The following is a 72,089-nucleotide window of genomic DNA, read 5'->3' on the forward strand; positions in this document are numbered from 1 at the left end:
TGGTCTTAAATCTTCATTTACTATTACTAGATGATTTACAAAGCCGTTCACTTAGATCTCACTATCATTCACTTTGGTAGCACTAGTTGCATATCTAACGTGTTCTATCTTTTACCAGACTTCGCCTGGGTGCTGTCCAAATCCAAGGTTCTTACCGGTGACGCCAAGACCGCCGTTGAGAACTACCTCGCTGGCTCCCCAGTCATCGACAGCAGCAAACTTTTGTACAACGACTTCTCTGAAGAGGCTTGCAAAATCTCCAAGTAGATTAAAACATATTTAATTCATAAGTTTACATACACAAAATTTCCACCCCCTAATCCCTATTGATTGTAACAATTGCAATGCTATTTTAAAGGTATTACATCTAAACTTAATCATCTGTGATGTTTTTCATCGTGTTGAGTCGGTTGATTAAGCCATAGATCTGTATTTACATCGAGGGTACGTAGTTTAAGATAGTTTAATAATTACAAAGCAGTTCCGCAATAAATGTGATTAGCACTAATACCATTTCTTTGTGTTTATTTCCGCCGAAACCCCATAAACCCTGAAAGTATTAATCCAACTAGTATAAAATTTTCAATGCTTTTTTTGTCTTTTTTTTCAACAATTTAAATACTTCTCTCACAAATATTTTTTAAAGATATAAAAGATACAATTTATATCTTATATAATAATTAAAAGCACATACATAATTAACACGGCAAGCCTTTTATCAGGAAATTTTAATATGTTTCAATATACATAAACCAAATGTAGATGTTATCAGAACAAAAAACCTTTTCATTAAAGCGGGTCTGACGCGAGCCAAACTTGTTCTCATAAAAAACTTAATTTCAAATGCATAATGAAGTCATTGATTTATTTATTTATCAGCACTTTAAAAGCCGCGAAAAAAGTGCGCAAACAATATTTTAATACCATGAATTTGTCAAGTGGCCAACTGATAATTCATTTGAATATGTTTATTGATACGGGTCAAATAAAGTTCATGAAGTTGGAAATAGAGATGACAATAACAATATGTAAAGGAATGATAAAAAATAACGCTTATTACAATTACATATACCGCCGATAACGAAGTTAATGATAAATAAGTGACTTTCGCTTGGAATAATAAATTATATATAACGAATTAATATTGAAACGCAATATGTATCATGCCAACATTCATTGAACAAATCACAACTGCTTGAATTAGTCAAGTCAAGAAGTCAAGAAGCTTTAAGAGTTTATAATTATTATTTTTATGGGAGCGATTCTCTTGCTTGAGAAGATTAATGTAACTAACTATATAATACTCCTATGAGTTCCTAAATACATATTATATTATAGATGAAAAAAGTTAAACAGACGATTTTAAAACTTAGCCAAAACATCTAGGATTATAATCTTTTTAGGTAGATCACTGAGAAAAAGTTTCTGAGAATTTCGCTATTAAAGAGCCTAAGTTTGTAGGTTTCTTTTTCAGATTTGAAACTAAATCAATACTAATATCGTTTGACTTGGTTTGCTAGTCAATTAGTTTATTTGCATTAGAACTATCGCAGTAAATTATTTAAAACTAGCTGCTCCGCGCGGTTTAACCCCCGTGGCTCCACTCCTGTTGGTCGTAGCATGATGTTATATAGCCTATAACCTTCCTCGATAAATGAGCTATCTAACAATGAAATAATTTTTCAAATCGGACCAGTTGTTCCCGAGATTAGCGCGTTCAAACAAACAAACAAACTTCAGCTTTATAATATTAGTATAGATTGTCATGAATGGAGATCTCAATGTGGTTCCAACTTTCATACATGCACCTCTTAAGGAAACTGACATACGCGTGCGAGAAAGTCTTGGTTTTAATAATACATACTTGTGCTTTGCCAATATGACCGCCTCCCCGGTACAGTGGTTGACGCGTGAGCGTAGAACCGAGGGGTCCTGGGTTCGATTCCCGGTGGAGACGAAAAAAAAATGTCTCGGTCTGGCAGGACACAGAAGGCTGATCACCTACTTGTCTCTAAAGAAAATCGATCAGTGAAACAGATGTATGAATAATGCATCTGCCCCCTACCCCACTACGGGGACTTCACTTTACTGTGCCAATATAGTTACTCATTACTATTTTTACATACCCAAAGGGAAAAACGAGATGCTATTACTAAGCCTCTGCAGCTGTCTATCTGTCTTTCTTCAGGCTATAACTCATACCGTTATTGCTAGAAAGCTGAAGTTTACACAAATGATGTATTACCGTTGCCGCTTTAATATTAAATACTAAGAATTAAAAAAAAATAATGTACAATAAAATTATTTTCTATCATAGATAGTGCGCGAGTCCGACCCGCACTTGGCCGGTTTTTTCTTTCTGCGATGATACGTAATACAAAACATACAAGAACAATGTTAAAACAGTTAGAGATTATTTAAATGGATGTTTAAATGGATGAATAGATAATACTTATCACGAACAAGTGATCTTTGCCAGGTAACCACTAAGATAAAAGAAGCTGTTTAAATTTTTAATAATAAACAACTTAAAGAAATCGATAATTATTCACTTAGCTCACAATTTAATATTTAAAATTTCAATAATATTTTTGAAGACTCATAAGATGTTTATACTGGGCATTATTATAGCATAATTTATTTCGTTGATTAAAAATACATATTTTTGTTGGTCAGCCTTTAGAAATAGATTAGCACAGTCTTCTTCTCTTTGTCTTTGGCCCCAACCAATAGGGGGACCTTCTTCTTATTTTTTCAAGTGACAACTCCCGATCCCAGTGAGGACGGATTCTGCAAAGACTAGGGACCTTGCCAAACTCCAGTGTAAGATAACACAGTAAATAAAAAGGCAACAATTTTCGTGACTAAAGGTGATTTTTAGAATTAAACGTTTTTGGCTGATTTTTGCAGTCAAGAGTTATTTTGACCGGTAATGAGCATTGCCTGTAACATAAATAGAAAGTTGGGCCAGTTACACCACATGTCATTCAAGAAAGGCTGAGTTCTAAAGATTTATAGATTGGCAGATTTGTCTTCGTCTGGATAAAGATAATGATTTGTAATTATTAATGTCAATATACCCCGGCTTAATATAAATAATAATAGTTAAAAAAAACTAAAAACACGCTTTTAGTTCGGTTTTCTATAAAACGCGTGTTTTTTATTTTTTTTTAACTATTATTTATTTTATCAAATTAGTATATTGTCATCGGTCCTAAATAAATCTACAAAGTTTGAACGAAATCTGGCCGTTTAAAGTGGGTCAAAATCGCGCCCAAAGAAGTCGGTTACAAACATACAGGTGAAGCTAATATAAAGCGTGTAAAAACTGGCTTACCATACGCCATTTTAGTCAAATGCAAACAAATTCCCTCCCTGGGATAAAATCTATGTGTGGTATCAAATATCATCTATATCGGTTCAGTGGATGAGGTTGGGAGAAGAGACAGACAGAATTACATTCGCATTTATAATATATATATATATTATTTTATTATTTATATTATTAAATAGAGATTAGAGAATGAAATGACCTAATTATACTTAATTAACTATTGCAAAATTGTTGGTAACAAAGTAAAATTATTCTTCTGCTGCTGTAAAAGATTTATTCACCCATTTTTATAATTGATGTCACTGGTATAATAATAAAACTGATCACACATATAGATATCAAGAAGCAAGTAATTAATTCCTTATCTTAAAAATTCAATTTTGTCACTCAAGTTATCAATTTATTCAATTATGAAAAAAAACATTTGTTTGATAAAGGATCTTTTTGATGGACATGAAATTCACATGACTGCAATAAATTTTCATAAATTACCATAAATTTTAGACTTGATTTGTATGTAGGTATTATCTGAAAATATAACAAGGAAAAATAACGCTTAAATAAAAATATATGAATTGTTAGGCTAATAGAACACCTGGTATTGTGCCTGGTATTGTATTTAGAAACTAGTTCTAACACTAGCCTTATATGAATTTTATGATTATGACTATAGCTTAACCCTGCGATTTCAGCGGCGGACCAAAATTTTAATTCTCTATTTCAAAGTTTTTGGGGATGATTTATTTTATACGTCATAAATACCAAAATCGTAGCCTTACAACATGACGTGACGGAATTGCCATGACGCGAACTTGAAATTTTACTCTCAACGAGCCTAAACTTTCACTTCAAAATTAGTAACCTTCGGACCTAGATAGGTAATTAATAAATAACTATTATGAATCTAAACTTAATCTAAATAGGTGCCGTGGTTCAGTAGATAGACAGACAGACCTTCGTATTTAAATAATATTAATATTGAGAATCAATAATTCGCAAGTAATATTTGTACAAATAAATGTAAGTACTGTATTATTTACAAATTGTTATTTCGCTCTCATGGAAACCGGTTAAAAATCAAAAACAATTCTCAAAATTGCGTCATAATAATTACGTTCGGAGGTGGGTCGTTTTGTTGAAAACAAACTTTTCTTTGTTTTTTTTACTGAAAAACATTTCATGTGTCTCAATAGAATACCTATTTAATTTCTATAATAGCATACAATGAACATTGGCACAAAATACACAAATAATTTAATTCAATGCAAATGTGAATAGGCACCTTCTAGGCGTTGTCACTTACCATGAGGTGAAACAGCGGCCAAATGTTTACCTATTCATGAATAAAAAAAAAAGACGTGTGGCACTCGGGGACTGCCGCGGTAAAGCTATTGCATGCTATGCCTTCAAGCTACTCTGTGCCCGTCGGAGTGGGGAGCGTGAGGTTATTTCGTTACGGAATTTCTCGGTTCGGTCCCCGCGCTCAAGGTCCGCGATAGAAGCTATGCAATAGCTTAAAAAAATAGATTCACAATTAATTAATTAATTAGATCAAAAATTGTCCGAAACAAAACTCTGCATATCCAAGTTCTCTAAGGAGCGATATAATATAGGTATTCCTTATTTATGAATTACTAGCTTACCGCCCGCGGCTTCGCCCGCTTTGTCTAAAACCTAATAAATTATATACTAAAACCTTCCTCTTGAATCACTTTATCTATTAAAAAAAACCGCATCCAAATCCGTTATGTAGTTTTAAGGATTTAAGCATACAAAGGGACATAGGGACAGAGAAAGCGACTTTGTTTTATACTATGTAGTGATAATGTGTTTCAATAATTTTGTGAACACGAAATTCTAGTTCGTTTATGAATGATTCTCGCTACACGGTGCTCGCTGGGGTCAGGCCGTGCCGTAGTGTATCATCATATTTTAATCTCATTCTCGGGTTTCGTGAAATCTTTTCATATCAAATTGAAATGTCAACTCTTCAAGTAAATCTCAGTATTCAAGTTAATATCAGCAGGATCTCGTTTAAATGGTGTCATTAGTCAGTCTAAAAGATTGGCTAAATACTCGTTAGAGGATTGTAGTTTCCGTAGTAACAATAATAATTATTATTGATATGAGCTGATGAATGACCTTTCTAGCTTTACCTAAAATATTTATTATGTTAATAAAAGTTTTAAATTAAGATATTAATACAAAATTATTAGATATCTAAGTGACTACGTTTCAAATTTTATATCTATTATTAAAACGCAAAAACGCTACAACAGATTCAAATGTGACGCAAAAATAAAACATTTTTATTTTTAAATTTGCAAACTAGTCAAGCCACTAAAAACCACTTCCTTTTTGTATTTTGTGAATTTGACCTTTCGACTTTGAATGATAATTTTGCACAATAAAAAAAGATACTAAAATAATAAAGATATTATATTTGTATCGGACATAGCTTGCGAGTAGAAGCAGCTGGTTAAATCTTGGGAACAAAATACTAGTAGGTGATGATGATTGATGATGATGATTAAAAAGAGTTTAGAAATATAAATTAATTTATTAACGAAACCTTTTGTTGAGTTTTGTGCCTTAGAGCCTGTGTCTTTACACGCTTTATATTAGCTTCACCTGTATGTTTGTTTGTTTGTAACCGACTTCTTTGGGCGCGATTTTGACCCACTTTAAACGGCCAGATTTCGTTCAAACTTTGTAGATTTATTGAGGACCGATGACAATACACTAATTTGATAAAATTTTCTATTTTTTAGTTCGGTTTTCTATAAAAAGCGTGTTTTTTAGTTTTTTTAAACTATTATTATTTTACCAGTCTTTTTCACTTTCCAGTCTATTCCATTATTCCCGTTGGCTATTCATATTTTCTTATCCCTGAAAAGCGGGCTACGCATTTGTCCTGCTTCTATAAAATAATATGTTCATGGGCTGTGGTGGTGAAGGTTATCCTCTATAAAATTTAGTGGGCAGCGTTGGCCCAACAAATGATTGTCGATGTTTGCCACCATTACGGCGATTATGAATAAACATCTGCAATTATGAAAAAATTACGTGATCTACTTGGCCAACATTGTTGGCAGCGAGTGGCCCATATTAAGTGTACCTACTTTGCTTTATATTATTTATCTATTGATCCACGTTCGCCTATACTTTTCTATTTTTTTCTGTTAAATTTATAAATATGTTTATTCTTCTTTCTTAACTCGATTTTAGGGTATTCATTATTCGTTATAATTAATTATTAAGTTTCCTCTAATTAAATCTGAGATCAAGGTCAATTCAAATCAGTTCTATACAAGAACAAGAAATTTCGGGAATGAAAAACAAAGACAGGTATATCGAGTTTAGTTAAATTGTTATTTTTTATTAATGTACGGTAACGTATGAATTAATTTCTTTTAAAATGGCCTTGAAATTATGTGAAAAGCTAATGCTAAATTTCTTATGTTGTATCCATTCAATACTTTTGGCATAAACAAATAAAACCGGCCAAGTGCGAGTCGGGCTCGCGCACAAAGGGTTCCGTAGCAGCAAATATAATAAATTACAGTTAAATCAACCTATCTCAAAAACTATAAGAGATACTTTGATCAAACCAAAAATCGTTGAAAGAGTTAATTAGCATGCATCACCTCTATTTTTTTTAGAATTTTATACCCCGTAGTTATAAAAATAGAGGGGGGGGGACATACTTTTTACGACTTTGAGAGCTGATATCTCAAAAACCGTTCACTTTAAGAAAAATGTTTTTTAGAAAACTTTATATCATTTTAAAAGACCTTTCCATTGATACCCCACACGGGTATGTACATCGAAAAAAAAAATTTCATCCCTCAGTTACATGTATGGGGGGCCCCACCCCCAATTCTTTTTTTTACTATTTAGTGTCATATTTTTGTAGCGGTTCATACAACACATATTCCCATCAAATTTCATCACTGTAGTACTTATAGTTTCCGAGTAAATCGGCTGTGACAGACGGACAGACGGACAGACGGACAGACGGACATGACGAAACTATAAGGGTTCCGTTTTTGCCATTTTGGCTACGGAACCCTAAAAACATATTATATTTATGATACAATTTTGTATCTACCTAATCTCTTTTATACATACTCTGTTATATAAGTAGAAATACTCAAAAATCTTATACATAGTAGGTACAATTAATCCATGCCTTAATGCAATACATACTGCGTCATCTTAAAAAAACATACTCGTGGACCAAGATAATAAAAACTATCAATTTAATAACAACTTAGTGCTTTGACATTTGCAAACATTTTATAAGGCTCGCGTCCCTCATGCTGAATTTTACGATAAAATTCGCACGCGTCCAACATTCGAGACATAATTTATTTTTATTTGTCTAAATACCAACATAGTAACTCAACACTCAAATTTTATGTATTTTTTTTGGCACGCGCACACAACACGTTTTAAATTTTGAAATTTAGTATTTTAGAGATTGACAATACGAGATAGCGGTGCATATGCATTAATTTAAATAAATATTCTATTTAGATAATATACATTATTAGTGATTTTAGAAAAAACGTAAAAAGTGTATTATGAAATGTGTTTTGGTTCCAAGAATTGTGATATAATTAAAAACTATTTCAAAGGTGAGTAAAATAAGTAAAAAGCAAGATTTTATAAAAATTTTATGTACCTATAATTCTATGAAAATTGAGTATAAAATAGGATATATTTTGTGAAGTTTTTAAATATTATTCTCTATCCAACTCTTTTGGACAAAGCAATTTTAAGTATGAATGTGTTGAAAAGATAAACTGTATGTATAATCACTACACAGTATAAAACAAAGTCGCTTTCTCTGTCCCTATGTCCCTTTGTACGTATGCTTAAATCTTTTAAACTGCAATGGATTTTGATGCGGTTTTTTTTAAATAGATAGAGTAATTCAAGAGGAAGGTTTTTAGTATATAATAATTTATGAGGTTATAGACAAAACGGGCCAAATCACGGGCGGTTATCTAGTTAATAAATAAATAAAAGTATTTACATACATAGGTATTTCTAGAACATTATATTGACTTTCGAATGTTATAGTATCATTATGATAATTTTTGGCATACATTATCATTGGTCAAAAATTTTAATTCTAAATTAGCTTAGTCAAGATTAAAGTTTCAATAAAAAAATAAGAATTCAATGACTAATTAAGAAGGCTACTTTGAATATTTATTTGTTTCTAGAATTTTATTATTATTTGTATTTTTTGTGTTTACCTATTGTAGGTAACCAAATATAATTTGTTAAAAAGTGCTGTCTTAATTTTTATTAATTAACTATCTTTCCGTCCGCGGCTTCGCACGCTTTATCTAAAACCTAATAAATTATATACTAAAACCTTCCTCTGGAATCAATCTATCTATTAAAAAAAAACTGCATTAAAATCCGTTGCGTAGTTTTAAAGATTTAAGCATACAAAGGGACATAGGGACAGAAAAAGCGACTTTGTTTTATACTTTGTAGTGTTTAGAAATAATAGTCATAATAATTTGTGACTTTTTTTGTATTTTTCATGTAATTTGAATTTATATACATTATGAATACAAATGACTAATTTAATGCTATTTATATAGTAATTTAAAATTTATAATCGATATATTGCATTTAGTTTCATAAATATACATGTAAAATAAATCGTGAAATATGTTGTAATGTAAAAACAAGATTTGAACGTATTAAATTTTATTATCAAAATGTTCGTTTTATTTATCTTTATAGAGGTATTTCCAGTGCTTATAAATATAATGTACTAGGCTATTTAATTATTATGCCATTAATAGGTGCTGTGCTACGCACACCTTAAAATCTATATCTATACTAATATAAGCTGTAGAGTTTGTTTGTTTGAAAGCGTTAATCTCAGGAACTACTGGTCCAGTTTGAATAATTCTTTCAGTGTTAGATAGCCCATTTATCGAAGAAGGCAATAGGCTATATATCATCACGCTAAGCCACACAGAAGTGGAGCAATACGGGTGAAGCCGCGAAGCACAGCTGGTAAAATATATGGAGTGATTACAGATTTTTGGTATTAAGTAGATAAGTACTTATACAAAGTAATTTCTGATAAATATTTTTGAGAATTAGTAGTCAGTAGTTGTAATTACTTGGTAGTACATAGCTTATGTACCTTCTTTGGAAATTAGTAAACGCGAGAGCATAGAACCCATCGTGGTTTTGATTCCCGTTGGAGCCTAAGAAAAGGGTTGTCTAGCACAGAAGGGCGAATTCTGATAATTTACTGTGCTTTAAATAAAATTGATTATTGAAATAGATGAAACGGAGACATTTTCATAAATATCTCTATTTAGAAAAGAGTCAATAAATAAAGGCCTTAAGTTGATTTATATACTTAATAGTTAATTATATTATGCTATATATCCCACAAGTGAAAGAAAATATGCTACGAAAATACATTAGCTTCAGATGTTTATACATACACCACGTTATAAAATCCAAAACTTATTCCAAACATTTATTCAGTAAATCTAAGAGCTTTTTAATATCCCGAGTCATGATCCAGTCCATAATATGCCTGAATTTACTATTAATTACCAATGAAAACCCGTCTTATTTCCATAGTACTTTGATAAACCCCGTACCACGTCTTAAACTATGATATATAAAAAAGCTAGATACGTTACCCGCTCTCTATTTTGGCAAGAAAAAACTCAGCTAAGTGCCCGAGTTTCACTTAGTCACGCACCATTCAGCGTCGTGGCTGGACGTTCTTTTTTATATTTTAATCGGCAGTTGTTATTACGAAGTACATGAGTGAGACATGTATTATGTCTCGTGAGTGAGAGTGAAAGAGAGAACAACTGTATTGGTGATAATGCGTTAGTAAGTAGGTATGTATTAACTACGCTGTTTTTTAGTGCAATGATGTTGGCGTATGCCGCGTCTACTAGTATAGTAGCCAATTAAGGGTCCAATTCCAATATTACCCCTGCTGAAGGTACATGAGTAGCCGGCTTTACTTCCAGTATGGAAAAATGACAGCACTATACCTATAGGCCATCTAGGGCCATCACTTATCCACACTGGATATAATCCTGCTATAAGATGGTAACCTCCCAGGTTTGATATTGTAGGCGTTCTTAACTGGGCGGTATGGCCACCTCCCATTAAACCGGCTCAAGCTTCCTCCAGTATTCCTAGAAGTACTCATAGTTGTTTTATAGACAAGACTAGGTGATAACATTTGTGAAATGGCAACATTTAATTACGTATATTGTTGGCTTCATACTTATATTGGAAATTAAATTATGGACTAAATTTTTTTTCAACCCAGATAAAGAAGTTTCACTTCAATTAGTAGGTAATAGTAAATGCTATAAATGCTACAACACTAACATTAATAATTGCTCCATCAACTTCATCAAAATCTGTTGAAATTTATAATAATTTATTCTCATAGCTCTACCAAAGTTTGTACACGATATATTGGTAGTGTTATATTGATTTAAGAGATAATTTATCTCTTAAATTAAATATGTCGAGGTTCTTATTTCCTCTCCATTATAATGAAAGACCTATAGAAAACAAGACTTTCTCATAAGCAAATAATGCACAAAGCTACACTAAGATCGTATTTATCTAATCACCTATGACTTCATAATAGAAAGAGGTAGTTTCACGACGATATCCTTATAACCTTAATTATCTGTGCTAATAAAAATAAATTAAATCACTAAATCACCAAGGAAAAAAATATTTCTACTGTAGAAATTTATCAACATGTCAATTATCACTTGACATATTACAAGCGTGTTAAAAGGATTAGAATAGAAACCAATAAATAAATTTGTGTCATATTCAATATATGTATTTGAATTATGGTATTCGTTCATAAATCATGTAAAAATGTCAAAACACAGTGCTCCTGCTAAGCTGTTAGTTAAATTTATATTGTACGTATTACACGCTTTTATATTTTTTTAATAATATCTCTTTTATAATCAAAATAAGGATAAATCAAATGTTACAGCTGTTTAATATCATTTATACTTAATATAATAATGGATATCATTCATCTACCTAATATTTATAATGCTCTAGTTTGTTTGAACGCGCTAATCTCGGGAACTACTGGTCCGATTTGAAAAATTCTTTCGGTGTTGGATAGTCCATTTATCGAGGAAGGTTATAGGCTATATTTCATCACGCTTAGTCCAACGGGAGCGGGTCCACGCGGGTGAAACCGCGGGGCGCAGCCATTATTGTATAATTATTTTTAGACATTTAAACAAATGCCAAAGAGCGACAGAACATAGAAAATTGTTCACAGCATTTTGTATTCCTTAGATGTAGGCTAGCCTAATGATTAAAATATGCCAATTAAAGCCACCATATAGTGATAATATTATAGGCGCTATTCTACAACTAAGTGACTTATGTATAGACAAGATAAATGCCACTTGGTATAGCAAAAAATGCAAGAAAAAATGAAGCGTAGTTGCTCGGAATGCCTGCATCGAATGCTAATGGATATCTTTATTATGCATACATGCTATGCGCCTTGACTTCCTTGGTTCTATATACGGTGAATAAAAGACAAAAGAATCGGAAGGAGTACCCTATAAATAACATCCATACTAATATTATAAATGCGAAAGTAACTCTGTCTGTCTGTCTGTTACTCAATCACGCCTTAACTACTGAACCAATTTGCATGAAATTTGGTATAGGGATATTTTGATACCCGAGAAAGGACATAGGATAGGTTTTATCCCGGAAATCCTACGGGAACGGGTTTTTCTTTGAAAACGCGGACGAAGCCGCGGGCGGAAAGCTAGTCAATGATAAAGGGAAAATATTCCTTATAAGTCTCAAGCTGGTCATTAGACTGGAGTTGCATTTGGTAGAAATTTCAAGTGTTGTGCAATAAAGAGCAATTTGTAATAACGATGTAGAGAACTCTCTATTAAATATACTAACAAAAATACACAGTCACAGGACATACACATAGTTTAAAAAAATACTACGCCGTTTATTTTTAGTTAAGAAATTGTTTGTAAAATCTGTGAAATTCGTACAATTAGTAATTATTGGTAATTCTAATATTATACGAATATAGCTCAACTCAATGCAAATATCCTATCCTACTAATATTATAAATGCATTGTGAGGATGTGTGTGTGTGTTTGTTACTGTTTCACGCAAATACTACTGAACCGATTCCAATGAAATTTAGCACACATATAGTGGGTAACTTGGATTAACACATAGGATAGGTTTTCGGAAATCCCACTTGAATTATGCGAGATTTTCTTCGGAAACGCGGGCGAAGCCGCGGGGGGAAATCTAGTTCAACATAAAAAAGTTACAACGTAATATTTTACCACCGTTTCAGCGTAATTGCTTTGAAACAAGATAAACATACATACACTATAACAAGATAAACATACATAGGAGTTCTAATAAAATATTATTAGAACTCCTAGGTATGTAGCTTTCTAACTATAAGTACCATTAAAATGTAGGTACATATAATATGTTAATGTAATCGTACCGGCTTAACAGGAAACCGACCAATACTTTCAAAACATTACAACCAATGACGAAGTGGCTTTTAATAAATGAAACCAGCTTGAATGAATAGATTACTGTAAGAATACGAGTAGTTCTTGTGCCGTAAGTTGGTAAAATCTGTAATGGTATTACCACCAAACAATAATTTAAACACTGAAAATATATACAGAAACTATAAACTCAATAAATATTTGAGAACCATCAAATCAAAAAATTGTATCCTTGTTACCTCTGTAAGCTATCACAATCGAGAGTTTCGTACAAGAAAATATTATTGGTCGTTTCATCAAACTAAAGCTACTCACGGAAAATTAGCTTGATACTAAATCAAGTGCAAAAATGGGCGATGGATCCTGAACTAATAGTAATAACTATTTGTTGAGACAAGAAGATACTTGGTTTTCAACTTAAATTAGATTTATTCCTACTTTTAAAAAGTGTTTGTCGGGCGGTAGATCTATACATCTATACAAATATTATAAAGAGGAAAGGTTTGATTTTTTGTTTGTTTGTATGAATTGAATAGGCTCCGAAACTACTTGGCAGATTTGAAAAATTCTTTCACTGTTGGAAAGCTACATCATTTCTGAGTGACATAGGCTAAGTTTTATCCCGGAAATCCCACGGGAACGGGAACTATGCGGGTTTTTTTTTGAAAACGCGGGCGAAGCCGCAGGCGGAAAGCTAGTATTAAATATTTTGAAGTCTGTGCTTTTGGGTTTAGAGATTAATGTTTAAAACGCTATCTACCGGTCAAATTTATCAAGTACTAGCTGCGCTTCGCGGTTTCACCCGCGTGGCTCCACTGCTGTTGGTCTTAGCGTAATGATATTAACCTTCCTCGATAAAATTTATCGAAAAAATTATTTCGGTGTTAGATAGCTCATTTAATGGGCTAAATATCTAACACCGAAATAATTTTTGAAATCGGACCAGTAGTTCCTGAGATTAGCGCGTTTAAACAAACAAACAAACTCTTCAGCTTTATAATATTAGTATAGATAATATTCTCGGACACTAACAATTTTTTATATCAACGTTTCCACATGCTAATCTATTAATTAACTAGATTAAGACGGATATTTTCCGAGTATAAAAAATAACTCAAGTGTATAACTCAGTAACTATGTCGGCAGTTAAATTACCATGCAACTGTCTGAAGAATGCTAATGTTACAAGATTTGTAATAAATAAACATTCTGATCTATATACGCCATTTTATAACACTACTTTTTATGTATATTCCCGCTTAGTACGGCCTTCAGTTCATTCATAGTGTGTAGGTACTGAAAGCCATGTGGAAATATCTTTTTCGAAGTGTCTAGTCGTCCGCTAAACGGACGAATACAATAAATTAGTCGTCCGATTACCGGATGAATAAAATAATTTAATCGTCCGATTACCGGATGAATTAAATAATTTAATCGTCCGATTATTCGGATTAATAGATAACCTTTTAACACTAAAGCTAGTTGGGTTGGACTAAAGCAAAGGGGGCGCAGGACTTTGATTTTTTGATGGAGTTGGTGTCATTATAACACCTATTTATTATTGTTTTATCGTAAAGATTACGCTAATATAAGCATGTTTTATAGGAACAACTTTTCTCTAAAATCAAAAATGGCCGAGATATTCGCCCTTAATTCGTTAGGTTAGGTTTAGGTTAGGTTAGCCTTTAGGTTAGGTTAGGTTAGGTTTCTTAAAAAAAAAACTACACAGAAATAGGAGCCCCGCGAAGCGGGGCTCCGTCGACGCGCAAAAAAAATCAAGTTTAGGTTAGGTTAGGTTAGGTTTCTTAAAAAAAAACTACACAGAAATAGGAGCCCCGCGAAGCGGGGCTCCGTCGCCGCGCAAAAAAAAAATCAAATACCTACGTGTGCCCTCCTCCCCCCTCCTCCCCCCACAAAAAACCTATAATACGTGCGTCAGTTCTCTAAAGAAACCCCGATAACCTAACTATATAGATAAATAGATGTTATCGGACGATTAAATTATTTTATTCATCCGGTAATCGGACGACTAATTTATTTTATTCATCCGTTTAGCGGACGACTAGCTTTGTCCTATCTTTTTATTGTCTATTCTAATATTATAAAGCTGAAGAGTTTGTTTGTGTGTTTGTTTGAATGCGCTTATCTCAGGAACTACTGGTCCGATTTGAAAAATTATTTCGATATTAAATAGTCCTTTTATCGAAAAAGCTATAGGCTATGTATCATCACGCTAAGACAAACAGGAGCGGAGCAATGCGGGTATAACCGCGGGGCACAGCTAGTTATTTTAATAAAACGTGTTTGACCTAGCTTAGACCATTAGAAGTGAAATAGCAGACCAAAAAATTTAAAAAAATGACACAAAATATTCTTTTTAAAGCGAACGAAGTTGCGTGGGTAAGCTAGTAGATACTTATTTTAGTAATACACAGGCCTACGACCAGTGTATAATTCTTTTGACCAAGACATTCATTTGGCATTAATCGTTTTTCTTCAATAACATGATACAATTTACAATAAGTATTGTAGAGCAAATTTGTTTTCACTTTTTGTGTTGTCAATTTTTATTTGTAACATACATTTCATACGCTTATATTTTTCATTTCAACAATTATTTCAACGGATTGTGCAATAATACAAATTGTAGATTTAAATTCATAAATTACGTAACATTTTTACTACTACTACTACTAGACTACTCTTTTTCTCGTTCTCGGTTTCGTAACACGAAGATTTTTTATGTTATTTTTTATTTTTTATTTATATGTTAACCCGCCGCACAACCCCCATATTGCTGGAGGACCACACCCATCGTTGGTCAGCGAGTCCATCGGACTTAGCCGGTAGCATAGCTAGGCTGTACTACCGACCATCCCCCCATCCGCCACCCGGGGGACGCTCCCCTACGCCGCGAGGGCCAGCGCGTGAGGAAAATATTTTGAACGTAATAATGTAGATTTATCCATAATACATACATCTAAAAATAAAAGCCTTTTAAGCCTTCTTTCTTCATTGTAAATCTAAATTGAATTTTTATCATTATGGTTTACTGAGGCGAAGCCGGGATAATCTGTTAGTATTGTATATGAAACAAAGTCATATTTAAATTATTGTTTCAGTCCATTTAGAAAAAAAAAACATTTCACATTACAATACAACTTGATCAAAACTAAATTACTAGGTACGTGTAAAAGCGTGATAGTATTTGACATCATAGCTTTCAAATTGGCCTATAGATTATAATCTTCATCTCCGATAAGAGCCAATACACCAACTACGATTATATTTTGTGACAGCCCAGTTTGTCTTAATTATTTTAGCAGCCATGTCAACCTTACCAAGGATTGGATGCAGGCGGCGATGACCAGTCTTTCAGTATTATAAGAATCTTCTATTAATTTTTATTCTAAATTATTTTCTTACTTTAGCTATAAACCTGTTCTCTGTTTATTTCAGGCCCTTGTAGGTTAAATGACGTTTCAAAAAGCTAAGTATTTTTACGATTACACATATTTCAACTGTATTCCAATGTCTTTTTCATCTCAACTTTTATGTGCTTTAACTTTAAATAAATCTAACAAAAAGTACGAAAGTCGTTACACATAGTTCCTTAATTTATTAGCATTTTTTCACTGATCTATTGTCGCATTCTTTCCCACGTATACTAATTAAAGTGCGATAAAGACAACTAATGACTAGGTTAATCACGTATTAAAATGTGTATCAGTGGGGTCTACACGATCCTTTTATAACGTGGCATGTAATTTAAGTTATGGTTTTGCATTAATGGTACGTGTGTATACGCCTTAATAGGCTTCTGTGAAGTTTTTATACAATAAATCCAATAAAAACAAGATTTGCGGGTCAGGGGTATATGCCTGTAGTTTTTGTACACAGTTTTTGTATTTGTCATATTCAATATAGGGAATAGAGTCATATTATTAAAACCAGCCAAGCATACGTTATTTTTCGTTACTCTTATATTTTAGTGGTATGAGTATGGTATGATGTTGGCCGATTTTCAGATCTATCCAACAGACTAAATTTTATGGGATTATTGGCTGGCTCTTTCGGAGAAGAATGGTAACTCAAATTGTGACACGATACTTCTATATACAGAAGAAGATAACCTCCTTAGAAATGTACTACGTGGTTTATTCACAAGAATAAACTATTTGGAAGTTAAACTTAATTTATTATAGATTTGTCATATTATGCAAAGTTATTACATAAATTTAAATTAACATGACTTATTTATTTTTATTTGAATTTTGAACTATAATTTTAATAAATAAAACCATCCATAAAACTGATAAATATAACTAATAAATAAATGAATGACAAATTATGTTATCACATTTTTTAATGAACGTTGTTTATGTAAACAAACATAATTTGCAAATTTGTTTATTTTGACCGTGTCAAAACAACTATTTGGTAGTAATTTATTAGTTCTTTTTTTGTGTAAATACCACGCGTAGTATTTCTATATTTTATGTTTAGATAAGTTTATTATATCTATCTACAATCTACGTATATTTTATAGTTTGTCCAACAATTATCTATACAAATATTATAAAGAGGAAAGGTTTGATTTTTTGTTTGTTTGTTTGTATGAATTGAATAGGCTCCGAAACTACTTGGCAGATTTGAAAAATTCTTTCACTGTTGGAAAGCTACATCATTTCTGAGTGACATAGGCTAGGTTTTATCCCGGAAATCCCACGGGAACGGGAACTATGCGGGTTTTTTTTTTGAAAACGCGGGCGAAGCCGCAGGCGGACAGCTAGTTTATGAATAAAATTATATTTTACAGTTTTTATAAGGGAAGTTTGATAAAGACATAGTTCCCGTTCCCGTGGGAATTCCGGGATAAAACCTATCCTATGTGTTAATCCAAGTTACCGTCTATATGTGTGCTAAATTTCATTGTAATCGGTTCAGTAGTATTTGCGTGAAAGAGTAACAAACACACACATACCTACACATCCTCAAAGGCTTATTAGACCACCCAATTTTTAGGGACCCTAACCCTAACTAAGAGTGGTGTAATAAGACTTAGGGAGTTAGTGTCCCGATTTAGGGCGATCGGGTCTGCCCGATCTGCCTAGCTCCCTAAGCGCCCTGCAGATTGGGTAATGTAATAACGGGCGGTTAGGGAGCTCAGTTGCCGCGCGACTAGTGCGCGGAGTGGCTGCTTTTGTATGTAAGGTGTCACCAAACTTCCCTACTACAGGTTTATATAACTTAAAAGGGAAGTTCCAAATGTTTGTGATCACACCGCCATGTTAACAAATAAATAAATTGTTTAAATCAATTGTTTATTTAATTGTTTTAAAACTCAACAAGTGTTCAAATTGTTCTGCACCTACTCTAATTAATTCATTAAAACTCCCGGTTCAAGCACGCTTAGTATTTGCATATTTGAAAGCTTTTCACGTAACCGCAAATACTCTTTCACCCAGATCTTTCACTTCTTTTTTAATATTTGTTATTGCGTCAACGGTTGCCACTGCTACAGCAACTTTTTGAAGTTTCGATACTGACGGCGGCATAATGTAAAATGCAACAATACGTTTATCTCTCTAGACATTCGCGTATAAACTGAGTTAGGGCCCAATTCGCAGAGAAGTGTAATAAGCGCCACACTAACTAGGAAACACGCCCACCCTAGATGCAGGGCCCTTCATATCGGGTAGTGTTAAGCCTTTCACTAACTTTCGCATTTATAATATGAGTAGGACTATGTTTCGATCGATCTCTAATAATTTGCATACCAATGTCAATCAATCCATTGCTTATTGATGAGTTTTTGACGTGACAACGTCTTATAATTCGATAGCGCCGGCTGCACGCACGAAAAAATATGACTCATGCGGCGTTACCTCGCTCTGAGGCGTTCCATGTAAGGCTTGAAGTGCAAGCGAGAGCGCGGAACGAGTGACAAAGAAGCGCAATCGGACGTTGTCACGTTCAACTATCGTCAGTAAACCGACTTTACAGATAACCAATTTTTTTGAAGTGAAAACTTCTTTAGCGGCGTTGGGTATAAAATCTTAAACTCGCGTCAGGACACGTGGCCTGATCGAAAAAGCGTGAGATGGACTTTTTTTTTTAGCTTTTATATTCCATGCGTAAGACGGATACCATTCCAAAATATCAAACATGCTGAACGTTAATAATCAAGTTTTCACTTCTGCCGGCACTCCCGGAGTGCAACCCGTCTTTTTTTTCAGAAAATGGATTGCTAGATCAATCTTGAATCTTGATCAATCTTGACTTTTGGATTTGGTTTGATTATTATGGGGCGACAAAACGAAATTTTAAATTTTTATATTCAAGTTTTAATGTCGATATTTGTTACAGTTATTTTATATGTTATAGGTATAAATATTAGTTAAAAGTAATGACAAAAAATCAATTAGCCAAAACTACATCTATAGATATTATATTCCGAGTATAAAAAAGTCTGAATCGCTAATGGATAAATTAAGCACAGCCAAGCTATTAAGATTAGACATGATATTATACCGGTCTTTCTTATAAGTTATAAAGTGAGCAATATTAAAGATTTTTTTTAAATTCTCCTTTTAATAATTTTTGTAATTGTAAGGAGGCAATGGTGGCTCAGTGGTGAGGATCTCGGACTTCAAACCGATAAGTCCGGGGTTCGGAACCAGGCCGGCGTGCAGGAAATAAATTGGCTTTTCATTTATCTCTCTCTCGCTCGAACGGTGAAGGAAAACATCGTGAGGAAACCGACATGTCGAATCAAAAAGTTCGACGACATGTGTATCTATCCGCCAATCCGCACTTAACCAGCGTGGTGGATTATGGCCTGTACCTTCATAGGAAGCCCGTGTCCCAGCAGTGGGAACGTATATACGATACGATATGTATTCCTGGTTCTAAGTAAGATAAGATATTATGTACTGATGATGATGAATTGATTGGAGAGAGGGAATTCGTATAAAATGCTGTCGGATTATGTGCAGCGTAGTTTAGGTAAGTGAACAATGTCGCGAGCAGACAGCTGGTTTATTTTAGTACCTATTCAGTTTTCCTGGTTCTAAGTAAGATAAGATTTATATAATTCTGTAATACATTCCTACTACCTATTAGCATGGTTTATGCTTATATTTTACAGATGTTTCATTATGTTGGTAAATTTAACTTTATTTATTATTAACTAGCGGTCCAACCCGGCTTCGCCCCTGGTACATATTTACGTCTTCTCTACATAAGAACCATCCTCGTTCTTTAAGGAATATAATAAAAAAAGAATTATCGAAATCGGTTCAGCCGTTCACACGTGGTACCGCGACAACGCGAAACGGTTTCATAGTTTTTTAAAGAACTGAACCAAATACCTGTTAATTAATATTTCACTACGTGGGCTGAAAGTGAACCAAGATAATAATTAGATACTAGTTTCATTTGAATTAATTATTCATTTAGTGTTCGACGACCTCTTTCCTGTTATATCTACGAAGAAAATAATTTCAAAATTTGCTAATATTAATTCGATAATCTATCCTAATATTCTGAATAAAAATCTTGAGTGGTTGATTTTTTTAAAATGTACCAAAAATATCCTACGGAAAGATCCTTACCCTTACTCTTTCTTTCACTTCTCTTACTTCTTTTTTTCCTTCCCAAACCTATCCTTTATTTCTTTCGTCAAACCCTTTTTTATCCCATTCCCCTTAAACTTCGGCAATCCATTTGTAGAGGTGAAAGATCTGCAAATGACCTCCTGACTTCTTTGCGAATGTGGCTACCATGCATGGCTATGCCGACGCTGACATAAAAAAAACCCTCTAAAGCTCTGACACTCATGGAAAAGCATTAAAATTTCTTTATATATTTTTTTCCTATTTTTAATTTCAAATAACTGAATCACTTATTTATTAAAAGTATGTAAACGTTGCTATATTCTTTTCTATATGGTATTTTATGTGTACAATATTGTATCCAGAGTTTCACTTGCCCATATAGGCTGGTATCCCATATATAGCTTGTAAGAAATAAACATCCGTAGTATTTGCCTTCGCTTCCAACGACACTAAACTTTTTATGACCTACCGTCAATTAGAGCTTATATTTACTTGGAGATCATTTTTTCTCCATATAAATAGCCTAAGATCCCGCTGCTCGATCCATACTATCCATACTAATATTATAAATGCGAAAGTAACTCTGTCTGTCTGTCTGTTACTCAATCACGCCTAAACTACTGAACCAATTTGCATGAAATTTGGTATGGAGATATTTTGATACCCGAGAAAGGACATAGGCTACCTTTTATCGCGAAATATGTACCACGGGCAAAGCCGGGGCGGACCTCTAGTTCTAAATAAATGTCGAATTCATTTTCAATAAATGTTGGCAGTAAGTATTCATTGGAATAGGTCAGTTTAACTGTAAAAAATGTAATAACCATTTTCAATTGGCATGGATAATAACAAAAATAGTCTTACCTCTTTTCAACTGGTAACTAACGTTGCAGTTCTCTGAGAGTTTGTAACCATTGATTATTCTATCCTTTACATAAATTCTGTAATAAATTTACGTAAAATTGATAAAAATAACATATAGTTGCAATTTATATTAGCTAATTAATTTATATAAGCTAATTAATTACATCTTATCCATTGCAAACATTCTCCCTAAACATTAATTTAATATTAATTTCATCAAAAACAGATACACACAGAATCGTGCAGTGGGATCTCAGGCTATTAATTGTTCGTAGATACCGCTAAGTCGTGGCTAAGTGGCTCTTTTGAAAAACAAAAATTAAATGTCACTGCGGTAATGGCATTTATGTTTGCAAAATAGAGCAAATTCGAAACGTGTATTCAGAAAAATAATTAAATGCTAGCAAGAGGCTTATACGAGTGTCACATCTGTCAAACACGATCTGATATATAAAAAAATAGTTTTAATTTTTTTGCAAGGACTATTTTTATAATCATTAAATATTAAATAACATTGCGAAACAGCACAATAGTCAACAACGTCTGCTGTGATAAACTAAAAAATCTCAGAACAAAAAGTACCTAAACTACATAATTTATATTCTACAATGATTTGATTCCGTATCTCTGAAATGAAATAGCTCTGAGTGATATTGGCCATTATGTTTTCTTTTGTTTTTATCCCGCGTCACTCCATGCAGAGCTGGGACAAGCGACTAGTGTATAGTATTAGATAAACTTAGGTGTATAGGTAATTGATAAAATATTTGTGACCAATTAAAGTAACAGTGCAGACATATCGTTGTACCATATCTTACATACTTCTTCTTCTTTTTCTTAAATGGCAATTATCTCACATACTTAAAATGCCTTCGTCTTTTTAAATAAACAAAGTATGACCATTGCATTGGTGTCAAAATGGCCACCTTAGTAGGCGTTGACGGCCTCCTGTAAGATCTATTGACCTTATCAAAACCGGGAGACGATGGAATACAGTGGCTAATGGTCGCAAGCTTGGCCCACTTTGGGCGAGGCTTATGTCCAATAGTGGACGTCTATTGGCTCAAGAGATGCATTAAAAAGAAGGAGGATACGCTTTATAGATTTCAGAATAAATTAAACACTGGTAGGTGAATGTCTTACTAATAGAGAAGATTATATTCGTATATATTTTCTTACATTTAATTGTGGAGCCTTTATAAAATATTTTTAAGATTCTTATCTCTTTAGGTAACTACCTACTCATTAAAAAATAAAAACTTATGAAAAAGATACGTATGATTTTATGCTAGTAGTCCTCCCTACCTCCGCTCGGATGCATTCTTGATAGGTAAAGTACAATTAAAATATCGTTACACATATTTTTGTGTCTATCAGTTAATGGAAGTAATATCAAAATCGGTTCAGGCGTTCTAAACATACCTATCTCATATTAGCATCACAGTTGATTAAATTTGAATATTCCAAATGTAAAAATAGTTCTTTTTTGCTATAAAAAGAATATAAGTAGGTTAACCATTCATATTTAAATAAGTTAAATAATATACAAACAAAATATTATGATCATAAATAAAAAAATTCTAAATTAATGTGGTGCTATTTGTCAGACAAAAAAAATAATAGATACCTATGGCACAAATTCTATTAATATTCATCAAAAGTTACGTAACCATTTCAATCTACTTTATAAATTTGGCACAACAACAACTAGGTAATTTATTAAAATATGAAATGTTTAAAATAAATAATAATATGCAAAACAACACAGATTATGTACATTCATAACATTTTTATCATAATAATTAACGTGAATTTAATTATAAAAAATATTACCTAGGTTATATTATAATAGAGTCCATATTTTAATATTGGTAAAAAATATTTAAAGCTAAATAATGATGGGCAAAAGCATTCCCTGTTTCTGACTTTCCTGATTTATTATGACTGAAAATTTCAACCAAATCGGTTCAGTACTTTGTCTGTTTTAACCGAACACATACTTAGATGTTCAGTCTCTCTTAATATTTTTGATATTAAGTGAGGATTCAAACACATTAATATGTGAGCCCAATTTCTATTTATTACATTGTTTAACCACACATTACAACAACTAAGTCTGAATCACTCACTACTTTTACCAAAACATTAAATGTTAATTTTAATTAACCTCATTGATCGCGATTAAAAAAACGAATTCCAAAGTAGTTTAACACAAAATGCCCATTTGCAAAATGTTTTGTTGCTATGTCACTTTAAAATATTTAGCTAAGAGGGCATTCACATTGAGTATTTCATATGTAAATGGGATTTAAAAAACGCGTTCAATACCGGTTTTATTTGATCTGCAAATCATTCTGTTGATGGGATGAATCCCTCTTCGCAAGGTCGCAATTTTCCAAACAAAAAAAGGATAAATGTTCTTATTGACACAATGACATACCTACTTAGATAACCTTGTTTGTTGAAAATGAATCGTGTTCTTACTCAAAAATTTGTTGAATTTTAGAGGATTGGTTGGTACACGGAATCTTTATTTCTAGATTCTTTATTTGCGTTTTTTCTATCTATTATGACGAGACAAACATCTGAGGATGATTGAGTATTGTACCTTGTTAAAAATAAATATCTTGGCCTTGATAGACTTAAATATACGATTAATAATTCACAGACTACTAATGGATTGCATACGTGACGTTATTAAACAAAAAAATCGTTTTATTTTAGAAAATTATACCGAATAATATTATAGAATATAGACACAAACAAAAATCCCGATTGGCAATATTCCTATTATTGGTTGAGATGTTATTCGGCACCAATTTTGTTTTATTTAATGTAATGTTGTACTCAGTTTTCGGTTCACACAACTCATGAAAAAGTCTAGCTGTTTAGCTCTAGGGTGTGCCAAAGAACACATACATACATACGAAAAACATAGCCCTCCTTCTGTAGCAGTCAAGTAACAATAACCAAGCCATAGCCATTTACGGATAATAATTACCGTAATCCATTTATACGGTGACAAAACATCCGACTTGCTAGTTATCTGTGATATATTAGTTTTGAGACTAGATAATTATCTATAATAGGTACCTACTATAAGGGCCAGTTTCACAGCTTACTGATAAGTTCCGTATAGTTTATCTGTCAGTTCAATTCACAAATACAGTATTATTAATTTGCAAATAGGCTGGGCAACATCAGCAATTAGGCCTAAATAATTATTTTTTCTATTCGAGAAAGACAAGTTATTTACAAATGAAAATAAATAAATATTTAGGAGACAATATTTTCGAGTGAAACTAAACTTTCTTACGTACATTCGACTTATCTTAAAAAAAAAACGCCTACTTGGTATTAAAAAAGGAGGTACGTAATAAAAATTTAAATTAATAACTTCAAATCCTAGTTCCATATTGTGTTAGACATCTCTGTTATCTGGATCTATAAAGTATTATCATTACAAACGTATTGTCACGTACAAAATCATTAAGATAATTAATCTGACTAATAATAATATAATCGAACTGCGTTTTCTTTATAAATAATACATAATAAATAATCCCCTGTGGTTATATTATTATGCGTGCTACTAAAGTAGTAATTTGATAATATTTTTCGTATTTTGATGTGAATGTTTTTACATCTTCACAGAGCGTAGAAAAGATAAATAATAAGAACTATAGAGAAAAGTTACATAAATATTAGTTTATATTATGTAATACTAACATGACCAAAACAAGCGGCCGCGGCGGCCGCCGGCCGTGTGGTCGCGATTATCATAACAACTCTTCAACGTTGCTATGGTAACTTCAAACGATTACGTTCTCAACTCGTAGGCGTGTCTATGAGTCAGTTGACGTCAAGACACGCATTAGTCCGCGTTGCCATGGTTACGCATAAACATAGAGCGCACGACGAACTCAGTAGTCAGCGTTACCATGGCTACGCATGACATCAGAGTCGATGAATTCATGAGACGGGGTTACTATGGTTATGCATGAACATTGAACATATTACTCTCTCTTCTCGACCACTCGGTCGAAGAAAGAGTAATATGTTGATGAGAGTAATATGAGTGCTCAGCCGAGTACTCACTCGGCCGAGCACTCGTTAAATACCAACCGAGCACTCGGCTGAGGACACTGACTCGCCACTGTACTCGTTAGGTGTAATCGACCCATAACTTAATCAGTTTCAATTTGACAGCAATTTATTTTTTGTTAAAAATAGTTAATTAATTCATATCAAGAGGATTCTTAATAAGGGTGTAAACGAAAATTTGTATACATTGTTGTTCAGTATTAGAACATAGCATAGAATCTTTTCGAACGCACTAAGAACAACGAAATAATGCTCTACGCCTGTTTACACCAAAATAATTTGACATAGTGGGGTTAGACTGAGCATTCGCTCGTCTAATGTAAATGCACCGTAACTAAAAAAAATGTGTGCGTGTACTAGTGTACACACGTAAGAAGTGAAACTTCTTTTTGACCTTATTTTTCAAAAAATAATTTACTATATACAACTTTACAGAAATACGTCAATCACGCGTGTAAGGGATAAAAACAAGATGGCGCGTAACGAAAAAATGTTACACTAATTTTTTTCCAACCCCGATTAAGAAGTTTCACTTCAAAAATATTCTTGTTTGTGCATCAGTGTCTTCAATAATTCCCAAATCACTTAGATTATTATAATTGTTATTTATTACTTTAGGAAGAAAGCCTGGCTTATCGAAAAATATATGACTGCTATGAAATTTTATAACTTTTATCAAAAATATGACAAATGATAGATTATTATTTCGATTGTCCAAGTATTTAGAAAAATATATACATTCCGATATGTGGTTGCAAAACAGTTAGAAATTAGTCTTGTTATTTTTAACGTGATAACGTTTTTAAAATCGTTTTAGTCGGGTGACATGTTCAGAAACTTGTGTCACACCAAAACCTCACGAGCGCGATCGCAGGTATAACGAGAGAGAGACGGACCGATCTCCCGTCTCATCTCGAGCGCCGCGCTGCCACCAATAAGACGTTATCACGTAAACATCTCGATCGTAAACCTACTTTACAAACAACCAATTTTTACTGAAACAATAACAACTCTTAAAATATTGTATAACAATTCAAATAAATTACTACGCGTAAAAAATAAAAAAATCGCGTTTAAAATTCGTTAAAAGTCTTTAATTTCTAAATGTATAATACTCGCGTAAAATCAAACACTAGAAAATTACTACGGTTCATAGTATCATTGAGATAAAATGATGCCTATAGTATATCTATATTCTATACTAATATTATAAAGAGGAAAGGTTTGTATGTATGTATGTATGTTTTTCACGCATAAACTACTGGACCGATTTTGATGAAATTTGGCACAGATAATCTTTAGACCCTGAGAAAGAACATAGGCTACCTTTTATTGCGAGATATGTACCACGGGCGAAGCCGGGGCGGACCGCTAGTAGTGTATAAATCTATGTTCTTAATATGCTAGTTTACTAAAATAAGTGAACTTTTATTTCATTCATTTTAAAATAATTATTTTCTTAAGATTTTCTAGTTAAAATTTTAGTGCTCATGTAATATTTTTCGTGGAACCTGTCCGATAATTTCGACTAATTTTGATTTGAAATTCATCACTAGATGACGTGTTTATTGCATTAACACATCATTAATATGTATGATTAATACTTTTTTTTTGTAAATTACAATTAAAAACCGACCAAGTGCGAGTCGGACGCGCGCACGAAGGGTTACGTACAGCGTACTATCATCTATAATAGCCAATACGTTTGTTGTAGGTATATTGAGCAAAATACAAAAAAAAAACACGTTTATTGTATTGGGACCCTTAATTTTATTATTTTTTCATTGTTTTAGTAGGTACTTATATGTTGTGGCAACAACGGAAATACATCAATTGTGAAAATTTCAGCTATCACGGTTTATGAGATACAGCCTGGAAACAGACAGACAGCGGAGGCTTAGTACCCTTAACACCCTTAGGCTTATCTAGTAATAGGGGAAGGCCTTTACGTTTTAACCTTTGGGTACGGAACCCTAAAAATTATGCATTGTGTACGTGCGTCAAACATTGTTATTCATAGCTTTCTTTATCTGATAATAATGGCTCATTAGTCTCGAAGAATTTTTACCAGAAATGATAAGCCTATGTTTTTGAAGAAGATAAATATATTATATCCGATGATATCACACGTGGTCGAGACATACAGACTGGGTATAAATAATATTATGTTATTACCATTAAAAAAACGTCTGTCTGTCCGTTAGTGTGCGTTAAACTCAAAAACTAGGTACTGCCCGGATTTCCTTGCTGTATTCAATGCATACTGTAGTTATCGAGGATTTTTTAACGAAGTAACGTGTTGTCATAATACATTTTATTAGAATAATAATCATTAGGTAAACTCTAATCGTATTAAATAATGAATTTTTTATGTACCTATTATTTAAATGCATGAATGTAGGTGTCAATAGTCATTTCTTTTTCGTACCTTTCTTTTTATCATAAGTAGGTAAGTTACAAGTTGATGGCATGTTAAATGTACACTAATATACAATAATTATTATAATGCTTAATCATTTCAGTTGCGAGTATTCATTATTATAGACTAGTTTATAGAATTAAAAGCATGTAAATACATACTGTAACACGTTTTAACGTCGGTTTAGATAAGTAATCGCTGTCATTTTAAATCCCTTGTAATCCTTTAACTATTTATTATCGCAATAACCTAGCACTTACCTACAACTTGATTTCTAAAGCCAAGCTTCAGACATATTTCAGATTTTCCTCAAATAGCTTTATATCATACGCTAGGTATTTATTTTTCTAACTATACTAGATAATAGATAATATTCAATTTAAAATTTAAAACCAAAATAAAACCGAATTATTAAAAACTAGCTTTCCGCCCGCGGCTTCGCTCGCGCAGACAAAGAAAAACCCGCATAGTTCCCCTTCCCGTGGGATTTCCGGGATAAAACCTATCCTATGTCCCGGGGTAAAAAGTAGCCTATGTCCTTTCTCGGGTATCAAAATATCTCTATACCAAATTTCATGCAAATTGGTTCAGTAGTTAAGGCGTGCTTGAGTAACAGACAGACAGACAGAGTTACTTTCGCATTTATAATATTAGTATGGATTTTCCTCAAATAGCTTTATATCATACGCTATTTATTTTTCTAACTATACTAGATAATAGATATTATTCAATTTAAAATTTAAAACCAAAATCAAACCGAATTATTAAAAATTCTATTAGCGTAGATACCAAAATAGAACTCTAATTTTAGATTCATATATGTATGTTCGTCGACAGCCAAGGTCTGCATTATTAAATCTTATAAGAATGCGACAGACAGATGTATAGTAGCTTTATTTATTTAAATTTATTTCATGTAGTTCAGAGAGCCTATTACAGCATAAAGGAATATATGGAAGATAAAAACCCAGGAGGGTTGTCGCGTAAAAACCACAGGACAGTTCTTTGGCATATTATGATAATATATACGTACAGTTACTTACATATTTTGTAAAATTAAAATTGTAATACTGAAATGATTTAAAAGAGCAACTATGGAGTTTCTTGCCGATTCTTCTCCATAGATACTGCTTTCCGAATCGGTGGTAAATTTTAAAAATAATTTGGAAAATCCAAAAGTGCACGCCTCATAATTTTTTTTAATAAATATTTATTAATTATTTTTTTTTTGTTTATTTAATAACAATTAAACCACATCGAATCAGACCCTGAAAAATGAAAGGGTTCTATTCCTGAGCATACTCAAGCGTAAGAGAAAAAAAAAGACTCGATTAGTAAAGTATTTCGGTCGCTATCGTGTTAACAAGAAAAAGGATCCGCACATACAGACACACGGACGTCCAAGACAGAACTTTTTTAAACTGTTTTTTAACTAGTTTAAATAACAAAAATGACGTCAAAAATATCATGAACGTTAAAAATAGTGTTTTTTCTTAATATGTGTGTGTATGTATTATCTTACAAGTGCAATGTATGATACATAAAGACATTTTAAGTTTGAAAAATCAGATGTTTTGCGCGAAGTGACAGTAGTACCCACCTCAACGCTTCGCTTATGAGGCGTGCAATATGTATTGACGTTTCAAAAGTGCTTCTGGAAGAAGTCTAATTGAATAAATAAATGTTTGAGTTTGAGTTTGAGTTTTGTATATCTTTTTAGAAAACCCGCATAGTTCATGTTCCCTTGGGATTTCCGGGATGAAACTATCTTCTATCTAAGGCCTACAATATAATCCAGGAATTATTATTACAATAAAATATCATCAATAACGTATAAGCAAAGTATTACAATATTATTTATAAGTATTCATAATATTATAGTTCTTATCTATAAAATTCTCGTGTCACAGTGCTTGCTACCAAATTCCTCTAAAACGACATTTTTGTCAAATTTTTTGTGTAAGCAATCAATTTATAGTCGATCTTGAATCTCGATGCAGGTCATAAACTATTTTTTATGCCCCATTAAATGATAATGGTCTGGTGGCACAACATTTCCCAGGTCAGCTAGCAAATAAATAATTAATAGCTATATATAAAAATAATAAAATAAATAATACAAAAATTCTAGGCTATGAATGAGACAGTTGACAGGTTCTTAATGTGTTCCTAATTAATTCACTTAATACCATTGAGTTACCATGTACTACGTACTAGAGAGCGCATCGCTACTAAACTATTTGTACCACGAGTTAGAGTCAATCGCCTCGAACCATTTTTTTTTATATTGATTGGTTTTAACTTTTAATTGATAATTCTATTCATATTTTTTTAATAAGATAAACAATATTTATTTGTTAGATTGATTGGTTTTAATTTATAAGTAATAAGAGGCAGAATATCTACAAAGTGTATGAACTCGGCCCGCTTCGCCGCCCTTGTTGCACAGATTTTGTTCGTGTTGTCCTCTCTATAATAATACCTCAATGCTTAATATACGACTTATATTCAATGTCCTGTTTTTTACGACTCATTTTATTCGTGCATTTATTTAAATAACAAAAAAACCGACATAGAATAATGTAGTATACAGATATCTGATAATATCAAACATACGTTAGACCCGGTTTAATACTAATTGCCAGTTTTTTTATTCATTCATAAAGTTATATAATTTCAATACTAGTTTTTACGGACTTTTTTATTTCAAAAATCCTTGCTGAGTAACCTCACTGAGGCCTAAACAGCATTCGCATATCTAATAAATTTATTAATTAAAATTGTTTTAATTATTAAAAAGCCTCTTGTTATTCAAACGACTTCAAAAAAAGTAGGAAGTTCTCAATCCAACGTATTTAAAATTATTTTTGGATTTATTACCTCAGAACTTTCGACTGGGTGAACCGATTTTGACAATTATTTTTTTTTTGAAAGCTGTTGCCTGCCATGTGTCTGGTCCGATTACAAATTGTTTTAGTTCTGGCGATTTGAAGGCGTTTTCTTTTAAAAAAGAATCATTATAAATCACCACATAGTATAAAAGTCGCTTTCTCTGATGTCCCTATGTATGCTTAAATCTTAAAACTACGCAACGTATTTTGATACGGTTTTTTTAATTGGTAGAGTGATTCAAGAGGAAGGTTTTCGTATATAATTTATTATGTTTAAGACAAAGCGGGCGAAGCCGCGGGCGGAAAGCTAGTATAGATATAAAAAACCTCGTATAAAACTAAACACGAAAAAACACTTCATTGTTGGTTTTTCTTTACTATACGAGATTAAAACGACGAGAGGTTAAAAAGCCATAAAATCTAATGAGTTGAATTCGAATACATTAGTAAAATCCTATTACTAGCGGTCCGCCCCGGCTTCGCCCGTGGTACATATTTCGCAATAAAAGGTAGCCTATGTTCTTTCTCAGGGTCTAAAGATTATCTGTGCCAAATTTCATCAAAATCGGTCCAGTAGTTTATGCGTGAAAACCATACATACATACAAACCTTTCCTCTTTATAATATTAGTATAGATTGAGTTAATTCAATATTAAAAATCAAATTGAATAAATTGTAAAATACATGTATTACAGACAACATAATAATAACAAGCCTGTTTTTAAAAATAAACATTTTGTCTCAACACTATAACGTCAAACAATCTCACATTTCTTATTTTTTTTTAATACTTACTGTTAAATCGTCTGAAAAAGTATAAAAAATACAACAAAGACATACGAGGTATTACTGTAATTCATTTTTTTCTGACAATCAGTTATCATCTTTTGTTTTTAAAGTCAACGCGTAAACAATTTCTTATTTAATTTATCACCCAAATTAATCTATACTTATATTATAAAGCTGAAGAGTTTGTTTGTTTGAACGCGCTAATCTCAGGAACGACTAGTCCGATTTGAAAAATTATTTCGGTGTTAGATAGCCCATTATTTATCGTGGAAGGCTACTGGTTACTGGTTATAATATCATCACGCTAAGACCAACAGTAGCGGAGCAATGCGGGTGAAACCGCGGAGCACAGCTAGTGGTTAATTTGTAAATTACCTAAAAATAGTAAATCGCAATTCGAGTCAAGAAGTATTTACTTGGAGTTATCCATCTTTTTATTCCCACATAAATACCGTTATATACGAGTCATACTACGCTAATGAACGTCTACCTTTAAGTATGGAAGCTCTTTATCTTACATTTTCAATCAAACATGTACACCCAATCCCGTCTTAATAAGCAACGGAGATTTTAAAGAAATACTTAAATTACAGATTGTATGAAGATAAATTTGTTAATTTCTTATTTAAATATATAATAAATCTCGTGTTACAATGTTAGTTGGACAACTCCTTGAAAACTTTAACCAATTTTTATGAAAACTATTGTTTTACTCTCGATAAATCTGAGAAATCTGGGCGCAAAATCTTTAATTTATTCATTCAATATTTGTGGGGAAAGCTAGTAAAAAGATAAAATATTTTAATCATTTAATAATTTACCAAAAGTTACTAGTAAAGAAATCTGTTTCAAATTTGTTAGTGAATGCGCAAGATTCATCGCTAAAGTCCTTTAAAACAAATGATTTTCTGTGTTCCGCCAATTCTGAATATTTTGACAAAGAATCTTCCACATTTTTCAAAGTGTCCCCTTGTAGGCGCTCCTTGGCACGCGATAGAACCCATGTGAAAACTGAAAGAACAAATAAAATATTAATTAATCGTAAAATAACGAACTCAACTCAATAACTATCTTTTATCTAGGTATATTATTTGAACATGAACTTTATACATTGTCTGTTTTAGATGGTTGCCTTGCAGATATTTCTGTTCTGTAATAAGGCCGTCTCTTGAACAATTGATGTATTTTTTCAAATATTGCTTTTCTATTATGGTTTGTACAAAAAAGTATCCCACTAATTATTATAAATGCGAAAGTTTGTGAGGATGGATGTATGTGTGTATGTTTGTTACTCTTTCACGCAAATACTAATAACCAATTACAATGAAATTTAGCACACATATAGATGGTAGCTTGGATTAACACATAGGGTAGGTTTTATCCCGGAAATCCCACGGGAACGGGAACTATGGGGGTTTATCTTTGAAAACGCGGGCGAAGCCGCGGGCGGAAGCCTAGTTATAAATAAATAAATAATTTAATCGAAATTCTATACCCAAATAACAATAAAAGCTACAATCTTTTAAATTGGAAATAAATTGTAATTCGATAATAATTGAGTAATTTTAAATTAATTTTTATCAAGCTAATTGCATTTTGTTGTTTCCATGATAATAATATAATATCTGCATCCAAATACTATTACTTAAATAATAATTTACGATAAATATATCGTATAAATACTTCTTTGATTTCATAAAAATCTAAACAAAATGCATTTTTATGCTTTCAGCACTCTTAGTATAAAGCCTGGAAGGATCGGCGGATACTTATAAGAAAGAAAAATATATTTTCTTCTAAAATATTACAATAATTATCTTCATAGGAAGTATATATATTATTGTATTCGAGCATATTATGTTTAAAGTAAAAAAATAATATAACCTATGATAAATTAAACTTGGAAAATGTCAAAGCATTTTGATAATATTTTAAATTGTCTTATTAACTACCATGGAACAATACATATTATTATATAATAATAAGCTGCTTCCTGATTTAAATATTGACCATTATTATTATAATCAATAAGAATAATTAGTTCAATATAACATTATGTATTTTGCTATTTTTCAAGAAGTTTCGATTCAGCGCCATCTATGGAATTGGTGCCGTATTACTGAAATTTCTATGTTATCAAATTGGGTGACCTTATCATTTGTGTTGGTTAAAACACTTTTTTAAAGATGTCGTTAGGACTAATATTTTAGTAGCTGATATGAAAAACTTAAAAAAAAATACGTGTGGCACTCGAGGACTGCCGCGGACCGCGGTAAAGCTATTGGTTAGGGAGCCAGGTGCAAATTTGGTTAACTATTTCCTCTCAAGAGATAATTCGTCAGACGCATGAGAGTATAGTATTATAAAGCCTCGTGAACGTCAGCTGGCGCTCGGTTGGGGGGGTGAGCGGTTGTAGCCTCCCACGCACATAGGAAAAAAAATACATTCATTCATTCATTTCCTCTCAGCTAAAAATTTGTCAAATTGTAGCTAACCCAATATCTCAACGAAAAAAAATAGTCAGCTGGTTACAACATGGTGTATTATACGTCAGCTGGTGTCTCGAACATGAAAGTTAAATTTAAAGAAAAATGTATTTTCCGTTATTTCCTCTCAAACAAAAATTTACCTGATGATAGCTTATATGTAACTGTGGATAAATATATATGTCAGCTGGCTGTATCTTGGTGGAAAAACCGTCAGCTGATACGGGAGGCTACAACCGCTCTTCCCCCCAACCGAGCTCCAGCTGACGTTCACGAGGCTTCATAATACTATACTTTGATGCATTTTACTAATTACCGCTTGAGAGGAACTTGGTCATAAAATCTGCTGCTGGCTCCCGGACCATATCGCATAGCACCGCATCGCTATGCCGGTTGGAGTGGGGAGTGTTAGGTTTTTACTTTTTTCGTTACAGATTTTTTACATACGGTCGCCGCGCTCAAGTCTGAGATAAAAGCTATGCAATAGCTTAATAAATTGCACATCCGTTCAAATAAGAAAAATACTTACCCAAGTGTCTAATTAAATTGCCCAAAGCCAATATTTTTTAATATTATTTTCCAAATAGTAATGGAATTAAATAATGCAGCTTATTTATTAAAGCAAAATTAGCTATTTTACTACTAACTACTAATCTTGTTTTAAAATATTATTATCTACTAGCTTTCCGCCCAGCTTCGCCCGCGTAGTCAAAGAAAAACCCGCACTGTTCAAAATGTATAAGATTTTGCGCGTAAAAAAAAACAATAAAAAAATAAATAAAACAACACAGGTAGTTGTCGATTCGTTAATGTTGTAAACGAATCCGCAATCGATATGCTAGTATATATAATACATAATATTATAGGTATTATATATAATACATATACCTATTACAATACCATGGAAGAGCATAGGATATTTTCAATTTTTTCCCCTCATTTCCCCAGTGTCATGATATCTTACGTTTCATTGAATGGTCGTGATGGAATACCGTTGCCTTATTCATAAACCAATTTCCGAGAAAACGTATCAAGCCAATAATATTCAAAATTTCATATAATAATTTTGATTATATGAAAGTGAATGCAGATGATGACTTATTATGAAATTAAATACCAAATTTATCTTTCTACGAAAATCTTTGAGTGCCTTCCTTGTTTTCCGCCTATATCACTATCACTACATACTGTAAAACAAAGTCGCTTTCGCTGTCCCTATATACTTTAAATCTTTAAAACTACGCAACGGATTCTAATGCGGTTTTTTTAATAGATAGAGTGATTATCGAGGAAAGTTTTTGAAACGGGCGAAGCCGCGGACGAAAAGCAAGTTGGTAATAATATTTATTTCATTGCGATTGGCTATACATACTGTATGTACTGTGTTTATTTTTTGCTATACAATACAGTAGTATTGAGATTTGAGACTGTTACTTATATGATACCTACCATAGTGTGTTCTAAGTTTCTTCTTCAAAGTTTTGCAGGTATACGCGATGGCGTATGTGTCGTAGTCTGTAGACAGTATGAAGAACGGGAATTGAAGAACTTTATCTGTGAAAAGACATTTATTTTTAAAAGACAATACATTATTTTGTCCAGTATACATTTGTTAAAAAGGCACTTTTTGTGTGTACTAATATATGGTTGAGATTTAAGCTCTCTAACTTTTTCGTTTCCTTTGATGATGTAGAACCAATTGAATCAAAACATTACAGTATTCCTATTTTTTGTTACTAAAAACTTATTTAGAACAATATTTAAGCAATAAAGTCATAATTTTGCATAAACAATATTGTAGGTATATTTTGTAATTAGTAGAAATACCATGCACAAAATTTCATTATTTTCTAATATTCGCAACTAAAACGCTTGTTTACAACTGCAGAAAAAGCACTAAATTTACATATACCTCCATCCTCATGGCTGACTATAAATTGTGCCCTATTACCAGCATCAAACGTAGGGTCAACCCTTGCGAAATACGACTTCTGTGTTCTGTTCCCTCCGTCCATATCAACATAGGTTTCTCTCAAGGTATAACCAAGGTTGTCTTCTTGGAAGTCGAGGGAGGCACAGTCGTAGATGTTGCGTCCATCACTGGCATAGCTTGCCACGTTGTACCAGAGCCCTGAAAACTTTAGGATAGTATAATTAGATAGGTATTTATGATAAGTGGTAGGAAATTATCGTAAAATACAAAAGAAAGTAGAACTTTGTTCATCTCCAAAAACTACTGGGACTATGTCTTCTTTGTTTTAAATTTACATTACTATAATAAAATGATGTTTTCGTTAAACAATTTATCTACAAAAAAATATAATTGGGCATCTCATTCTCAATTACAATCTGAAAAAATGTTTGTTTATTTTATACACACCGTATTTTCTCCTTAGTAACAAACATGTACATACATCCAATTAAATCTAATTCCATATCATACTTGACCGGAATAATAAACATTTTAAATAGAGAAATCAATTACGATTTACGCTAAAAACAATGAGTAAGTGATTATAAAACAAAAACAAATCTAAATCAAGAATCGATTTACATCAATCAAGACGCAAGCTGAATATAATGAATAATAAACAGCATATAAGTACTTAATTAATGCAACGTAGTGTTGCAATTTACTTTTTACATACAAAAACAATCTTGTGATAAGCTCACTTGTCTCAAAGATATTCCTGTCGCGTCAGAACATTATAAATTTCAAATCAAACTTACTTTTGTATAATCTAGTTTCTCGTGGATTTTCACATCAGGACATTCCCCTGGTAACGTGAATTCTGCGCCATATACCAAGCTGGTGAGACAAAAACAAATGAAGAGAAACATTTTGAATATGTTGACTGCTCAACTGTACTGAGCCGAGTGACTCGACTCCTACGTGATAATTATCCAATGATGACCCCTGGTGTTATATAAATCGTGGGTTATATTTAGCAAGGGTAATGGCGAATATTCTTGGAAGTGGATTGATGGGAAATCAAGTAATAAAGGACGCAATGGTAATCGTCTTGTGTATGATCTTCTCGAAAATTCTTTGAGTATTTCATGGAATATGGTACATGATATTGCATGGAAACAAGTTGAGTGATTAAAGATTGATGTTCCTGGAATCCTGATTTATTAAAACATTTTCATACATCGGATACATTTCAAAATTTATAGCGCTGTAAACTTTTGCTTTTGGTACCACAAATACGCAACCATTATTTATTTTAAGATTAACATTGGAGTACATAAGAAAACCTTATTTTTACGTGCTCGTACATAAAAAACCATCTTCTTAAGTTTTCTTCTTTTGTACTGGCTTCTCCCAGCTGAAAATCTAGAAAAAATTGCAATTCTGCTTATTGCAATGAAGTATTGAATCATATTGAAATAACAATGCTTTATATCGACCTCAAAATGCACTATTATCAATAACAATAGTGAACTGACTGTCTTCAACGTAGCCCAAATCAAAAGTAGTATTGGTATCGAAAAAATTATGTCCAACAGTAAATTATTATTTCTAGTGATGACTATGCAGTGAATTTCTGTTTTACCTGTAGGTAAATAGGAACCAGATTCTATCGATAAATGATGCGGCAAAGGATGCCGCACTATGACCTTAAATAAACCAAAATTGTCTAAATTATGATCTTTCTAGGCTTTTTAATTTCCTCAAAGCGTCCTTGTTGTTGCTTTTTATTTTGATGTTTATATCTTGGGTTTCTACAGAAATTGTTATCAATACAGAGAATTGTTTATTTGTTATTGTAATGACTAAATAACAGATTAAGTTTTGAGCTTATAATTATTTATTTTGCGAAGTTATATATAGAATAGGTACTAGATTTAATTCGATTACACAGTAGAATACAGTTATTTTAAAATTAATGTCATGGGAGAAAGTGCAATCAGTATTGCCTTACATCGTGTGTATTGGTGTTTCTGTTGAGGTGATTTTTCGGTGACAGGAAAGAAAAGCTTTACAAATGTACTTCAAGAATAATTTTCAGCCCTATTATAGCCTCTTTATACACTGTATAAATAGTAAAAGCAGTGAATAATTCTTTGAAGTCAAATGTTGATATTCAAAAGGTTAATTCTTATTAAATTAATTAACGCGTTATTCTTAGAATGAATCGATAACCTTTAGCCCAAGAGAAACTATTGGTATCTCAATGATTCCTACAGTCGGAGCACGGAGTTCGTCATGATTAACATAATAATATTTTGTGCATTTTTTACTAATGCATATGGATATTTCACTATTCCAGGGAAGTGTCCCGAAAATGTAGCCGTGCAAGATGATTTTAGGTTAGCTGATGTAAGTACTTTGTTTTTTAATGTATTTTCATTTGGTTTAATATCGTCTGGAGCATCCAAATATATTTAATTTAAGTTTAAGATGAATTTTCTTATGCGTGAAATGTAACGCCCGCCTAATGTAAACAAACAAGTTGTGAATGTTTTATCGTGATCTTGAGTGAAACTCTTCCGAATATATTCACTTTCTTAACAAAGTTCTGAAATTCTTCGCATATTCTAACATTAATATTATTCGTGAATTGTTTTTTTATGTATAATTAATAACAACACTCAGATGATTCCAAATGTTAAATTATTTCCTTATGAAATTGTATGTGTATTAAGCAAGTGAAACAGATGACCTATCAATTAGTCTTATTCTCTACTAGAGGTCCGCCCCGGCTTCGCCCGTGGTACATATAATTTCGCAATAAAAGGTAGCCTATGTCCTTTCTCGGGTATCAAAATATCTCCATATCAAATTTCATGCAAATTGGTTCAGTAGTTAAGGCGTGATGGAGTAACAGACAGACAGACAGAGTTACTTTCGCATTTATAATATTAGAATGGATTGCAAACCTCTTATACCGTCCGCGTCAGTGATATTATGTATTTTACACTCAAAATTTTGCATATAATTTCAGTTCTACGGAAAATGGTACCAAGCATACCACTACTCCAGTGATGGCCAGAACCTCAATAACTGTTCCACTTTAGAACTGATGACCAGACCCTCAGGGATCTATCTGAACCAGTCCAGAATTGACAGAGGTCTTTTCCATCGGTACAGCGTTGGGAAGGTTGAAATACCAACAAGAGTGGAAGATGCAGCTAATTTGGAACTGATTTTCGCTTATAAGAATGCTCCTCGGCGATGTGAGTTTTCTGTTTAGTAATGTATCGAAACTGACATAGTGTTGCTTACTTCTTGATATAGCAGCATTGCCTGTTCATAGTCATACGATATTAGGAGATTAATTTCAACACTGTCTTACTGGTGGACTTTCTTTAAGAGATAATTTAACGTTTTTGATGGTTCCCATGGTATATTGTAATAGCTTGAGTTCTAAAATTAAATTATTTATAATTAATTATAATATATTTGAAGGTTGCATGGCAGAGATGGCTTTGAGCCATAAGGCCGCCATTTGTACCTACATTTTGAATGGTTTTGTTGTACTTTTATTTTGTAAGACTTTTGTACAATAAAGAGTAAATAAATAAATAATAAATATTTTATGGACATATTTTTACCGTAATTTTAAACTTTAGTTATATTTTCCCAATTCACGCCCTTATAATTAAAAATTGCTCTTCTCCAAATAAAAAAAATACCTTCAATTATCGATTGAATTGCTGATTTATTACTGTGTTGTGACGATTTTACTCCACAGTGAAGACGAGGAAGTACCCGTTCAAGGTGTTAGCTACGAACTACAACTACTATGCAACTGTGTATACTTGTCAATACAGTCCACTTATTGACAAACACTTTAGTAAGTAATTCGTTTTTATTGGATTCAAATCCTCTTTTACATTTGTTAATACTTTCTGGATTGCCTTATTTTGTATTAATTGGATATTTCATATCCTTATATTTGTATTTGAAGTACTTGTCTTTCTAATTTAATCAGTTTGTGATAAGTTATTGTTAAATTTTAAAGTGCTCTAAATTTTAGCACGACAAAATTAAACGACTTAAATTTTTTAACTAATAATTAAAATATTTTCGTAAACAGCTCCTAAAAAAATAAGGTAACTAATATGTTTTCAGTGTACGTGTGGATACTATCCAGAAATCCATCACTAAATGTAGTTTCAAAGGAATTAGCGATGAAACCTCTGCAACAGTTTGGTGTGAATAACAGTATTCAAAGGAATATGGTCAAAGAGGACAGGAACAAATGTGTACCGAAATACTATGATGATGTACCACTGGAGCCTATGACTTTCAGATTTCCAGTACCAATATAATATTGTACCAGACACAATTGATGGCCAGATCCGAATAAATAAGGAAATTGTTGAACGTAAAAGAAAGACGCAACTAAAAATAACATGGAAACAAAAAATTAAAACAACCTTTTTTAATACAGAAGAATTTAAAAAGAGATTACATTAGATGATTAAGATAATACTGTGATACACCTTTCTAATGTTTCCAACCTCATAATTTCTGCGTAGTCATACAGTTAAGGCACGTACACCATTCGAAGTGTTATTTTTAAGTTTGGTTCATCAATAAAACAATAGAATCCAGTACAAAATTATATTACAGTATCTTATTTACATTCCTGCGTTTCTTCCATAGTTTCATTACCACTATTTATATTAACTGCATGTATTTGTGCAGTCCATTGATAACTACAAGCACTGTGGTCTTCTTTTTTTAAGTACACAGTATTGGCATCAGGCAGCAGTTTTAGCTGGTGATGCGCTTGTTCTAGTAGATCATCTGATAATGTTGTACTTCGTGAAAGAATCCAGGCATTAACTGAAAATGTTATAAAACATCTTAATACTGAAGACAGATTTAGCTTATGAGTTATGACTATTGGTAAATATTTTTAATGATGGTCGCAGATATCGGATCTATTATTATAGAGGGTAGGCAATTTCTTTATTTTATCATGTTTATCAATTTACATTTGAGCAGTTAAGGCTTGAACGTAAAACTGTAGATCCTGGGTTCAATGTCCAAAATTATGTATTTTGCCTGCCAGACAATTTTTTAAATTTTCTGTCTGGCAGGACATAGTTAAAATGCGTCAACCATATACATATAAGCTGTATAAAACGCATGAGGGACTTTTTAGTTCGTCTAGACTCAGGAGTCACTCACAAGTGTTTCGGACTTAATTTGTCTATGTATAGTCCTATTTAAATCAAACTACAATTGAATATTACTACCAAATGTAGTGAAAAAGTGTTGCAAAGCAACAGGTTTGTTTTTCTTACAACAAATTCACATAAAGAGAACTTGAACACACACCAAACAAAATTACCACGCTAAATCGACGCTATTTGCGTGACTCCCGACTCATTGTAAAACTTCTTCAGATCAAATTTGTCTTTAATAAACTTACCATATTTCAATTGTAAATTTCCATTTACTCTGCAGCCGTAAAGCACTGAATAATTCGTATAATCCGTTGATATAACAGACAGGGGCACACCGACCGGGTCTGTAATTATTTACAATTTGTTTTCAGTACTCTTTTGGACTTTTAACGCACAAATGACAGGCCTTTGCCCGGGGCAAACAGAATGTGTGATTCCTTTTGTATTTTAATGCTGTTGAGTATTGTATGGATTCTGTTTGTTTGTGAACGAACGGTAAAAAAGGGAAGGATTGTCTGGTATGATTTCAAAAACAACGAAACTATGACTCTGTGAGGGGAAAAACTAATGAATTAAATTAACTACAGATTTTTAAGCTCCGTAATTGTTTGTTGTTTGTTTGTTACTCCTTCTCGCAAAAACTGCTGAACCAATTTTCATGAAATTAAGCACATACATAGAACTTGTATTAACACATAGGATAGTTTTTATCCCTAAAATCCCACTAGAGCGGGAACTTTTTTGCCTTTGATTACGCGGGCGAAGCTGCGGGCGAAACTTCAAATAAAACATTCAATAAACATACCTACATTATTTGCTTCTACAGGGAACACGGCTTCATCACCAGACGCGTACGTACTGTTTACATGAAGCACATACTGTATGTCACCTTTGATGTAACCGCTCTGAATCCTCACTCGACGCCCACAAAGCTGGAACACTTTGTAGGCACAGTGACCGTCCGTTTCGTACCAGATTGGGAATTTCTCTATCACATACCATTTGCCGAGGAACTGGAATAAAAAAAAAATGATGACAATAAATAAAGAAAACAATGTTATTTGTAATGAACACAATAAAATAAAATATAGTCCTTAACAAGTTATTTTTCTAAAATACTTTATGTATACTAGCTTCACCTCGCAGCATTTCTTATCGATTGCACGAAAAAGGTAACCAAGTACTTAATTAACCTCAGTCAATAATATCAATCTCTGTATCCTAATTAAAAACGAATAACCACTTATGAGCAGATTAGGAAACAGTATCCTTCAAAACTGTCGCATTACTAAAATAAAATTTACAAAATTTTAATAAAATTACTAGAAGTGTCAGCTTTATCACGAACTAAAACTAAAAATGCACATAAATGTGTAGTAGCAGACTGAAAGAATTTTACATTTATAATAGAGTGCATTTTAAAATTCTTATTAAAATTTACGTTCAAAGAAATAACAGACGTGTCACCTAATGGAGACATATTGCCGTCCGCTGATGCTCGATTTCCTAAAATACTTGCAGTTATAAAGAGGAAATATGAAAATATTTCATACATGTGACAGGCAAACGTTTTGAGAATAGATACTTACGTATTTTAATATTTGCCGAAAAATCTGATTTTGTGATATGGCTATGATGATTTTTACATGAATACTAGCGGTCCGCCCCGGCTTCGCCCGTGGTACATATGAAAAATAATTTGGAAAATCCAAAAGTGCACGCCTCATAATTTTTTTTTAATAAATATTTATTAATTATTATTTTTGTTTATTTAATAACAATTAAACCACATCGAATCAGACCCTGAAAAATGAAAGGGTTCTATTCCTGAGCATACTCAAGCGTAAGAGAAAAAAAAAGACTCGATTAGTAAAGTATTTCGGTCGCTATCGTGTTAACAAGAAAAAGGATCCGCACATACAGACACACGGACGTCCAAGACAGAACTTTTTTAAACTGTTTTTTAACTAGTTTAAATAACAAAAATGACATCAAAAATATCATGAACGTTAAAAATAGTGTTTTTTCTTAATATGTGTGTGTAATTGTGTATGTATTATCTTACAAGTGCAATGTATGATACATAAAGACATTTTAAGTTTGAAAAATCAGATGTTTTGCGCGAAGTGACAGTAGTACCCACCTCAACGCTTCGCTTATGAGGCGTGCAATAGATGTTGGCCGATTCTCAGACTTATCCGATATGCACAGAAAATTTCATGAGAATCGGTCCACCCGTTTCGGAGGAGTATGCAGACTAACATTGTGACACGAGAATTTTATATATAATGGCTGGTTCACACTTTGATTAGTGCGAGTGCAGGTGATGAGTGCGAGTGCAGGTGTGTAGTGCGAGTAGTGTCCAATTGACTGCGAGTGCAGGTGATTAGTGCGAGTGCAGGTGTGTAGTGCGAGTAGTGTCCAATTGACTGCGAGTGCAGGTGATTAGTGCGAGTGCAGGCACGCTGCGAGTGAGGGGGAAGGGAGGGCGCGCGGGACGTGGCTACTCGCAGTCCACTCGCAAAAAAATAGAACACGCTTCTATTCACTTTACTACACAGCCTACTAAACACTCGCACTAAACAGTCGCTGTCCACACGTAGTACTACTCATCACCTGCACTCGCACTAATCAAAGTGTGAACCAGCCATTGGATTTATATTTTTATAGTTACAATGTCAAAAAATAGCCACTGTTTAGATATCCCACTAAAAGGGTTCACGTCTGGATGTTTGTTGTGTTTCACACAAAAAAGTATGATAAGATCTGTATCAAAATTTGGTGAAGATATACATTATTATCTAAATTATCACATAGGCTTGGTACATCACAAAAAAGCCGCCGGCTCCAAGTAAAACAAATACTAATCTCATTAATAATGCAAAACCTGTACTATTTATAGCATCTCACGAGTGATAAAGCCGCTCTTTGTACATTTATATTATAAATTTTATATATCATAAGTTCATTATTTTATTGTTCATCATTTTATATCATAAGTTATCTCAACCATGTAACAAACTGTATTTCTGTGTATGTACAATAAAGAGAATTCATTCATTCACTCCTCCTTACATCTTCCACCATCATAGAAACAATGCTGTACAGATTTATAAGGAAGATTGTTGTTGAAAAATATTTAAGACTAGTAGCACAGTATTACCATATTTCCTAATAATATTGTAATACTGTGCTAGTAGTATAACTACAGCAGTTTCACCGGTATTGTTATAAGAACTAACCTTATCAATCTGGAATAACTCCATAGTTTTCACATCCTTGCATTCTCCGAATTGCAATATCTGTCCAACTATCACTTGAAAAACAGTAAACAGCACTATAATAATTTCCTTGCGCATCGTTCATTGCAACTGGAACGCGTTTAGTACGTGTTTTTAGAGCTGATATAGCGGTATCTTCATCTAGATAAATCTCGATATCTTCGATTGACGTGGCTTCTAGAGAGGGTATTGACTCATGATCCTATCCTTTTATTATTTTCTTATCATTGATGTGAAGTCCCGTATCCCGTTGTAGAGGATGGAATTGTTATCATTTTATTGTGTTCTAGTTTTGTATTAATTATAATTCTGGATTTATATTTAATCATTTTTAAACCTTTTTATAGTTCTCATATTAAGTTCTCATCTCTAATCTTCATGGTTTCATTGACTCATTTAATCTATACTTAATATGATAAAGCTGAAGAGTTTATTTGTTTGTTTGATCGCGCTAATCTCGAGAACTACGTGTCCGATTTCAAAAATTATTTCAGTGTTGGATAGCTCATTTATTAAGAAAGGTTCTAAAGCCTCTATAGCTATATAAGGCTCTATATCATCCAGTTACGACCAACAGGAGCGGAGCCACGGGGGTGAAACGGCGCGGAGCAGCTAGTAATAAATAATAACCTTATTAAATATGTCTTCAAAATAACTAGGAAGAAGCTTGCCGTTAATCCATAATCTTAATTACTACTCATATCTTTATAACCACGCGGAAGAAGTCACGGGCAACAGCTAGTTGATAACATCCAAATAAATTACAAACACCTTCTATAAAAACAGTAAACAAACATAAAAGACAAACAAACGAACTGACACAAGATAATTAACCAATTATTTTGTTAATCTCTTTGACAAGGAAAAGAAGTTTTTGACTGCGGAAATAGCATTTGATTGATTTGAGATAAGTTTATAAAACACCGTTAAATTTGACGCGTCTCAGTTGACCAGAAACTTGCGATCGAAGCAGCGATATACAACTAGTTAAGATGTTTCACGTTCTACCGTTTGTGTGTCTGTTTGTTTGTGTGAAGGCTGTGGTACAGAATGCTAGCTGTCCTCTTGTGACTCCTAGGGAGGTGGATTTGAAGGGAGTGAGTGTTTTAATACTTTATTTTATGATTCTACTTATACAAATGCAAAGACAATAGATATTTTAATTAGTTTGATAGCAATTATGTATATAACTTTTTCGCAGTGTATTAACTTGATTAATTATGTAAGCTTGAACTCCTTTTTTTAATTAAGGTATATTCATGTTTTGTCTTATTGGATGAGGACTGGTAGGTTTATAACTTTATAACTTTCTTCTATTATTAGTAGTATATAATTTTGTGTTATTATTTATGTAGTTAGATATATAATTTTGTATTTCTATTCGTTATTTTAAAAATACCATTACTTAGCGTATCCGGGACTAAATGACAAATAAAATGATAGAAAGAAACCAGTCAAAACATTTGCTTGTTATATTTCATTATCATCTACCATAAGATATTTTAATGTATATGATGAAGAACAGTCAACAATACTTTAATATCAATACACTACAAAATAATAATAATATAGTATCAATATGGATCAAACCAGGTCTATTTAAATCGAATAGTTTTTACAAAATGTTACTTGATTTCTTTAAAATACTTTAAAACTAAATGAATAAAATCCTACAGCTCGACGGTAAATGGTACCTAGCCGCTGTAGCAACAGACCTACAGATCGAAGGCGACTGTGCAATGGTCCTTTTCAACCACAAGACCAACAACACAACAGATGTCTCTATAAGCTGGATTGTGAACAACACAGTCAGTTATTACAACGGTTCTGTTGCTCTCACTGTGGATGATAGCGGTGGTGACTTGCTGTTCGTTACTTATACAGGTATAGAAATACGAAAGAAATTAAATCTTAACTGATAATAATGTTAAATGCGACAGTAACTCTGCCTGCCCGTCTCTTTTTTTTGCGCCTCCTATCTCTCTTCATCACGCCTCAACCACTGAACCGATATGAATGAAAATTGGTTTATAGAAAAAGCAAATCAAAAGTAATGTGTAAACAATCTGTATAATTGTGGAGATTTATTTATTTTAAGAAATAAGCTATATTAAAAGTTATTACTTTAAGCGTATAAATCAGAATAGGTAAAGATATATTTTTTAGTTTAGGTACCAAATGAATGGATTCCTGTAATAAAAAATTTTCATTTCAGATCAGAAATCGGAAAGATACTCTGTATTGGATGTTAACTATGAACATTATGCCGTTATATTTGCGTGTTATAACAACCCATCTGACAACAGCAGCACCTGTAAGTTTCTAACATTTATTTGACTTTCTCTTCACTACATAGTATAAAACAAAATCGCTTTCTTTGTCCCTATGTCCCTTTCTATGCTTAAATGTTTAAAACTATGCAAGGGATTTTGATGCGGTTTTTTTTAATAGATAAAGTGATTCAAAAATAAGGTTTTACGAGCAGTATATAATTTATAAGGTTTCATACAAAGTGGGCGAAGCCGCAGGCAGCAAGCTAGTCTTCTTATAAATCGCTAATGAGCATAATTTCAATAAGAGATAATATAAGCATGAGCATAATATCTGTGATATCTGTATCTCAGAGAGATACAAGCACAAATAAGTTAAATAACAGCATATTATTTCTTGCATAGTTTTCATACTTGCATTAAGGTAAGGTAAGGGAGGGTAAGGGTATTCACCCTTGTTGTTCGATGCACCTACTAAAAACATCTGAAATTAGACAATGTTGTTTTCAAACTCTGATTTCGTATCAAAAACTTCATTATAAATCACATCAACAGTGAAACTCTTTATATAATATAGTCTTGTTCAAATATTCAGTTATGGATCTATAAAGTGTCTAGGATCTGTACTTTCTACATCACTGGTTGCGACCAAAATAAAGAAACAATAAAACCGGCCAAGTGCGAGTCGGGCTCGCGCACAAAGGGTTCCGTAGCAGCAAATATAATAAATTACAGTTAAATCAACCTATCTCAAAAACTATAAGAGATACTTTGATCAAACCAAAAATCGTTGAAAGAGTTAATTAGCATGCATCACCTCTATTTTTTTTAGAATTTTATACCCCGTAGTTATAAAAATAGAGGGGGGGGGACATACTTTTTACGACTTTGAGAGCTGATATCTCAAAAACCGTTCACTTTAAGAAAAATGTTTTTTAGAAAACTTTATATCATTTTAAAAGACCTTTCCATTGATACCCCACACGGGTATGTACATCGAAAAAAAAAATTTCATCCCTCAGTTACATGTATGGGGGGCCCCACCCCCAATTCTTTTTTTTACTATTTAGTGTCATATTTTTGTAGCGGTTCATACAACACATATTCCCATCAAATTTCATCACTGTAGTACTTATAGTTTCCGAGTAAATCGGCTGTGACAGACGGACAGACGGACAGACGGACAGACGGACATGACGAAACTATAAGGGTTCCGTTTTTGCCATTTTGGCTACGGAACCCTAAAAAAGAGACATTTAAAAAATTCGAAAAATACCTATAGCTTGATCAGTTTCTATCCCATTGCAACTTTGTCTCGAATGAATTACTTTTACATTCCAAAAACGTAAAAATTTTATGACAAAAGTTGAGAAAACTCGGAAAAAATTGCGGTAAATTAATGAGCCCGATCCGGAATTGATAATTATTTCCTCCGTGAACACAATGAACGGCCGGGTATCGAACCAGTGACCTTTGGAATTAATTTTCTGCTCGACTGGAGGTCAGGTTCATGCGTCTGAATGCGTGATCTAATCCACATTGTTTATTTATTTTTCTTTCTTTGTTTGTTTCGTAAGATTTTAGCATTTTCACTATAGAAGTATTAAGTAGTAATTATATTGATATTAAAAATATTAAAATAAATAAATATAGATAAAAAATTTTTTTGACATTTTTGCTTGTATCTGGCAAGATTTTCGTGCACAGTTTTTGAATTAATTGGACATATTGTTATTATAGTAACAATAATTTACTATAACAGGATTTTAAAACGACATCAAAAGAAAACAGTAATTCATTATGAGTATGAATATAATAGGTACTTTGTTATATTTTAACGAAATTTTTACACATATTTTTTGCAAGTTGCAGTTTTTCGTTTGTTCTTATCTTATCAACACTAAAAATATTAAAATAAATGCAATTGTTTCCTCTTTTATGTTTACATTTTGATAAAAATATAGTTATAAATCATGATTCGACAAAAATGCAACTTATGCAGATAATTTTTACATGTTGTTGCCACCACAACCGAAGCATGCAAATCACTCTCTGTCTCTTTCTATCTTACATAACATATGTAGCTTAAGCGAATGCAAGAGATATAATTATATTTTTTAAATTAATTTTTTTAAAGCTATTGCATAGCATTCTATTGCTAAGAGCGCGGGGACCGAATCCAGAAATTGCGTAACGAAAAACCTCATGCTCCCCACTCCGACGGGCGCGGAGGTGTGGCTTGAAGGCATAGCATGCAATAGCTTTACCGCGGCGCGGCAGTCCCCGAGTGCCACACTTCTTTTTTATTTTACAAAAAAAACTTTTACAAATCTATTTTTCTTTCAACAGACGAACTATGGAAACTCACACGCATGCCGCACGTAAAGAGCGTCGACTCAAACAAAATAGATGGCGCTATAGCCAACTATAGCTTACAAAATACGCCATTTTTATATTTCAATAACACAGAAGACACGTGTAGAATAAACGCGGGAAATCATTTGAATCCTGCGTCTTTGATACTGACGTCATCTGCAGCGATTATACTGTTTAGAAGGTTATATTGAATAAAGTTATAATTGTATGGTAATGTTAGGGAGATTGGGTGAAAGTTTTAAATAAGGTAAGAGTGTTTGGTTATTGATACCTAAAATTGGTAAGGTCATTAGAGTATATAAGTAATATTAGGGGAGAGCGGGGATGAAAGTCACATTTTTATCTTTTTTTATGTAACTTCCAAAATACGTTGTTTAGGAATGATATTTGTATACCAAAAGATAGTGTAATTATTCTGTTACAAAATAAATAAACGTATTTTTGTGTAATATTATCAGTTGTAGAAATATTTTGTATTTTCACTCTAAAGAAAAATGTGACTTATAACCCCGGGTCAGGCATGGTTGTCACAATGCCTAGGGTAGGTAGTCACGTACTAAATAACAGGCAATTTATAAATAGAAAGTCACACTTTGGTCTTATAATTTTACGGAATAATTTTTAATTAAGAACTCATAACCAAATGAAACCGTGTCTACGGTCTTTATTTCAGTCTGAATATTAATCAATCACAATTTTAGCAAACAATAATAATCGTGAGTCAATATAGAGTCATCAAGGACAGATGGACTTCCAGCAGGTTTGTTAGGGTGATTTTCCGGTGTTGATTGAAAATTTACGGCTAAAACAAACAACCTCAAAACGCAATTAAAGTCATCTCGCATACAGGGGTCTGGTTGATAGGTGACAACCAGCCCCCGAAAATTTGTGACAACGAGCCCCATAACACGTTTCATGAAAATAAAATTGAAAATAAATTCCAATCAATGAATATCTAAAAAACTATACTACGATATTATAAAACACATTTCATCATCATCAAATGAACTGAAAGATTATTACTGTAAAACAAGAACGTATAATTACGAGGTTCGACACAGCAGCACAAAAATTTACTTTTGCTGTGCGAAAACAATAAACACGTGTGAGGCCCTCACGGCAGATCGGAGCGGTCTGACGCGAAGTTGGGACAGCGTTTTCACTGTATCGCTCTTGCCACGCTGTTCAACAGACTTATTCGATAGTTCAGTTTTGTGTTAAGACCGCTGTGACAAACAACCCGTGAGACAACCAAACCCGGTCTCCCCTATACTTTGTAATAAATTTACATTAATAAAAAAAAAATAATAAAAATCTTTATTGACATAATAATTGTACAGGTCTAGATAATGAATCCTTCGACTCCTGAACTAGTTAAAACTGTGTCTCAGGAGCCAGAGGCTTCTCCCAATATTGATCATAGTATTATGTCTATAAACTAAACTAAAAGCTCTAAAATAACAAAAATAAAGACAAGGTAAGTTAAATTTATACGTAAGCGCATTTGTGTATATCTAGATGAATGTGAGTGAGTGTGTGTGTGTGTATGTGGGTGTGTGTGTGTGTGTGAGAGTGTGTGCGTGTGTGCGTGTGTGAATGAGTGAGTGTAGTTGTGCATAAATGTTGTAATTTATAAACATTTTCTGTTGATGTGATTTATTATATACAATATTTTTTTATCTATACTATGTTGTTAAAAGATCCCTTAAAATAATTTCAGTATCGTCGTAGTCAAAGTTCTCAAGCCAGGTGAGTATTAAGTTTTTTATTCCATTATTGTTTACTTTTTTCAATTTTAATTCTTTATTTATAATATTGTACAGGTGCGGCGCAACTACATTGTAGTGCTTTTGTGCGAATCTTGATTTCGTTATCGGAAATGGGCAACGGTCCACACGCTTGGTACTTTCAGGTAAGTAAGGCACGTCCTTTTTATGATAGCGTCTCAGGGTTTCAAATATGAAAAGCTTTCTGATACTTAAAACTCTGGCTTTTTTATAAACCTCACTTGTGGGATGACTGAATGGTAGATGAAGGCAGACTTTAAGAATTGCTCTCTGGGCACGCTCAGCTGTTATAAGGAGCGATTTGGATGCATTGCCCCAAGCACATATACAATACCTTATTAAACATTCGCACAAGGATTTATAGGTTTCTATTACTAATTTTTGTTCTGCGACAGATCTCAAAGTTTTAAAAATATAAATTAGTTGACGAACTCTAGAAGATAAAGTGGAAATATGTGAAGTCCAATTCAAATTGTCATCGATCTGAACTCCAAGATATTTAATAGAATGAACACGCGAGAGCGTAGCACAGTTGCAGCTTCCGATATGGTTACCACGATTACATGGGTGAGTGTGTATTTTAAGAATCGTGTCTTCACTAGCGGCACCTTTTGATGTAATACTATAACACATATATTTCGTTTTGCTAGTATTGATAGTGAGTAAGCTATTTTCCAACCAACTAGTCACTACGGAAAGGCAATCTTCAGCAAGTTTTGTTACAGTTGACCAAGTCTTATCGTGGACGAGTAAAACAGTATCGTCTGCAAACATGAAAAGATCAAGTCCACGTAAGGTAATACAACATAGGTCATTTATATATACAAGGAAGAGCGTAGGTCCTAATGTACTTCCTTGAGGAACGCCAAAAGTGCACTCTGAGCATTCACTTTCAAGACTATCAACCCTAACACGTTGCGTCCTAGCTGTCAAGTAATCTGTAAACCAATCAAGTGCGAGTCCCCTCACACCTACATTCTCTAGCTTTGATAAAAGGATAGGAATGGAGACAGTATCAAAAGCCTTTTGTAAATCGAGGAACACTCCTATACATTTGAACCCATTATCAAGATAGTGAACGATTTTTGAAGTCAAAGAGAGAATAGCATCTTCGGTTGACATTCGTTCTCTAAAGCCAAACTGATTACTATTAAGTATGTTATTTTTCTCGAGATACTTTACTAATCTTTTTTTAGCTAATTTTTCTAAGATCTTTGATAAATTTGAAAGTAAAGAAATGGGTCTATAATTGGTTGGGTTACTTTTGTCTCCACTTTTATGTATTGGGCTGACAATAGCCTTTTTAAACGCTGAAGGAAAAACCCCACTGTCAAAACTGAGATTGCATAGAAATGCAATTGGCTCGACAAGAAAATTAACAAATTTTATCAATAGATTTGCGGAAATGTTATCCCAGCCTGGAGCGCTATGTGGTTTTAAGCTAAGTATGACATTTCTGACTTCTACCAGATCTGTAGGAAGAAGAGACATAGAATTAAGCGGTGAGTTGGTTTTTTTACAGCGAGCAGCGAGATCACTTTGCGTGGTATTCATTTTTTGCAATGTTAAATTTGCCAGCGTACCACCAACCGAGGTAAAGTATGAATTTACATTATTGAGTGACATAACTGGATCATCACATGACTGTAGAAGTTCATTTGTAGGATCTTTACGTTTATTTAAATTACACACATCTTTAATAACTTGCCATGTTTTTCTCATATTTCCCTTACTTTTAATAAGTTTATCTTTGTAGTATTCCCTTTTCAGTGTTTTAATTATGTTATTGCAGACATTTAAATTGACATTGTCTTGATTTGATTATTTTTGATTGTTTTGGTCATTGATTATTTTTCTTTTTAAATAAAATTATGTACCTAGATTATGTAATTTATTGTATTTCTAATGAGTCTCGCATAATTTTAAAAATATGTCTTAACCTTTAATTGAGTGTGACAGTAGGAATAATCAATTATAACGTCTTGATTTAGGGCCGATTTTTCAAGGCTTGGATAAAACTTATTCGTCGAATAATGTAATAACTACCATTTAAAAAACGTATTCTAATTGCCCGTATTTGACAGTTTACGTGACATTTTAATATTATCGTGTAATTGGACGGATAAGTTTTATCCAAGCATTGAAAAATCGGCCCTTAGTAAAATATTATATAATATATTCATTTCAGTTATCTCTATTATTTCGTAGCTTAAAATATTTTGTTAATTAGTCAAATGTGAAAATAAATATTTAAGTCTTTGAATAATGTGTTTTAATACAAATGCTATATTCAAATAATACAGTATAATCAAATCGATTAGTGCAAGTTAGGGGAAAAACTTGTAAAAAATGTTTTTGATTGAATGTTAATTGATAATATTATGGTTGATATAAGTACCTAAGTAATATTGAAAAGTTAGTAATGTAATACTTCTCAGGGTTATAAGTATAAGAATAATATTTAATTGTATTGTAAAACTACTTAAAGATTTAAATAAAGAAGTAACTTAAACTAGTTAAACTATTTTTATTTATTCTTCTTTGACAATCCAGTTTACAAAATTAGCACAGCTTTACAACAATTCAATAAACACGTAAGATTCATTCGGACCAGTTACCAATTAGCAATCAGTTCATAACTTCACTACATAGTATAAAACAAAGTCGCTTTCTCTGTCCCTATGTCCCTATGTATCCTTAAAACTACGCAACGGATTTTGATGCGGTTTTTTTAATAGACAGAGTGATTCAAGAGGAAGGTTTTAGTATTTATTTTATTATGTTTTAGACAAAGCGGGCGAAGCCGCGGGCGGAAAGCTAGTTTAATATAAATAGAAGAACATAAATTCAATAGATAATAACTCCAACTATTTACTCTTCTGTCAGAGCATTAATGACCTCAAAGGATCAGCAAGCGTCTTATTCGTAGAACAACCAATACAGATTTACCGCAAGAAAAACGTACTTTACATGATCATTGACTTTTATTGCTGTTTTTACACTTGCTCTACAACACGCCTTACAACTATAACAAAGTCATTAGCCTACAAACCCTTACTCTTATTCCCTGGTATTAAGGTTGAGTTTAGCCTGTAGCTGTTTTATTGGGTGGTATATAAGTATGTGCTTGCTAAAGGAGTTGATTACGATAATGCCCGCAGGTGGATAGAAGTTGGCTGTTTCTTGACTGGTTTGTTGCTTGTTTCTGAATAGTTATAGCGATTTGGAAAACTATTTTGTAAGTACACGGGGCGTTTGTTCGCTGTTTATTTAATGGTATTTTTATGGCACAGGGTATTGGGAGCGATGCATTTTGTAAAATGGATAATTCGGCGGATTTAAGAGAAAGCGTAAATTTAATTTTGTGATGCAGTTTCGAAGATTCGAATTGGGATTAATTGATAGGTTCATTTGCGATGGTTCCTTGGTTCAATCTGTTCCAGGTTAAAAAGAGCGTGTGCCGAGCACTTTTCAGAATTCAAACTTCCTTGGCAAGATACAAAGATACCAAAATCATCATCTTTCTCTATGACGTGATGTTATTGACATGACGTGACCATGAAATTTCACTCTCGATGCGCCTAAAGAAGTTTGACTTCAGAGCATTAAATGTCGTGAACAACGAGACGCATTTTTAAACTTTTAAAAGGACTAGCATTTATGACTGAACACTTATGTATTCGTGAAAATTGGTAAATTGAACAGAAATGTGCATAAAAGGACACGAGTCTTCAGTTGACGTCCAACTAGCTCTGACCCACAAAGAATACGTATACTCATACAACATATGGATCTTCTTATACTGGTGACACGAAGCGTAGGTATCGAATATATTTAAATTCACTTTACAAATCCCTGAACCAGATGAAACGTCCGCTCGCGTTGAAAATGCATTTCCTAATGAAAAAATCCCTTTACCAGCTCATTCTTTGAGTCTCGTCTGTACGTACATCTGTCAATTTAACTAATATACGAATACTGTACATTGTATATTCCATAGGTTTTGTGCTAGTAGCGCCAGTAGTGCTTTGAGATTGTATGCTTTCATTTGATAGACTTAAGGCCTTAACGGATTTGAAAAGTGATTTTTTATTGTAATACTAGCTGTGACCCGCGGTTTTATCCGCATTGATTATCTGCTATCGGTCTTAGCGGGATGTATTCATATAATAAAGTATAGTCCTCGATAAATGGACTAACAGTGAAATAATTTTTGAATTCGGATCCGTGGTTCCTGAGATAGCGCGTTCAAGCAAACGAATGAACTGTTCAGCTTTTTATTATTTTTAGTATCTAAGATATTATATTTGTGTATAAATAATTAATTTCCTTATTCTGATTACTGAGGTGCCACCAAAATTAATTATTTAGTTATTTGATATTATTTAGTTTTAAAACTCATCGTTATCATCACTTCACTACATAGTATAATTCACTATCACTACATAGTATAAAGCAAAGTCGCTTTCCCTGTCCCTATGTCCCTATGTCCCTATGTCCCTTTGTACGCTTAAATCTTTGAAACTACGCAACGGATTTTGATGCGGTTTTTTTTAATAGATAGAGTGATTCAAGAGGAAGGTTTATATGTATAATAACATCCATTAAATAGTGGAGAAGTACTGTTATTTTTGAGGTTTCTAATGTGAGGTCGTAAAAAATTACATTTTTTCCGCTTACATTGCAAACGCAGGCTGAACCCTACGAGTTTCATCAAAATAATGTACTAAGTATTATACACATTGAAAAGGTCTACAGAAAAGTCCGCGATGGTATATGTCTATCTCTTATGGATAACCCACAATAACTTTTTTTTGTCATTTACTTTTTACGACAAATAATGGCTAATTTTCGATGCGATTTTAACCAATACAGCATTAATCCTTAACCAATAAAATACCTTGAATACAATGTTCATTTAATATAGATCTATATGGCCTTTTACACCGTATGATTTAAGTGAATATTTTCGAAGATATTACAGATTTAAAAATTGCGGGACGTAGCGTTTGCGGCGGTACCGTCCGGCCGCGGCCCGGCTATCTATTTTATACCCGTGCGAAGCCGGAGCAGGCCGCTATGTTTTTATATACTACGTTCACAGTTTTTCTGTAGTGTTTTTAGTATCAGCATTGCACCCGTGCGAAGCCGGGGCGGGTCGCTAGTATAATATATTATAAACAGCTAACTAATCTAATAATCAAATAATATATTATCCTCTATATTATGTGTCAATCTAATCAGCTTTTAACAAATTCACTCAAACATTTCCCCAGAAAAAATTAATGTTACAGTACATTGCGTGTTTTGTTAGAAAAATCACGGACATAGTGGACTAATGACGGGAAATGGAAGCAAATAAAGCTAATGATGGCCATTTAGAACAAAGGGCGAATGGTAATGAATACATTTGGGTTTTGTCGTTGCTATTAATTATGTTAGTTGTAATAACATCACCATTATTTCATGTATAAAAAGGTAGTTATAATTTATATAATATTATAATGATTTCCTTTATTTAAGTAGTTTTCCTCTGAGGTTTTCCTGTAGGTACTGAATTTGATAACGCGAATCAAACTTGAAATAGGGAAAAATTTATTAAACATCAATCAATAAATAATTAACTGTTTGTTTCTTTGTTAATAATGAACCTAAATATTATCATCCTATTTTCTTGAGAGAAGACCATGTGAAAAGCAAATTTTAAAACTAAGCGACTATCAGCTACCATACCAATAAATAATTTAGCATCCAAAGATATAAAATTTATTCAATAAACTATAAAACAGAATTGACACTAAAATAGACATGTCCCTCAGCATCTGGTAAATTCAACACTAAAAGATGCTATAGTTCATAGTTCCCAACATTTATTATGATAAAAGTTCAGAATTCAGCGCAGTGGCTATGAAAATTTATCAGAATGTTAGCAGGGTAAAAAATAACTGCTCTGGGATTCATATAAAAGTTGTCAGCTCACGTAAGGTTATTAATTTGGAATATAAAGTACCTACAGCATGACGCTTTTCATTACGAATTTAGAAACTTCATAAATGCTTTTTAGTTTTTAGTTTCAGCGCGGTTTTATGGGTTTATTTCATTCTTATATTTAACTAGAGGTCCGCCCCGGCTTCGCCCGTGGTACATATTTCGCAATAAAAGGTAGCCTATGTCCTTTCTCGGGTATCAAAATATCTCCATACCAAATTTCATGCAAATTCGTTCAGTAGTTTAGGCGTGATTGAGTAACAGACAGACAGACAGAGTTACTTTCGCATTCATAATATTAGTATGGATGCGGATTGCATTTTTTTGTTGTTGTAGTGTGTGAATTCTGTTGGATATTTCCAATGAAAATGTGAAGTGGTTTTGTAGTATTTAAGAAATATCCTGTTCTTCAGTTATGTGCGTTTATTCTCCTTTTACAAAAAAAGTATAAAAATATTTTCAGAAGATTTGCTTTAAAATCTTCGAAGGCGCAATTTTTATAGTATAGCCTTTGCTAATGTGCTTGCGCATTATCATTTAAAACATACCAACATAAATAGTTTTAGAATGTAAATTAAAAACAAACGATATTTTCAAACACAATTCATTTTCAAAAAGGCGTTGTTGGCAGCCCTATAGAATAGTCAATAGGGGCGCAAAAAGCGCATGCTACAACATGTTTATAGAAATCTGTTTAGTGTTTGGCTTGTTTACTCGAGCATATCGCCAAGAAAATTAAACGTACTGGCCAATTTGAAAAAGGCAAACAGAAAAGAATAAAAGTTGAAAGTGGCTGGATTGTTTTGCTCGCCTTGCCTGTGAGGGAGAATTGGTTGAGCTTGGAAAGTTTTCAACTTCAAAGAGTAGGAAATATGGGACATAGTGTTAACTACGTTCGTTAGCTGCATTAGTTCTTTGTTTTTTTAGTTTTACCTGCGTGTTTCCGCCAGCGTTCATTTTGCGTTAACCGACGGCTGCACATAATATATTATTTCCTCCAGTTATTTTGCGTATTGTTTTTATAGACAAGTAGATATCGCACGCTGAGAACGAAAGTGACCTAATACGAAATTCGTGTTTTTTGGGAATCATCAAAAAAGTGTGCGTAATTTACAGAACTATTTACAAATCATGTCATAATTTGTTCGCATGCAAAGTTATATAAGATATTAAAGTCTGATATCATTTTAGAGGATATTGTCCACCCATACAATCCATAAAAAATAAATTAAATTAAATTTAAATATTTTTTATCTTTTTTTAAAAATTACCATTAGATATTGCGTCACTTTAGTACTGAAAACTTGTAAATCATCTTTGACTAGTTTGGGAATGAGTCACTTTAGTATTTTTGTTCTATGCATGCATTTGGACGTAACCTGAATTATGTCAACTTAGTATTAAAATATTAATGGGAAGTAGTCTAATGAAACCAAATGTTAACTAAGAAATTATATTTATTGTTTGTTTCAAGACTCATTTTTAATATTTACTTAATACCTATGGGCAATCAACTCTAATATTGGTATTATTAATCAACAAAAAATTATACTTCAGTATAATTAATTAAAAAAAGTAATACAAAAGTGCAGTTTTAGTTAGGAACTAGCGGTCCGCCCCGGCTCCGCCCGTAGTACATATTTCGCAATAAAAGGTAGTCTATGTTCTTTCTCAATGTCTAAAGATTATCTGTGCCAAATTTCATCAAAATCGGTTCAGTAGTTTATGCGTGAAAACCATACATACATACAAACCTTTCCTCTTTATAATATTACTAGCTTACCGCCCGCGGCTTCGCCTACTTTGTTTCAAACCTAATAAATTATGCATTAAAACCTTCCTATTTCATCACTCTATGTATTAAAAAAAACCGCATCAAAATCCGTTCCGTAGTTTTAAAGATTTAAGCATACAAAGGGACATAGGAACAGAAAAAGCGACTTTGTTTTATACTATGTAGTATAGATTTATTTCGCACCTCTTAAAGTGAAAGTTTATCTAAAAATTTTGGCTCAGAGCAGATAGATAAAAAGCGAACAAAACGCAAGTAAGATCCTGGGAAGTACTAAGTAAAATTCTACTAACAGCTGCGAGTGAAAATCTAGGTAATGAGATACGATGCAGAAACAAGTGGCCGAATGCCAAAAGGTTACTAACGAAAAGAATGAAGCATACCTATCGTTACAGCAGACCTACACTTGCAGACGAGAGTCATAAAGCGCGACGAAGGAAAAAAAATAACTACATAAGAGAAAGAAGAAGAAATGTGTTGATGTCAACTAACTTGAAGAGATTGCTAAAAGTTTCTCAACGAAGGACTCGAGAAACTTTTACAGCCAAACTAATAGAGTAGAGGTAGGAAAGATAGTGAGCTACTAAATAGTAAGAACGATATTATTAAAAGATGGAATTAGTACTACCAAGAACTGCTAAATAGCACAGAAACTGCTGAAACACCTTCTGCCATACAAAATTATACTAACATCCCAGATATCTCGCTGCCTACAAATAGACGAAGTTAGATTGGCCATTAGGAAACTCAAAAATCATAAGCCACCAGGAACTGATTACATCTCTGTGGAATTGCTTAAATATGCTGAAACTAGCTTTAAGGAGAAATTTTATGGGCTGATAGTCCAGGTGTGGAAGTCTGAAACGACGCCCTGTTAACTTTTCTTTATTCTTTCTAAAAGCACATTGCCTTACACATTGCATAGGTACATGAACCACAGACTAAGTACAGGGTTGCCACAACAATGACATAAGAAAAATTATAGTTAAGTTTTTCTAATATAATCTAATACGCCGGATGAGTGGAACATCGCAGTAACATAGGGTATATATTACAGCGGTGTGTACAGCACAAGAAAGGTGACATATTTGATTGCCAGAATTATCACGGTATATCTCTTTTAATCCGTCAGTCCTCGGATCACAGACACAATAGAAAATCTATTGTGTCTCGGCCCGATCGGGCCGCTCGGTGGTCAATGGGTTAAACACGGCATATAAAATCTTCGCCTATGTCCTTTTCAATAGAATATCTCCATACACAGAAGACAATCTAGGCGACTACCAGTACGCTTGGGGCCCTAACCGTTCGACTACTGATCAGATTGATTGAAACACTTGAGTTCAATGTCATAACACACCATATTATTTTCGTGAATTTTAAGGCTGCATACGACAATGTTCACCGAAATTTCCTGTACCAAGCGTTGACTGAGATCGGCATTCCACCACAATTGGTGTCACTTACAGCAATGACGTTAAAAAAATAAAAAAGCGTCGTTCGGATCCATTCACTATCTTGCAACCTTTTAGGGCAATGGAAGGCCTTAGGCAGGGTGATGCGCTCTCCAGCCTTCTGATTAACATAGCCTTAGAAAAATGCATCCGAGATTCCAGAAATTGAGACATCGGGCACTTTATTTTTCGAATAGATACAAATACTGAGATACGCGGATGATATAGACCTGGATCGGGAGGACGCTACCAGCAGTGATCCTCTACTGCTGTTAACGCATATCTTGCTATAGACCAAACTGCCCAAAAGCTCGGTCTACAAGTCAAGTTCGTAGCTGTACGTTACTTTGTGTACCTGGCATAATTAATAACAAACCAGAACGAAATATCTGCAGAAATATGTAAACGAATTATGGCTGATTCGGCCTTCTAAGATATTTTTGATCGAAACTGCTATCCCGAAACATAAAGGTACTGCCATGGACGTATAAAAAAAGACGGACGGTATATCGCCTAAACATTGAGTGAAGCCTAGTAATGGCGGCGAAACATCCATGTGTGTGTGCCAAGTTGCCATGGCAACAGCTGTGTTGATGACAATGGCGGCTGTATTTTTTTCTATAAATTTTGCCGTAATAATTTTGTCATTAAAACATAAAATAAATAACTTGCTTCCCTGTGGAATGTAATCCCTTGTGTTTTGTTATTTAAAATTGTACTGTTGCGACACCATTTAACCACGCAAGACGGCATTTTAAATATTTTTTGTGAAACAGTGACGCAGTTAATCAGTCGGTAGTTCACGACGTAATGGCGGCCGACTAGCTTACTATGGTGAGAGTGTGTGCGTGTTTATTGTCTTTACACAATCGCTAGCTTACTATGGTGGCTTCACGTTGTTTGTTCTTAATACGGCGTCCGTCTTTTTTTATACGTCCATGGGTACTGCTATAAAAGACCCTACTAAGACCAGTACTAACATACGGGTCCGAAAGTTGGGTCCTGAGCAAAAAATGAGGATTGCCTGCTGGTGTTCGAGCGAAAAATCCTTCGACGGATTTTCGGTGCTGTGCTGGAAAATAGACATTATAGAACGCGGTATAACCATGAGCTTTATGAAATGTACGAGGAGCCGAATGTCTTATAGACCATAAAACTAGGCCGTTTACGCTGGGCCGGATACGAGGCACATATGGACGATAAGAAGGCACCTCTGCGTCTTCTCTATGGAAAACCAGATGGGCCGAAGCTCCGATGGTTGGATGGCATCTAATGATTGCTGTGAAAATCTGGAGAACTCAGACAAAGGACCGAGAGATCTGGAAGAAAATACTGGACCAGGCCATGGCCCACTAGCAGCTGTAGAGCCTCAGATGATGATGATCACTCAGCGAGGAAACTCTTGTATTTCATGATAACTTTTTGGGTATGAATTTTTCGTTTTCTTTTTCATTTTCTTGAACCATTTGTAATATAAAATCATCTTTAATCTCTTCATATAATGACCTAAACATAAATATTTAAACAAATTATTATTGAAACAACGACATAAACTTTAATACGCCATAAAATTAACTTATCAAAATATTATTAAAACGGCCTATTTATACATAATACACTTAAACAAAGAAAGCATTTAATAAAGTACAGGCATAACGAGAAATATGTCGTTACCTTTAGAATAGTTGATAATACAAAAATGACTTAATATGATTTAAGTCACAATTTGAATTGTACTTTTGTACTAAAATGCAGTTTTTGAAAACTGCATTTTAGTACAAAAGTGACCTAATACGAATAACGGTCTTGTTAGGATTAGAACATTGACAAAATATTTACTTACCTTTCGGTAAATAAACGCCGCAATCAGGATTAAATCACTTTAAAACTAAGAAATGTAATCACCGTGCCGACATAATATTAAAACGGTCACTATTTTAGCGGAGGGACGTTTAAAATACGCAAATTATAAAGAGACGCAACATACGTGTTTTTCGGTTTCTAGGTGACATAGGATAGTTTTTGATTTATTAAATGATAGAATACCTTATTCTGAGTCATTTTATGAGTATAACTCATTTTTGCAAAATTTTGAGTTAGGTCACTTTCGTTCTCAGCGTGCGATATGTCCGTTTTTAAGATACAGACATAAAGTCAGATTGTTAATACAATAACAGTGTAGTGAGCTTATTGCTGCTGATTGTTTCTTTGTAAACACGTAAAAAAAAATATCTGCCCAAAGAAGACCCCTTTAAAATATTAGTCCCTCAATTAAATGTTTTATATTTGAAACATTTTTGCTCTTACATCCTTTTCATTGCCTAGGCTCTTCTTAGCTTCTTTCGACAATTAGACTGAACAAATTGGACAGAGCTATTCTTGCTTAAATGTATTTATCATTAGTATCTTGCTGGCTGTTTAATAAAATCCTCAAATATATTACCTACTTGCTCGTCATTCTTACAAGCAGTGTGTCCACTACAAGCCTTTGGATTGAAAAATCAAATTAATAGCAATTACTGATTTTCATTTCTAAGCGATATTCTTTGTTCCTCATGATACACAATTTTATATACGTATTGCAACAGTCTGGGCGATGTTATTGATTGGATGTTTTATTCATTTTGTAACGTCTCGCCTTCGCTTCGCTTCCGTTTCATAATAAATACGATTGTTTAGAATCACCTGTAAGTATAATATGTTTAAGTGTGCACTGGTGTAAAATTGATGTATTTAAATGTACAAATTTTGATATGAAAAAGAGCGTGTGTGCCGAGCACACGTGTCAGAAGTGAAACTTCTTTGGCAAGATTCAAACATACCTACCAAAATCGTCGCCGTATTCCATGACGTGACGGTATTGCCATGACGCTACCTTGAAATTTTACTCTCAATGCGCCTAAAAAAGTTTCACTTCAAAAAACTCTTTGCGTCAAACAATTATGTTTGCTATCAACTTAAAGTAAGTTAAGTTTTTGCATGGTCACATAATATTACATTAAATTTATGTGTATAAAATATTTCTTTATAAATCCTGACTTTTTGGATTAAAATAAGCGTGGCCATCTTTCATTCCTAAATGAATAGTACTCTCGTAAAATCAAACAATCTCTCAACCAATTAATTGTCCTTTTTTATAACAAGTATATTTTCCAATTGCCATTATACTCAACTAGCTTTCCGCCCGCGGCTTTGCCCGCGTTTTCAAAGAAAATCCGTTCCCGTAGGATTTCCGGGATAAAACCTATCCTATGTCCTTTCTCGGGTATCAAAATATCTCTATACCAAATTTCATGCAAATTGGTTCAGTAGTTAAGGCGTGATTGAGTAACAGACAGACAGACAGAGTTACTTTCGCATTTATTATAATATTAGTATGGATACAGTAAAATGTTGTAATGTACAACGCTTACAATTCCTATCACCTAATTACTATGACCAACTCAATTCAATTGAAAACACGATTAACCATGTAAATGAAGTTATCTTATCTAATTACACAATAATTGATCTCTCTAGTGTTTAATGACAACGCATTTACCTTACAATGTTCATTATGGCCTGAAATTGTATTAATGGTTTTGTAATTCACAACGAATTAACACAGAAAAGCTTAATTTTATGTAATTTACACGGATAATCGTGTTTTTCTATTAACTAGGTATTTTTCACATATTTCTTCCGAGCTCAAGAAAGATTATTTATGTGATGAACCACTTTTAAAACCTAGAGGGTTTGGAACATTCAGGTGACAACAAAATAAACTTTAGGCTGTGATTTAGGTATGTCAGAGCCACTTGAGGTTCTTGAAACATAATTCAAAAATTTCCTCTGCGCCGCGTCCGTATGCTGATAATATGAGGACCAATTTGTCATTACATTTAAGCTATGTTTTTTTGTGTTACAATCAATAGAATTGAAACCTTTTTCTATAGCGACTAATTCAAACTCAAACATTAATTGTCTATTCAATTATACTTCTAGAAGCGCTCCTTATCCTAAAAACCCATAAACTGCCCAGTAATTCACGACATTCCATTAATTTTAATCTTCCATTTGCTTCTAAATATATCCATATGGATGGAGCAAGCATTAAATGCATAATATTTACCATAGTAAAATATATGAAGCGCATATAATGTAGCCTAAAGCGTGTAGACGACAGCTCGGAGCACTACACTTTTAATTGTTCCGCTACAAAGCACCGGATATTAGAAGCCTTCAACTAATACACTGTAACCGCTAATAGCCTGGAAATTTAATAGAGAATAAGGCTGTTTATTATATTTTATACAATATTTGGAAGCACTAAGTTACCGCACGTGCAGTAGATTTGATTAACTGTGCAAAGATGGTTGGTATACAAACAAGGTTTTAGTCTAAGGATATTAATTTCTGGGTTCGATCCCGAGTAGGTAGGTTCATTGGAATTTATTCAATACTTTAAGAGTATAAATATGCTTATATTCCGTCAACGTATCTGTTTTTTTAACATCTTTTGTCATTTCCAACTAATGTGCAACTAATCGTTTGTAGACGTTCAACTTTTTCGACTTTTAGACCGGACTCTCAGTGGAGTTTCGTTTGCAAAAATACCGGACCTAAATCTGACTTCTGATATATATTGTATAGATCCCAGACATCCTATAGACAGATGTTGCCAACCAGTTTTGTGGTCCCCCTCTCCCCACAACGGTAATTAAATATGGCATACAAAGAAAAAAATAAAAATTTCCAAAACATGCCGCGTGGGGTATCAAATGAAAGAGCTTATTACTCAGATCACGAATATATAGCATACTATAACATTTCTTACACTTTCTCTAAGATTTTTTAGAAAATTTACGAAAATGGTCCATTTTTGAGTTAACTTTAAACCACTATAGATTGAAAACTCATGAATATATTTTTTAAATTATTATTTTAAATAATTAACAATAGTCCATTGTTTACGATTCAATAGTTCGTACAGTGAAATAGTTGCATGGGGGAGTGGGGGGAGCATTCAAAGATGGCGAGTATATTTTCAAGTTTAGAAGAGGCTGATGAAGTTAAGAGGCTGATTCAAGAATGTTCTGCCATATTTTTCATTCTGTCAAACACAACGACAGTGCAGAGATAATTATTCTAAGCCCTGACACCGATATTTTTGTATTAGGCCTTTATTTCTGGCATAAACTTGAAAATATACTCGCCATCTTTGAATGCTTCCCCCACTCTCCCATGCAACTATTTCACTGTACGAACTATTGAATCGTCAACAATGGACTATTGTTAATTATTTAAAATAATAATTTAAAAAATATATTCATGAGTTTTCAATCTATAGTGGTTTAAAGTTAACTCAAAAATGGACCATTTTCGTAAATTTTCTAAAAAATCTTAGAGAAAGTGTAAGAAATGTTATAGTATGCTATATATTCGTGATCTGAGTAATAAGCTCTTTCATTTGATACCCCACGCGGCATGTTTTGGAAATGTTTATATTTTTCTTTGTATGCCATATTTAATTACCGGGGTGCGGGGAAGGGGACCACAAAACTGGTTGGCAACATCTGTTTATAGGATGTCTGGGATCTATACAATATATATCAGAACTCAGATTTAGGTCCGCTATTTATGCAAACGAACATCTCCTTGGAGCCTGCTCTATTTATGAATCACCCATAACGATTAATATTACAAGCACTATTAGCAAAACGATATTTAGAGTAACTTAAAGTTCTTGATGATCCTTCACGACGGATTATGTTAGCTAGACAATTATTCACTAGTAACTGTGTTCCATTTCTAAGATGTCCTTTGCAATTTGTCGGTAACCTCCCTTATATATTATATAACAAAAGTTGGAGTGAAAGCTTTATCTGTATGTCTGTCCACGAGATTTACGAGAGCCCTCGTATAGCACGTACCGTACAGGGTGCTATGTATGTGACCCTTTGCTACGTGACTGCGGGGCCCAATGATTTGTCAGGACGTATTTTGGCCTGTTCAATGTTCATACTCAAACTTAAACTCAAATATCTATTCATTAAACGACTCAAACTCAAAGATTCACTAAGTCTACTTATTTAACACGTAATTTAATCTTTACAAGAAGGCTGCAAGCAGTCTACAGTGAAGATGCTGCAGAAAACTATGTAGTTGGTATACTGTTCCATTTATAAAACAATTAAGTAGTTATTATCAATCTATAGTCGTCTTTCAAGGTTTCAATTGAAAGCTCTCTTTATAACCTACCAAAACGACACTTCAATCGTTTCGAAATTGGTTTTGTACCTATTGTAAAGACAAACTGAAATTTCTTCATGTAAACTTTCTCATGTATTTTTAAATATACATTTTTTAAAACTACCATCGATCTACCGTCCAAATATAGCTTTTACTAAGAACATTCGTATAAAAAGAACTAATGTATTGAATTAATTAATCGAAGTATCATGGTAGGTGATTAAAATACTCCTGTCAATTATGTAAAAACGCAATAATGTTTTAAACGATTAAGGTGCGGAATGTACATGCAATTAGCTTAATTACGTTTAAGTTAATCGCCGTTTAGCCGAGTGTTGATGATCAGCGAACAATTAAGTCTAAAATTATTGCTTTCATTTGCATAATCGTATAAGAACAATGTAGGGAGTAACGTTAGGGCTGTTTCACACGGGGAGCTGGATATCTATATATAATTATATTCTATCTAGCTGCTCCGCGTGGTTTCACCCCCGTGGCTCCACCCCTGTTGGTCGTAGCGTGATGATATATAGCCTATAACCTTCCTCGATAAATGGGCTATCTAACACCGAAAGAATTTTTCAAATCGGACCAGTAGTTCCCGAGATTAGCGCGTTCAAACAAACAAACAAACAAACAAACTCTTCAGCTTTATAATATTAGTATAGATAATATAATAAAATATATAATATTATTATAAAAAAATACCAAAAACTATTCGATCTATTTTATATATTAGCATAAGAAAAGTGAATCTTGATTGAAGATTCTAGGCTTTATTATTTTCAACCCGGGTGAAACGAAACAAGCTGCTAGTATATAAACTGGAAGTTTACTATTATTATATTAGTACTAGCGGTCCGCCCCGGCTTTGCCCGTGGTACATATGAAAAATAGATGTTGGCCGATTCTCAGACTTACCCGATTGCACAGAAAATTTCATGAGAATCGGTCCACCCGTTTCGGAGGAGTATGCAGACTAACATTGTGACACGAGAATTTTATATACTTATAAGAAGATGTATCTAAATAATGGTCTTAAATAACGCAATACCCTGTAGAACAAATAATCTATACTCAAAATTTAAAGTTCAAGATTTATTTGTTTGCTAGAAAGCGCTTATTTCAGGATCTACGATTCCGATTTGAAAAATTTTTTCAGTGTTAGATAGCTCATTTATCGAGGAAGTCTATTACATCAAGCTATGACCAATAGTAGTAGAGCAATGCGGGTAAAACCACGGGGTACAGCTAGTATATTTTAATGTGCATGAGTAATTCTGATTTTTACAAAACAACAACACAGTGACCTACAAAGCTAAACAATACTCAGTCAGCATAAAAAACTAAGTAATTACTAACGTAATAAACACATTGTAAACAATGAAAAGTAACTAACAGAAAACGAGTAGTCAGTAGGTAAAGAAAGAGATACTGAATAAACATAATTATTTGAATGGAAAATTATTGTGATTAACGTGCTTATAGTATAGAGACCTAGATTTTCAGTGAAAGATATAATAGCCTTACTGCATTATTTTGGATATAATTTTAAACGATTTTTCCGATCTGTGAATTCAGCAAAGAACTTTCTTATTATTCTTATCTTATGACATTGTGACCGCCGACCGCGTGGTTGGTACAGTGGTTGACGCGTGAGCGTAGCACCGAGGGTTCCTGGGTTCGGTTCCCGGTGGAGACGAAGAAAAAAAAATATCTCGGTCATGTAGGACACAGAAGGCTGATCACCTACTTGTCCCTAAAGAAAATCGATCAGTGAAACAGATGTATAATGCATCTGCCCCTTACCCCACTAGGGGTAAGTGGGACTTCAATTATGGCATTGTGAAGTAGGTAATATTTAAATTAGCGTTTTAGTTGATTATAACATTTTAAAAAATTCACGTAGTCCCCAATTGTGCTTTGAGTTATTGGCTTGATCAAAATATAAATAAATAAATATTATAGGACATTATTACACAAATCGACCTAGTCCCACAGTAAGCTCAATATATCTTTTGTAATATCTTTTGTTAAAAACAATCTTCCTTTACAATAAATAATATTTAAGCAAAGTCCGAGTTAAACAGTTGACATAATAATTTATTGACTACTTCTTACTACCACCGCGGCCTGAAAAGCCTTTACAAGGTTACCTTATTCAAAATCAGACTTTACCCCCTTGTTATAAAGTCTAAACGACATACAAAAGCAGTGGCATAAAAACAAAACTCTGTATCACGTCAGTAATAATCAGATTACGAGAAAACATATTTGCATAATATTAAATGGAGGCAAATGCAAGGGAATTGCGTGTGCTCTTTACTCTTTAGGGACTCAAATATGTGGGGGGACTGAATATGTTCAACTGTCTCCTAATGTAATTAAAGACCCATTCAACTTTTATTTGCGGAACGTGTTGTTTTCATAAATTGTTTTAACATGAACAAGATTTGAACAATATTTTAAGTCAGCTAAAGCATGGAACACACATGATTGGAATTAAATGTATTACTTTTACAGCGTGATAGCACATAGTATATATCTGTCAACTGTGGTGATAGTCAAATGATGAATGTTTCAGATTGTTCAATGTTCATCATCTTTTAAACTTAAAAGCTATGTAAAGACTTACTTTTTTGTAGTTCCAGACCCAGGCTTAATTTAACCATACACTAATCCTGTAAATATTATTTTTTTAATGATGTTTTACGGGTTAAAATTTTAGTCTAAGGGCCGATTTTTCAATGCTTGGATAAAACTTATCCATCCAATAAAGTATTACACGATAATATTAAAATGTCACGTAAACTGTCAAATACGGGCAATTAGAATATGTTTTTAAAATGGTAGTTTTATACATTATTCGATGAATAAGTTTTATCCAAGCATTGAAAAATCGGCCCTAATTCAGATGCTTGACAGAACTCGTCATTTTGATAAAATAATATTATAGTGGATATCGCATTCGATAAATATAATTTCTAAACTTATACTGACGCAATCAAACACATGTTACCATTCATAAGAGTAAATCGATTTTTATACAAATAATCCGACTTTTTACAAGTTCCCCCACACTGAGGTCATAAAAGATGAACGCCCAAGTAATTTTCTCTCCCTTGACTAAAAGAACATCTCCCTGAGGCAAAACAAAAGAAGGTTATTTGCGCTTTGTTTTAGACCTTTTATAATTCACACGTATTTTTGTGTCACACTAAAATTGTACTAATCTGTAATGAAGAATAAGCTTGTTTATAAATGATGGTGAAAATAATTCAAATTGAAAAATTCTTTATTTGGAACAGTAAACAAAGTTTACGTAAAATTTAATTTCAACGACACCCGTATAAGCATAAAAGAGCTGTGGCACTTATTTCCTAATTTTCTGTTGGTCTTAGCGTAATGATATAATATAGCCGAAGCCGAAAAATTTTTTCAAATCGGACCAGTAGTTCCTGAGATTAGCGTGTTCAAACAAACAAACAAACAAACTCTTCAGCTTTATAATAATGTTAGTATAGATTAATTATTAATTTCTATTAACAATAATAATATTTAGTAATAAAAAGTTTTAAAACATTTAATATTGAGTAATAAAATGATTGAACACAATGAATATTATATTTTTTGAATTGTGGCCTTAAATTTATATTTATTTAACTGATTTTGATGAATATTATCATAACAATAAATTCGGATCGATGCTTCAATGAATTTGTATCAATATTGCGTGACAAAAATATTTATGAAAAGTGTTAAGTAGTTTAAAATTTCAAATTCAAAGTAGAATATTAAAAAATTGCAATTTCTACAAAAAATACAGTAATAAAGTAACAGTAGTACAATAATAAAGTTTTAATCTATAGATTAAAACTTTTCAAACGGAAAAATGTTATTTAAATTACAATAATAATATCCTGCCTTATCTAAATGCACTAAACATAATAGGATTCCTCTAATTACTTTAACCATAATTTAATAAACCCAACCCTGCGATTCCGAAGGTTAAAAAACCGGCTAAGTGCGAGTCGGGCTCAGTCCTGTAAGAGTCTGTTCTTATCTTTATAAATTTAAGACTGATAATAGAATATGGTCGCCACGTATAGGACGTCGCAGTGTGGACGGCCTTCAACGAGATGGACAGACGACCGGCGGGGAGCCGCTGGAGTCAGACGTCCGTCAGTCCGCTGGCCGCTGGTGATCAGTCGTTGTGGAAATCTTTGAGGGAGGCCTATGTCCGGCAGTGGACGTCCTGAAAGGCTGGAATGATGATGATGATGATGAATAAGTATTGTGAAACTATTGAAACATTTGAAATATATTGAAAGAAATAAGAAAAGACAAGAATTAAACAAAATATTACTAACGAAAACTTCGAAAGCTCAAAAAATTAAAAAATAATTATTACTAATCAAAACATATACTTAGCCAAAGATCGTCTTATCAAATTACAAGTAGTTTGCATGTTTTAGCAAGAATTTAAATACACATACAAAGGGCTCATCCTATCTTTAGAGTACGGAACCCCCATTAGCGCCCCAAACCCCTAACGACCCCTAAATCAGGAAATGTAAAACTTGCCGTCCGGTCTTTTAGACCGAATTATTTGCAACTCACAAGGTATTCACTTTTAACGGTTTTAAGTGTTAAGCCCGGGGTCCGGAATTAGCACATTTTAAAGTAGGTTTTAGACCCACTCTCATTTTCTATGCAAAGCCTTTGATCAGGACGAGGCGCTCGGGTTGGTTAGATAGTGAACTGTACGATTGTATGCTATAAATGAATATTTAACGACTTTCAAAAAATAATAACAATGAACAGTTTTACTATGTAGTAAAACTTAATGAAGGTTTAGTGAAATTACGTAGGTACTTGACGCTAGGGAGTTAGCATTTTTTTATTTAGAACTTATCTATGTATAGTTCAGCGTTAAATGCAGTTTTGATATTATAAGATACGTTACTGAAAGGTTGGTTTTAAAATGCAAATGCAGCCTTTTTCTATTTTTAGAATTTAGAATTTGATAGTATGAATAATAATCTCATGATGGTAAATTATGAGGATTTCCTTCGTCTTATTAACTTCAAAAAGTACAGATAGAAAAAACCTGACAGACACAAGAAAGAACAGAAGATATAAAAATATATATAACCTCTGTATAGCTTTCCATCTAACCCCAACCTTACACCCAGACACTAGCATGGGATTTACATGTAGGTACACTCACTTATAAAAACAATTACACTTTGTCTCTGTATTCGTATAACTTTACAACGTGGAATTTTTAATAATGTTTACTGCCCTTACACTTTGTCGCTTTTATTTTCATGTTCTAGAAACGTTTGCGACATTATTTTGTAATAGTATTATAGTTTACCTACAATTAGAATAATATTTTTGTCATAATTTATCAGTATAACAAATAACAGACTTTGTTGAGACGATTATACATGAAAGATCAAAACACATTCACATACATTAACTTTGAGACTTTACATTGCTAAGATCAAATATTAAAAATGATTTTCTACTGTACGAAATATTACTGTGTAGTGTGTATATACTGTGTATATATTACTGTACCTCATAACATCAACGATTATCTTATTGCACGCCTCATAATGGTACGGGAGCTATTAACGTTGAAAAAGAAGTCATTTTAGTATAGCTGGTTTTTTGA

At 33.0% G+C, this 72,089-nt stretch overlaps 5 protein-coding genes across 5 annotated transcripts in view; 3 read left to right on the top strand and 2 right to left on the bottom strand.

Moving 5' to 3' along the window:
* LOC149900824 (bilin-binding protein-like) overlaps positions 1–513 on the top strand; it is a 3,009-nt gene extending 2,496 nt beyond the window's left edge. Inside the window, exon 4 of the mRNA XM_090112164.1 lies at positions 119–513. Coding sequence (XP_089968290.1) covers positions 119–267 — 149 coding nt within the window. The 3' untranslated portion in view covers positions 268–513. The remainder of the gene's footprint in view (positions 1–118) is intronic.
* Positions 514–32,391: 31,878 nt separating this feature from the next.
* On the bottom strand, positions 32,392–36,981 carry LOC149900825 (lopap-like). Its single transcript, XM_090112417.1, has 4 exons — positions 36,812–36,981; positions 35,994–36,219; positions 35,531–35,635; positions 32,392–32,606 (listed from the first exon to the last, which is right to left on the bottom strand). Exons 1-4 carry the CDS (start codon positions 36,920–36,922, stop codon positions 32,413–32,415), a joined length of 636 nt encoding a protein of 211 aa, XP_089968543.1. The 5' UTR covers positions 36,923–36,981; the 3' UTR covers positions 32,392–32,412.
* A 1,276-nt stretch (positions 36,982–38,257) lies between these two features.
* LOC149900826 (insecticyanin-A-like) lies at positions 38,258–40,656 on the top strand. The gene is made up of 4 exons (XM_090112265.1): positions 38,258–38,405; positions 39,031–39,262; positions 39,781–39,882; positions 40,161–40,656. Exons 1-4 carry the CDS (start codon positions 38,292–38,294, stop codon positions 40,358–40,360), a joined length of 648 nt encoding a protein of 215 aa, XP_089968391.1. The 5' UTR covers positions 38,258–38,291; the 3' UTR covers positions 40,361–40,656.
* Positions 40,629–44,913, bottom strand: LOC149900827 (lopap-like). The gene is made up of 4 exons (XM_090112266.1): positions 44,470–44,913; positions 42,033–42,240; positions 41,473–41,571; positions 40,629–40,880 (listed from the first exon to the last, which is right to left on the bottom strand). The coding sequence occupies exons 1-4, from the start codon at positions 44,584–44,586 to the stop codon at positions 40,669–40,671; spliced, it is 636 nt and encodes a 211-aa protein (XP_089968392.1). The 5' UTR covers positions 44,587–44,913; the 3' UTR covers positions 40,629–40,668.
* A 202-nt stretch (positions 44,914–45,115) lies between these two features.
* Positions 45,116–49,459, top strand: LOC149900828 (uncharacterized). The gene is made up of 4 exons (XM_090112267.1): positions 45,116–45,605; positions 46,185–46,392; positions 46,724–46,822; positions 49,128–49,459. Exons 1-4 carry the CDS (start codon positions 45,501–45,503, stop codon positions 49,343–49,345), a joined length of 630 nt encoding a protein of 209 aa, XP_089968393.1. The 5' UTR covers positions 45,116–45,500; the 3' UTR covers positions 49,346–49,459.
* The last annotated feature ends 22,630 nt before the right edge of the window (positions 49,460–72,089 follow it).

This window comes from Colias eurytheme, chromosome 18, assembly GCF_061535395.1.
Source record: "Colias eurytheme isolate Ceu_HAF_F1 chromosome 18, ilColEury1 Martin Lab GWU primary, whole genome shotgun sequence".
Classification (NCBI taxonomy): Eukaryota; Metazoa; Arthropoda; class Insecta; order Lepidoptera; family Pieridae; genus Colias; species Colias eurytheme.

Bases quoted from the DNA above. Each gene is read 5' to 3' on its own strand.
- LOC149900827 (XM_090112266.1), bottom strand. From the start codon at position 44,586: ATGCGCAAGGAAATTATTATAGTGCTGTTTACTGTTTTTCAAGTGATA. The intron at 42,241-44,469 runs GTTAGTTCTTAT...TTTTTATTCCAG, and splicing joins AGTTATTCCAGATTGATAAG to TTCCTCGGCAAATGGTATGT. The intron at 40,881-41,472 runs GTAAGTTTATTA...TAACATTTTCAG, and splicing joins AAATTTACAATTGAAATATG to TTAATGCCTGGATTCTTTCA.
- LOC149900828 (XM_090112267.1), top strand. From the start codon at position 45,501: ATGTTTCACGTTCTACCGTTTGTGTGTCTGTTTGTTTGTGTGAAGGCT. The intron at 45,606-46,184 runs GTGAGTGTTTTA...AAAATCCTACAG, and splicing joins GGGAGGTGGATTTGAAGGGA to CTCGACGGTAAATGGTACCT. The intron at 46,393-46,723 runs GTATAGAAATAC...TTTTCATTTCAG, and splicing joins GCTGTTCGTTACTTATACAG to ATCAGAAATCGGAAAGATAC.
- LOC149900825 (XM_090112417.1), bottom strand. From the start codon at position 36,922: ATGTTTCTCTTCATTTGTTTTTGTCTCACCAGCTTGGTATATGGCGCA. The intron at 36,220-36,811 runs GTAAGTTTGATT...ACTATCCTAAAG, and splicing joins AGAAACTAGATTATACAAAA to TTTTCAGGGCTCTGGTACAA. The intron at 32,607-35,530 runs GTAGGTATCATA...TTGTTCTTTCAG, and splicing joins GAAACTTAGAACACACTATG to TTTTCACATGGGTTCTATCG.
- LOC149900826 (XM_090112265.1), top strand. From the start codon at position 38,292: ATGATTAACATAATAATATTTTGTGCATTTTTTACTAATGCATATGGA. The intron at 39,263-39,780 runs GTGAGTTTTCTG...TTTACTCCACAG, and splicing joins TAAGAATGCTCCTCGGCGAT to TGAAGACGAGGAAGTACCCG. The intron at 39,883-40,160 runs GTAAGTAATTCG...ATATGTTTTCAG, and splicing joins ACTTATTGACAAACACTTTA to TGTACGTGTGGATACTATCC.